Raw genomic sequence first — 72,089 nt, forward strand, 5'->3', positions numbered from 1 at the left:
TTAATGTTTAGGTCAAAAAGATGCATATTCTTAGGATATAGTTCTAATCATCGAGGGTATAGATGCTTAGATCCAGTTGCTAATCGTGTTTACATAAGTCGAAATGTTGTATTTGATGAGGTCAAATTTCCAGCACAGGATACTGCCTACTCTCTATTTGAACCATTTGCAAAGAAGTCTACACCAAAGAGCAATGATCCTTCTCTCACCATGGCAACTGTGGCTGCACCAAGGTTTATTTCCTCTACTCTCTCTTTATCTCATGCTCCTGTTGATAATGTTGCATCTATAGATCATTTACTTTCACACTCACACAACACTTTATCAACACATGAATCTCCTTCAATCCCACTGCATCATAATCAACTAGAAATCTCAGAATCTCCATCTTCCAACATTCTACCAGAAAATCAATTACCAGTATTCCGTTCCACTTCAATTAGTGATCAACCTGAACCTCCAATTCCTCCTCCTCAACCTATTCTGCAGCCCTCTCATTCAATGGTTACCAGATCCAAAACCAACTCTCTCAAGCCAAAGACATTTCCAGATTACAAAATCTATTACTCAACCAAGCATCCATTGTGTGCCTTATACAGCCAATATACCTATTGAACCATCATCATTTTCCCAAGCTGTAAAGTTCACTGAGTGGCAGCAGGCGATGCAAGATGAGTTCACTGCACTCAAGTCTAATGATACTTGGCATCTATGTCCAAGACCACATAATCGAAATGTGATAAAAAATAAGTGGGTTTACAAAGTAAAGCAGAAAGCTGATGGGTCTGTTGATAGATTTAAGGCAAGATTGGTTGCAAAGGGGTTTCAACAACAAGATGGTTTAGATTACTCTGAGACTTTTAGTCCAGTAATCAAACCAGCAACTATAAGGGTTATTATAGCACTTGCTGTTCACTTTGGTTGGCCACTTAGGCAATTGGACGTTTCAAATGCATTTCTACATGGAACTTTGGAGGAAGAAGTCTTTATGGAACAACCACCTGGCTTCATTGACTCGCATCATCCTACTCATGTTTGCAAGCTCAAGAAAGCCATATATGGTCTAAAGCAAGCACCTAGGGCTTGGTTTCATAGATTGTCACAATCTTTAGTTGCACTTGGTTTCACAGAGTCTCGGGTTGACTACTCTCTATTTACCTTTCATACCCCTCATGCTCATATATTTGTTTTAATATATGTGGATGACATTATTGTTACAGGGACACATCCTTCATTAATTCTTAGGCTTATCTCCTATTTGAAGAGAGACTTTGCTATGAAAGACTTGGGGCCACTGCATTATTTTTTGGGTATCAAAGTAAGTCGAGATGATCAAGGAGTCCACCTGTCCCAAGCTAAGTACATTGCAAATATACTTCACAAGGAAAAAATGGCTGGGGCTAAGCCATGCTCCACACCTCTCTCTTCAAGCACAAAATTGTCTCAATTTCATGGAGACCCTCTTGACGATATTACAGCCTATCGACAAATTGTGGGATCTTTGCAATATTGTGTGCTCACCAGACCAGAGATCGCGTTTATAGTAAATCAATTATGTCAATTTCTACACTCCCCAACTACAGCTCACTGGTCAGCAGTCAAAAGGGTTCTTAGGTATCTTAAGGGTACTCTCCATCATGGTTTATACTATGGGAAGGGCTCACTTCAACTACATGCTTTTAGCGATTCAGATTGGGCTGGGAGTGTCGATGATCGTCGATCAACAACAGGATATGCTGTTTTTGTTGGACCTTGTCTTGTTTCTTGGTGTGCCAAAAAGCAACCTGTTGTGTCCAAGTCAAGCACTGAATCTGAGTATCGAGCTATGGCCTTTGCAACTTCAGAACTTTATTGGATTCGCATGCTTCTTCGTGAGCTTCATATATTGCTTTCTGCTGCGCCTACTTTATGGTGTGACAATTTAGGTGCCTTGTCCTTAGCAACAAATCCGGTGTTCCATGCTAGAACTAAGCATATTGAAGTTGATTATCACTTCATTAGAGAGAAGGTGCTTAATAAGGATATTCAACTTCGATTCATTTCAACACATGCACAGCTTGCAGACATCTTTACAAAAGGCTTAACATCTGATAGATTTGAATTTCTTCGATCCAAGCTTAGGGTCTCCACACTTCCCTTCAGCTTGAGGGGGGATGTTAGCATAACCAGTAAAGATAAAATCAAGTTTGTTAGAGATGATAATCAGGCTAAGATTGTATCCAACACCAGATTGCAGTCCGTACCAGTAGATTAGTATTATGCTAGATAGGTGTAATCATGATTGTAAAGTTTATCTTTATCTTTTCCTTTTACTTGTAATTATCACATTCTTTAGTGATATTTATCACTTGTATATTGATACTTCTATAAATACAAGCATGGACAGCTGATATACTTAAGCTGCCATTTTCCACAAACATAGTTTCTTTCACAAACTATGGGGAATAAAATGAATATACAAGTGAATTCTTATTTGAGTAATAAGTGGATGGGAATGGCTTTATGTTGTGGTTTAGTGCTCAATGTGTATCATGCACCAAACCAAAGTCTTGATGGAGACACGCAATCCTTTGCTTGTGAAATGAGGGCCAATGGACATAAATATCATATTGATTCAAACTTTTCCTTTCCTAAAGCATTTGGTAGAGTTGAATCGCGTTACCGTTGGTTGATATATTTGTTCCCGCAATACTTTGAAGACTACAAGAATGGATCATGGAGTTCAATTGATGAGAATATGTTAAGCCAGATTGAGATTAGATTTGAAACAGAAGGTACAAACTTGGAGGTGAAGAAGTCCATTTGGTATAGAGCAAGATATTGAAGATCTTAAACCAAGTATGGCTCAGTGCATTAACAACGTCACTCCTTATGATGATTATGATTGGCTTGGACCTCGTCGAGAATTCATTTTTAAGCCGTGGGTCCTAGTCGGATTCTACAAGTGCAGAAAATTTTGAACTAGAATTTCATTGTTGTTGTGAGAAAACAAGTTATAGAACATCTATGCTTTGTTGTTGTTGTTATTAGTCATATAGTGTGTAACAATATGATTTTTGTATAAATAAAATACGTATATATAAATATTTTTGTATGCCTCTTGTAAGAAGAATTCTTGGTTTCTTGTTTTGCCATTGCTGCAATATAATTTTTGATTTTGCTAATAGTCTTGTAATTTAAAGGACTAGTTTGCTCTTCTTTATTATGAGAACTGAAATTCCAATCTCCAATCCACCATTATTGTAACGGTCAAAGATTGCTTGAATTAAACCGGTTAAAATTATGACATGTGTCCATTTTTTTATCACATGTTATAGTCTAAACAGGTCTAGTGCATAAAAGAAATGATATGTCTACAACATTTTTACAACAAATCCTAAGTGACAAGTTATTACTAGTTGTTATTGTTGGGGCAAAAAAGTAATCTTAGCGTTAGTTTGAAATTTGAACTAATAACAACTAACCACTTGTGATTTGTTGTAAAAATATTGTAGACGTAGCATCTCTCAGTGCATAAATAGGAGCACTGAATCCAAGTCCATTCCTATTAGCTAATACAAAAACTATTTTATATCTTCAAATTTAAATTATGTCCCCAAGAGAGACGTGAGTTCTTGATAAACCGTGCTTTTCCAATATAAAATTTGGTAGCCCCAACTCCCAAGTAACACACAAACTCAACCGCAAGGAGATACATCAAGAATTCTCTTCTGTAGTGCCATTGTTCTAACAAAACCATGGTGGAAGCAAAGTTATGAGATGCTTTATATTGAGTTTGTACTAACCCTACCTTGCAGGACGGTGCCACCTTAAGGCCAGGGTGGTCCCAGGACCACCCTGACCTGAATTTTTTTATTTTTTTTTTATATTAATTTAAAAATTTTTATTTGTCTACCCTTCAAAAAAAAATTGGAAACACTCTTAGTTTTTTTTTTTATGCCAATAAAATTAAATTTTGTTTCATAATTTATTCTATATTCAGTGGATGAATGATTGCTTGATTGTGTACATTAAAAAAGACATAGCTTGTAACATTGATAATGAGACTATCATGTATCAATTTCAAAATATGAAAACTCGTAGAAGGCAATTGTAAACTTTATGTATTTTCGTGTTTTTTTTTTTTTTTTTTTATTGTTGTTGTCAATATATGAATTTCTCTTTCTATTAGATTGTATAATTTATGCTTATTAAGGAACATCCTGAGAAAAATTTCTAGAGCCGCCACTGCTACCTTGGAGGAGAGGAGACCATCGGGAACAAACTCTTCCCTCACTTTGGCTATTAATTGTGATGATATTTCTCAAACTAATCAGAATCTTGTTTGCATGCCCTTCAGTAGTGTTGGGTTTTATGGAGCTTAGTTGTGTTTGATCCGAATTATGACCCGACTCGATATAATATCGTTATGATTTTGATGTTGTTTTTGAGAAAGAAAACTATATTGCCGCATCTTGTAATTTTTCCTTGAGAATAGTAAAATCCCTTCAACTCCGTAAACGTTGAAAAATTGTCGAACCACATAAATACTGTCTTGTGTGTGTGATTATTTTTCTCTATTTTTTGCATCTCACAGAGAATTTCGTATATGATCCCTCAGGTAGCTCCAAATTTTCCTTTCCACAATGCAGAGAACATTCCAAATCTTAAGGAGAAAACTATTTTGGACTTGCTCCACTAAGTCAATGAAGGACCCCCAAGTTGCTCAAATGCCAGTGTACCCTGGGCCCGATACCTGTTGGGTTGACCAGCCAACTTGCAGGACCGAAGGGCATGCAACTCGATCGGTCTCTTCACCATCCCTGCATTAGGTGGTGATTTTGTGCTTATTAAAGACTGAAACTTCTATTCAATGTGCAAGACTGAAGACTTCGGTCAAGTAAAATCTAAAGATTGGTCAAGCAAAAATGAAGATCAGACATAAAGTTTCGTAAGACACTCGAAACTTTATGCAGAGAGCCACAAATTAATATGAAATATTATTATTTTTTTTTAAAAATCATGTTTACACTTCATTTTTTTTTTCCCCTTTTTTTTTTTCTACTACTTTTGGTTTGAACTGGTGAGCAAGATTAGTTGGGAGAAGTTACATTATCAAAACATACATCTACCGAAAAGACATCAAACGTAGATGGTAGAGAAATCCATGTTTGAATTCGTCATGAAGCTGATGATTTACCTTAAAATAGAAAAGTAAAACCGATGATTCTTAGAATAATTGCATTAAATTTCCCTAGTCTTCTCCGTGTGAATCACGCTCAAAAGTCAATACGAATTGGAAGAAAAATAGTGAATCAATCGAATTTTCAATTTTTTAATTCACCCATAATTAAAAACAATATTATTGCATCCTCAGGTGAACATCTCAATAAGGCATGTCATGTTTCGGGTGCATAAAGCTGCACACTCACAATAATAATTAACAAAGTATAAGAGTTGATTCGCATACCTATGAGAAAGAAAGAGATGTCAGTCTATGTTTTGGAGAAAATTAAAATATATCTATAAGAGTTAATTCGTATAAGTATAGTAATTAACAAAGTATACTTATTACAAATTGGTCTAATAATTCTCACACTATAAAATAAAAGAAAACTTTTTTATTGCATTGTGTTTTCATACATATCTTACTATATATAATACCCGACTACAAAATATATTATGTTATACTACAAAAAACTTCTAATTTAAAACACAATTTCAAATAACACATTGACTTTTAAATAATATAGAATATAATATATTAATTCAATAATTATCCAATAAAAAATAATTATATCAAATTTTTTTACGCATCGCATAAGTCTACAATTAATTAATATTTGTACCTTCTCTCAAAAAAAAAAAAAAAAAATTTGTACTAAAATGAGACCTGCTTTCTCCCCACCGAGTGCCTCTCCAATTCCTCTTGTGACTAATCACATCACATAGAGTATGAAACGAGTTTCTATCATCACTTGATGAAAAAAAAAAAAAAAAAAGGAAAAAAAGAAAGACAATCTAATAATATTTCTCGAATAATGTTAAGATCACAATTTTTACCACAATTTTAGTCATAACTTGCTCACATCACATAGCGTATGAAACGAGTTTCTATCATCACTTGATGAAAAAAAAAAAAAAAAAAAAGGAAAAAAAGAAAGACAATATCTAATAATATTTCTCGAATAATGTTAAGATCACAATTTTTACCACAATTTTTATCATAACTTGCTCACATGACAAGTAATGAGTGGTGGAGTTATGACCCACATGAACTTACTATCTTTACTCCACCACTTACATGCTATATGATCAAATTGTTATAAAAATTGTGTCAAAAGTTATGATGCTAGTATTTTTTTATATTTCCCCTGTAGCGTTCACACTTCTTTACCTGGAGCCACCGACTGCAGAGAAAGTGCACCCTTTGTCATATATACTTCATTAATTAAAATTTTGGTAACTGGATTATACTCTATATATATATATATATATATATTTTTGGAACCAAATCTGAAAACATTATAATCACAATGGAGATCAACACTTCAACAGTATTTGCAGTTGCAACCTGTCCACAGCAAAGTCCTCCCCCTGTTACCAAATAGCAACAATATTAAACATAAAAAATAAAAATAAAAACTGATATTCATGTTTCTTGGAAGGTCTTCTTTTGCTTTCTATTTACATATTTCTTATTTCTTTTTCCAATTATAGGACTATTAAGTCTATATAATATACCCTAAACCACATATGGGAAGAAGGTGATACGCACCATGGCATTATCAATGATTACAATAACCCTTCTGATTGAACATAATTAATTCCTATGTTTTCTAAGTCCTCCCTGCAATTGATTTCACAGGCATGTATAAGCTAACACAAGTATGTATATAATTGCAAAAATGACGTGAAAAAAACTCATAGACTAGTTCAAACAAATCCAGGTAAGCCTGCTCTAGATGATAATGTTTTGTTCGAACTATATGTATACATAAACACTACTTTCTGCTGCAGGCCTAATCTGGTAACTGGGAATCATGGTTTTCAATACATATGCACATCTTGTATCATCTGTTTTCTTTATTGTCTTGTTTGCTCATGCAGGTATGCGATTTCAGTTCAATGAACAGTATTTTTAAGATTTCATTCTCTTTTACTTACATTTTTCTGCTTTACTTTTTCACTGTTAATTTCAGAGGCATATGACCCTTTGGACCCTACTGGTAATATCACAATCAAATGGGATGTCATATCTTGGACCGCAGATGGTTATGTGGTGAGTGTCATTTGATTTAACTACTGTTTTCTTCCTTTCATGTTGCCAGTCATTTTGTAGCTTAAGTATAGCAAAGCACATGCAGATAAAATTCAGCATCTCTATCTTGAAAACCCTAACCAATTGAGCTTTAGTCCCAAATGCTTTGGTAGATTAAGGATCTTTAACATTCTAGTACTAGTAAGGGTTGACCACATTTTTTTTTTGGGTGCATTCTATTCTATTCAAAACCATACTTTTGGTTATGTCTTAAATGACATATTCTAATTTTTTTGTCTCCCTCTACTTTTTGTTATTCCCTCAACTGGGAGGTATAATGCTTGTATTATATATGCCCTGAACAAAAAAACAAAAAAAAAAAAAAATGTTAAGACGACTTTGAATGTTTTGTGGGATCGAGTAGAAAAGAGATAAAAGAATGAAAAGAAAAATTTTTAAGTTTACAGTAATCACCAAAACCATTATTTGTCAAAAAAGTTCAAACAAAAAAATGTATCTCAATCTCAAAACAATGGTTTTTCAGGCAACAGTGACAATGACCAACTACCAGATGTACCGGCACATTATGAGCCCTGGCTGGACCATGGGATGGGTATGGGCTAAGAAAGAAGTGATATGGACCATGCTGGGTGCAGAAGCCACAGAGCAAGGAGACTGTTCCAAGTATAAGGGAAACATCCCTTACTGTTGTGAGAAGAAACCCACCATTGTGGACTTACTCCCAGGTGCCCCTTATAACCAACAAGTTGCCAATTGCTGTAAGGGTGGTGTTGTGCCATCATGGGGACAAGATCCTTCAGCTGCTATCTCATCCTTTCAGCTCTCTGTTGGGAATTCTGGTACATCTAGTAAGACTGTGAAATTGCCTAAGAATTTCACTTTGAATGGTCCAGGGCCAGGCTACACTTGCAGCCAACCGGTTACCGTGACACCCACACGTTTCCTCACTTCTGATGGTCGTCGACAAACTCAAGCACTCAGTAAGTGGGCATTGATTCTCTCACACTCATTAGTTTAGCATATATCTATACACATCATCCATTTCGTGTTTTAAACGTTGACATTATCATGTTGAGTGTACAATAACAAATGTGGGTTCATGGTACATAGTTTGATGATTTTGTGTGAAAACTAGCACCTCAATTCTTCAAATTCTATATCTTAACATAATTTTATTTCTTATTTGAAGTGACATGGAATGTGGTATGCACCTACTCACAGTTCCTAGCTTCTCCAAGCCCAACCTGTTGTGTCTCGATGTCATCTTTCTATAACTCAACGATAGTTACGTGTCCAACTTGTGCTTGTGGATGCCAGAACAGAGAAAATTGCATCACGTAAGCCTCCTTTCCTATCTCAAACATACAAATCTACCCACATATATAGGTATATATGGTATATATATTATAAAAGAATTCAACTACTCACTGTTCCCTAATTAACAAGTTGACTATTTTTTAATTTTGTTTTTGCTAAACAAGTTGACTAATAAATCATATGAATTTTCACATATTATTTTAATATAATTATAAAATTAAAATAAAATATGATGCGTGAATCATTTATAATAATAAGATTAAAAATAAATATCACATATGTATAGCTTTGCTGATATTTCATTCTCATTAAGGTGTTCACGACATATTACATAAGAATATTCAACATACATCTCAATCAATAGAGCAGACACACTAACATGTTGCCCTCAAGATATAATAACTCAACCACATTACCCCATAGAGTGAAAGCTACCTAAAAAGACATTCTTCTTTACACACAAAATAACAATGACATTCCATATATTCTATTTCAAGAGTGGAAATGCTTCTTTATATAAAGCTAAAATAATCTAAAGTTATAGAGAAATCATACACAAAATAATGAAGAATAAATCACAAGACAGTGGAGTTATTGGGATATTAGATATTTTGTAACAACTATTTTTATTTTTATTTTTTATGAATCAACTATTTATATATGTTAATGAGCTATAGTATATTTCATAATAAATTTTACAACAACAATATTATGAACATAATTATATATATAATTATGTTCATAATATTGTTGTTGTATTTTAATACAAATATATATATATATATATATATATTTGTATTAAAATACATTAATAACCTCACACTTATTTTAGTATAAATATAAGATTGATCATTGTGCCTCATAAACATGTGGCCTGGATTGAACCTTACTTAGTAAAATATGGTTTTCAAACACCAGCATCATGTTGTAAGCCACTAGCTAATCTCGTCATACTTAGAATGATTATTATTATCCATAAACTTTCAATTTCATATGATTTGTTAGAATTATAGGGTAATTAAAAAATGGTAATTCGTTGTTAATTAATCAGATATTAAAGAATATCTAACACATTTCCCACGCATAAATGAACACCCTAACCTATTTCAATGGGCCATAGATATTTTATTGCTAGGTTTTGGGATATATATAGGAAACCCCTCATGCTCTTAACCCTAGGCTGTTAACGAATATTTTAATTGGCCCCACCACCAAGATCATCCTTCATTAGCTATGACACCAAGTGCATACATTTTCCCAAGGGTCTTACAACAATTACACAGAATGCCCTCATAATAACAATTACAGAATGCCCAATCTATGCTTGTATCTCACTATTAATTTCTTATCTATATTACTATCACATTTTTTGTGTTTATCTAAAGTGCCACTTTATATATATACTTCTAAAGAGTGACAAGGCTCCTCTATATAGATTTAAAATACTTACATTTTAAAGAAAATTTTAATCACAAAATAATGGAGAATAAATCACAAGATAATGGGATTGGTGGCGTATATATATTAATCACTTGATAGTTTGGGAGAGATGAATTTTAATTTTAGATGTTTTTGTTGAAATATCATAAGAAGTCAATTGAGCTACAAAACTCTTAACAATATATAAATATTTTGAAATAACTATTCATTTTTTTTTTTTTTTTTTTTTGAGAATCTAATAACTATTCATTTGAATGGCTACAATATAATCATAATAAATTTTGTAACTAAAACACTATGGTCATAATTATTATTATAAAATAGTGTATAACATGTGCATATGCATAGATACATTTAAAAACAATCACAATTACACATGGACTTTTTTTATTTTTGCACTTAATAATTTACTTACCACAAAAAATTAAAAATTAGATAGAACGCAAAATTAAACTTGTGGGGCCCAATAGTTTATGGGCCTGGCTCGCTCGCTTATGGGGATTCTACAGGTCCACACTGAAGGAGGCCAGGGCCCAAGCTCAAAAATAAGAAGCCCAAAGTGGCCCGAAGATACAGCCGAGGACAGCTTAGTCCTCGGCAGGCCCGAAGTCTCATGGATGAGAGTGGCCTACAAGCTAACTCGAGAGATCAGAAAATATCTTGGGGCAATTGTCCTTAATACCCTTCACTGATATGACACTGCACCTAACAGAGCCGGATTTTTAGGCTTTATTGATCATCTCCAACAATTTCGGGATTAGATTGATGGGACAGATATCTGTCCTGGAAAGATCGATCCTACACGTGGACGAGGGACAACAAACGTAGGCTAGTATAAAAGGAAAGGTAAACTAATAAGGAAAGGTCTCCCATCTCACTTCCTAGGAAAAAACTCCAGAAATGAGAATGCCCGGATAATATTGGTGCTCCACCATGGAAAACCCATCGGCGGGTAACTGGAGAGAAACACTAGTACTCCTCGGACATGATCCGAGGAGCCAAATCCCTCAAAGTTACATGGATGTTAGGCCTGAATATCCAGACCAAAACCTTTTCTTGTCTCGGCTCACCTAACGTCCGGCTTGAACCAACTCCCCGTGACCCAACGCTAGCCTTTCAAGCCCACACTCTACAAATTTTATTGTGAGGGATTCATCACGCGCGAGCCCAACATCGTTGTTGGGCCGCTAGAGATTCGTGTCCCTACAATTGGCGCCGTCTGTGGGGAAGGCTTGCGCGTTGGCACGGGTGGCGCATGAGTCAGCTCTCTCGCAAGCAGAGATTCACGAGTTTTTCCCACCTCCGGCGACGTGCAGCTGTTGCTCCGCCATAAACTTCTGCTAGGGGCTACGCCTTGCACTGCTAACGGCGCGGGCAGCTCTAGGGGCTTCCGGACTCAAACCAGCTCTCCCCTCCCTGGCCTAGGGGCTAACCTGCGAAAAATAAATAAGTATAGAGAAAAGACTACTCAACAGGAAATCTTAAAAGTTTTGGACAGAACCAAGGCCTTGCATGGTCCTCGGACCCAAGCCTATGGGGAAACCAAGTACAAAAAAGAAATCCTACAAGTTTTGGACAGAACCAAGGCCTTGCATGGTCCCCGGACCCAAGCCTATGGGGAAACCAAGTACAAACAAGAAATCTTAAAAGTTTTGGACAGAACCAAGGCCTTGCATGGTCCTCGGACCCAAGCCTATGGGACCGGAAACCAAGTACAAAAAAAGAAATCCTACAAGTTTTGGACAGAACCAAGGCCTTGCATGGTCCCCGGACCCAAGCCTATGGGGAAACCAAGTACAAACAGGAAATCTTAAAAGTTTTGGACAGAACCAAGGCATTGCATGGTCCTCGGACCCAAGCCTATGGGGAAACCAAGTACAAACAAGAAATCTTAAAAGTTTTGGACAGAACCAAGGCCTTGCATGGTCCTCGGACCCAAGCCTATGGGGAAACCAAGTACAAACAAGAAATCTTAAAAGTTTTGGACAGAACCAAGGCCTTGCATGGTCCCCGGACCCAAGCCTATGGGGAAACCAAGTACAAACAGGAAATCTTAAAAGTTTTGGACAGAACCAAGGCCTTGCATGGTCCTCGGACCCAAGCCTATGGGGAAACCAAGTACAAAAAAGAAATCCTACAAGTTTTGGACAGAACCAAGGCCTTGCATGGTCCCCGGACCCAAGCCTATGGGGAAACCAAGTACAAACAAGAAATCTTAAAAGTTTTGGACAGAACCAAGGCCTTGCATGGTCCTCGGACCCAAGCCTATGGGGAAACCAAGTACAAAAAAGAAATCCTACAAGTTTTGGACAGAACCAAGGCCTTGCATGGTCCCCGGACCCAACCCTATGGGGAAACCAAGTACAAACAGGAAATCTTAAAAGTTTTGGACAGAACCAAGGCATTGCATGGTCCTCGAACCCAAGCCTATGGGGAAACCAAGTACAAACAAGAAATCTTAAAAGTTTTGGACAGAACCAAGGCATTGCATGGTCCTCGAACCCAAGCCTATGGGGAAACCAAGTACAAACAAGAAATCTTAAAAGTTTTGGACAGAACCAAGGCCTTGCATGGTCCTCGGACCCAAGCCTATGGGGAAACCAAGTACAAAAAAAGAAATCCTACAAGTTTTGGACAGAACCAAGGCCTTGCATGGTCCCCGGACCCAAGCCTATGGGGAAACCAAGTACAAACAAGAAATCTTAAAAGTTTTGGACAGAACCAAGGCCTTGCATGGTCCTCGGACCCAAGCCTATGGGGAAACCAAGTACAAAAAAGAAATCCTACAAGTTTTGGACAGAACCAAGGCCTTGCATGGTCCCCGGACCCAAGCCTATGGGGAAACCAAGTACAAACAAGAAATCTTAAAAGTTTTGGACAGAACCAAGGCCTTGCATGGTCCTCGGACCCAAGCCTATGGGGAAACCAAGTACAAAAAAAGAAATCCTACAAGTTTTGGACAGAACCAAGGCCTTGCATGGTCCCCGGACCCAAGCCTATGGGGAAACCAAGTACAAACAGGAAATCTTAAAAGTTTTGGACAGAACCAAGGCATTGCATGGTCCTCGGACCCAAGCCTATGGGGAAACCAAGTACAAACAAGAAATCTTAAAAGTTTTGGACAGAACCAAGGCCTTGCATGGTCCTCGGACCCAAGCCTATGGGGAAACCAAGTACAAACAAGAAATCTTAAAAGTTTTGGACAGAACCAAGGCCTTGCATGGTCCCCGGACCCAAGCCTATGGGGAAACCAAGTACAAACAGGAAATCTTAAAAGTTTTGGACAGAACCAAGGCCTTGCATGGTCCTCGGACCCAAGCCTATGGGGAAACCAAGTACAAAAAAGAAATCCTACAAGTTTTGGACAGAACCAAGGCCTTGCATGGTCCCCGGACCCAAGCCTATGGGGAAACCAAGTACAAACAAGAAATCTTAAAAGTTTTGGACAGAACCAAGGCCTTGCATGGTCCTCGGACCCAAGCCTATGGGGAAACCAAGTACAAAAAAGAAATCCTACAAGTTTTGGACAGAACCAAGGCCTTGCATGGTCCCCGGACCCAAGCCTATGGGGAAACCAAGTACAAACAGGAAATCTTAAAAGTTTTGGACAGAACCAAGGCATTGCATGGTCCTCGGACCCAAGCCTATGGGGAAACCAAGTACAAACAAGAAATCTTAAAAGTTTTGGACAGAACCAAGGCATTGCATGGTCCTCGAACCCAAGCCTATGGGGAAACCAAGTACAAACAAGAAATCTTAAAAGTTTTGGACAGAACCAAGGCCTTGCATGGTCCTCGGACCCAAGCCTATGGGGAAACCAAGTACAAACAAGAAATCTTAAAAGTTTTGGACAGAACCAAGGCCTTGCATGGTCCCCGGACCCAAGCCTATGGGGAAACCAAGTACAAACAGAAAATCTTAAAAGTTTTGGACAGAACCAAGGCCTTGCATGGTCCTCGGACCCAAGCCTATGGGGAAACCAAGTACAAAATAGAAATCCTACAAGTTTTGGACAGAATCAAGGCATTGCATGGTCCTCGGACCCAAGCCTATGGGGAAACCAAGTACAAACAAGAAATCTTAAAAGTTTTGGACAGAACCAAGGCGTTGCATGGTCCTCGGACCCAAGCCTATGGGGAAACCAAGTACAAAAAAGAAATCTTAAAAGTTTTGGACAGAACCAAGGCATTGCATGGTCCTCGGACCCAAGCCTAGGGGGAAACCAAGTACAAACAAGACATCTTACAAGTTTTGGACAGAACCAAGGCCTTGCATGGTCCTCGGACCCAAGCCTATGGGGAGACTAAGTACATAAAAGCACCATCGGAGTTCCCTACTTCCCAGTCGATTGCTCGGATGGATTATTTGGAGATTATCAGCCTTGGACGGTATTCATGCGCTTATCACAGAATATTCAACTGCTATCCCGGTTAGTTTCCCAAGTTTGATTTACTATGAATTATCGATATAATGCCTGGTAGTATTGATAAATTTGAGTTAGTTAAATTATGTTTCAAGCTATTTTGCTCTAAATATTCTGAAAGAAACACACGCATGGGGCACACTCACTCACAGAGTAGTGTAGTCAAAGGAACAGCATCCAAAACAAGTGAAGAAATTTCCATTATCACTAAAACAAAGAAATAGTACAGCGTATAATGAAAAACTGGAATCAGTTTGCGTCAAAGCTCATTACATAACCGAAAGGAAAGGAAGATACAAGAGAATAAAATGAAGCTGAGGAAGTAGGTCAGAGGAGAGGTTGGCTACAGCCCCAAGACCTTGTTCTTCCTCAATGCTTTCACATGCCCACAACTCAAACAGCAAAAGAGACCCAACTTGAGCCTGACACCGTTGGAGGAAAGGTGTAGGGAGTCGGATGTTGAGGGGCTTTCTCTAAATATACGCTTGCCGTAAAGCAGAGGCGCTGATGGCGGAAAACCTTTCTTCTGCCACACCAAAATTCTGGCATGGACAGAACCTGCTTCGGATTTTGACTGAAAGAGGGAGAGACACCTTCCCCCCCCCCCCCCGGACGAAATGGAGTACTCTCCTGAACTTATACTTCCTGTGCCCATACCGTATTATTCTGAGTCTCATGAAGGCACGGCGTATTCGCGGCGGAGAAAGTTCTTTCTTCCCAGCCCTTGCCTTAAACATGTTATGCTAAGGGAGGAGAGCTCCGGATATGGAAGCTGTGATGTGGGAGAAAACTGAAGGATTTGTGCGTATATATAAAGCGACTTTCTCTCCCTCCCATTTATTTGAAAAGACAAGGTGATGGCAGTCAACTCATGCGGCGTCCCAAGGAACGCTACAGACAAAACGGTTCTGGCTCAACTTCCAACATCAACTGCAACCACAAGATTAAAGAGCCTCGTAAAGGCGCACCTCGGTCACTGTGACATCAGAGAGTACCGCGTGGCCAGAGGTTGCAGAAATATCTCTTAATTCATGGGCTAAGTGGATTCGCGGCCCAGGCTCGCTTTGCGTGAGGGCCCAGGTACTGTGGCCCACGTCGAGCAATGGCCGTGGCCGAGGACAACCCATGCTCGGCGCTTTGGGAAATGCCTTATGAAAGGGAGAATCTGAACTCAAAGAGTCTTGGACAGAACCTAGGACTTGCATGGTCCTCGGACTCAAGCCTATGGGAAAACCAAGTACGAAAAAGATATCTTATAAGTCTTGGACAGAACCTAGGACTTGCATGGTCCTCGGACTCAAGCCTAGAGGGAAACCAGGAACATAAAAAAGATATCTTATAAGTCTTGGACAAAACCTAGGACTTGCATGGCCCTCGGACTCAAGCCTATGGGAAAACCGAGCACCTAAAAGAAAAAGTATAAGTCCTAAACAAAACCCTGGCTGTGCGGTGTCCTCGGACTCAGGCCTTTTGGGAAATCAACTACTCAGATGGAGAAGTTTCTCGGCTTAAATACTGGAAAAGGTTAAGGCCAATGTGTTAAGAAGATGGCGAAGTGAACTAATGATCGTTAGCCTAAAGAAATTGCTCATTGAAAGGGTGACATGTCCTCGGATAATTACTTCTTGCACCTTATCAAGCACTTAATCCCCATCGCGATTAATTTTAAGGTAAGTCTCGTTCCTCACTGGTCGGATTGTTATGTCGAATAATAATTTTGTTAAAGTTATTATGGCGTCTTTTTATTAGCAAGTATTTTGGCCTTAGTTGTCATTGGTTCAAATGCTATACTACTGTGCCGAGCAGAACTTACAAATTTATTAGAACATATAAACAGAACATGCGAAATAGAATAACAGTAACTTTTATTAATATAAAAATTATTACAACGTACAAGGAAGGGCTTAAGCAAGCCTATACAAAAAATGAACTGTTGAAGCAGTAATAACATCCGTAATACAGATAAGTAAACCGCCAGGTATCCTTTAAACTCGCCTTCAAAATCTCTCTAAAATCTCTGCCTCAGTACTGTTCATATCAGAAGAAGAACTTTGTATAGAAAGGGAGAAGGGGAAGGAAGAAGAATTGGAACACATGGAAGCACTTCAGCAAGCTCTTGTCGCTGAGGAGTGCAAAGGAAAAAGAAGATGGAAGACATGAGCAGGAAGGAGGAGAAGAAGAGGGAAGCAATGAAAAGAAAGTAAAAGGAGCAAAAGAGGGAAAAGGGGAGCCATATTAGGTATGCTCATGAGAGAGCGGATGGAGATGACAAGGGAGGTTTTCGACTCAGTCACACCGGAAGTGGGGTGTGACGAGTCCCTACTTCGGATTTTGGCTAAAAGAGGGGGGAGGCAAATCTTGAGTCTCCGCCATCCTTGCCCCGATCGAGCCATCTCAAGTTTTGTTAGGGCATGGCGTTTCTGGAAAATGAAGGATTTATTCATGGCCGACTACTATGGTGGATGTATTATTGGATAAGGAATAACCAGACGGAAGAAGTGAACTATGAGAAGGGCCTAAGGGATTCAGATATGAAAGAATCACCTCTGGTCTTCTCTCTTTATATAAGGGAGTAAGACAAGGGCACGTAATACGTTCTGATCCCCAAGGAAATCTGCGAATAAATGTGCATCCGTTTCGTTCCCCCACGCTATCAGTAACCGTTAGATTTGGGAGGTCTCGTAAAAGGAAGATATTAAAGGCGTGCTACGGATAACCAAACGGTATAAGCGCATCACGCGTAAACCGAGGGAAACATCTTGTAGACCGGCGCATTCCTCGGGGAGGTGAAGAGTCGCCAACGTTGATCAAGGGCCGAATTAAATGAGCCGCAATAAAGGCTCGGTATTACCAAAACCCACCTGTCCAACCAAGACGTTGGACAGAAGGGTTTTGAGGGGCTATTGTGGGGCCCAATAGTTTATGGGCCCGACCCGCTCGCTTATGGGGATTCTACAGGTCCACACTGAAGGAGGCCAGGGCCCAAGCTCAAAAATAGGAAGCCCAAAGTGGCCCGAAGATACAGCCGAGGACAGCTTAGTCCTCGGCAGGCCCGAAGTCTCATGGATGAGAGTGGCCTACAAGCTAACTCGAGAGATCAGAAAATATCTTGGGGCAATTGTCCTTAATACCCTTCACTGATATGACACTGCACCTAACAGAGCCGGATTTTTAGGCTTTATTGATCATCTCCAACAATTTCGGGATTAGATTGATGGGACAGATATCTGTCCTGGAAAGATCGATCCTACACGTGGACGAGGGACAACAAACGTAGGCTAGTATAAAAGGAAAGGTAAACTAATAAGGAAAGGTCTCCCATCTCACTTCCTAGGAAAAAACTCCAGAAATGAGAATGCCCGGATAATATTGGTGCTCCACCATGGAAAACCCATCGGCGGGTAACTGGAGAGAAACACTAGTGCTCCTCGGACATGATCCGAGGAGCCAAATCCCTCAAAGTTACATGGATGTTAGGCCTGAATATCCAGACCAAAACCTTTTCTTGTCTCGGCTCACCTAACGTCCGGCTTGAACCAACTCCCCGTGACCCAACGCTAGCCTTTCAAGCCCACTCTCTACAAATTTTATTGTGAGGGATCCATCACGCGCGAGCCCAACATCGTTGTTGGGCCGCTAGAGATTCGTGTCCCTACAAAACTCTAATTGAAATCCTATTTTGAATTTTATTGAATTTTGACTCTTCGATTTTTTTACTTAATAATTCACTTAACGCAAAAAATTAAAAAATTAAATGTGACATATGGCGCAAAATTAAATTTCAATTTAAAATTTAATTAGACTTTCTTGAAACGTTGACTTTAACTATATATAGATTTTTATTAAAATGCACCGACACTAGATTTTTATTAAAATGCACCGACACACCAATATATGCCTAGTTGATTCTAATATGTTTTTCATTTGTGACAACGTCATTTTTTAATCTCCTACACCTTGTGACAGAGGTTGGAAAAGGTCATATTCTTATTGACACCCCCAAACAGTCAGAGTTTAAGGGTTACTTTATAGTGTAAAACAGAAAGACTTTTGCTACCCTTTAAATTACTGAAATTTTAAAACTTCATCTGCATTAATAATCATGTCACATCTTTGAGTAAAACATAAAAAACAATAAAATCTTTGAAACTGTTGGACAATCATTCAGAAATGATATGAAATTGGAAACCTTATAATAGTTTGTTTTTTGTTTTCTCTGAAAGTGACTCAAAGATTCAGAGCATTGTGGGAGAAAACACAACAACCAATGGGCCATTACTACAGTGCACACAGCACATGTGCCCAATAAGGGTGCATTGGCATGTGAAGCTAAACTATGTTTCGTATTGGCGTGTGAAGATGAGCATCACCAACTTCAACTACGGACTTAACTACACACAGTGGACCCTTGTTGTTCAGCATCCAAATCTCAACAATGTCACTCAAGTTTTTAGCTTTAATTACCAGCCGCTCATGCCATACAAATCCACAAGTAAGCCCAACATGACTCTCAAGTCTTAACTATATTGTGAAAGCACAGTGAAACACACAAGCAGATTTTGGAAATTGTCCTTTGGTAGTAAAATATGTTGGAAAAACTACCCACTTCTTGGTGAGAGTAAAGTGTGAATTTCTCAGATTCTTAAAAAAAAAAAAAAAAAAGTGTGAATTTGTCAACACAAAAGTAAGGGTTGTTTAGCCACAACAAACACCAAGGTTAAACTAGCAAGATATGTAATATGGAATCTAAAAGAGACAAATTATCGAACAGGTAGAGGAGAATATGAGATTGTGCTAGAATTTCCTATCCCATGGACCAAAAATAAGAAAAAGAACCCTTATGGGCCTAGACCAGAAAAGGCCCAACAAAATACCCCTTTCAAGACGGAAATGATGTCCTCCCTTTTAAATCCTTCAATTTTAATCAAGAAGACACATGACCTTTAAAAAAATTCATTGGTCTTAAAAAGAAAACCCATGTAAACCACACAATCAATTAGATTGCACTTGTCTCACATATGCAACTGTAATATTTGCCCACTTAAATTTTAGACTAAATTACAAATTGCACCCTCTAGTTTTGACCAAAATTTAATTTAATTCTCTAACTTTACTTTGTTCAATTAAGTTCTTTAACTTTCAAGTATATTTAATTCAAGCCTCGTGTTAGTCAATGTCAAAAAAGCTCCTTAGGGACCCTATAAACAACAACGTTTTGTTATGTCAAATCCATGGTTTAGATAGTCTGTAACAGAGCTTTTTTTTATGGAGACTAATGAGAAGCCTGAATTGAATAAACTTGATAGTTAGATGATTTAATTGGACAAAAGTGAAGTTAGAATGAATTAAATTTTGGTCAAAGTTAGGGGTGCAATTTATAATTTTGCTTAAATTTTAATGGCAGACTTTGTTTTAGTGAGTTATTTCCCATTAACAAATAGAACCTTAGGCTACTCTTACACCATTTTGAAAATGCAGATGACACTGGCATGTTTTATGGCTTAAAATTCTACAATGACCTGCTAATGGAAGATGGGCCAAATGGTAATGTCCAGTCAGAGATGCTTCTTGAGAAAGACATGAACACATTCACTTGGGACAATGGGTGGGCTTTCCCTAGGAAAGTCTACTTCAATGGTGATGAATGTGTGATGCCCCCTCCTGATTCATACCCTATGCCACCCAACTCTGCTAATGCTAATCCCATTGCATCATCAACATTGTCTGCCTCTGTACTTCTAATATTGCTGGTGTTTTGGTGATTATTTGACAAACAGAAGAGGAAATATAAAGAGGCCTAGAGTATTTTCAAGGACAAGTGCAATTTTCGCCAACAGGTATGTTCCCATTTATAGTTGTGCAAAGAATAGAAAGGGAAGAGGTACTGTGTTGACTTAGAAGGGCAATGTTCTAGCAACATGTGAAAGTCTTTGTATACTATGAAAGACAGATTTTGAATCTCAACCAATAATAATAATAATAAATTTTTTTTATGTGATATTGGGTATTTGTTTTGCTTAGACCTATTGATAAGTGATGCAATTTTGTCAATAAGTAATTGATGGAGAATATCTGGTGTACTGTAGATAAAAATCTTTATTAAGCAGCGTCTTTTCAAAATCATCACCAACCCACCTGATGTTAACCATTTACCAGATTTGATTGTCATCTAGGTGAGATTGTTTTATCACTTCATCGCAATTGAGGGGTTGTTACGCATACTAAACAATAAAAATAAGATTAAATAAAAAAAAAAAAAAAAAAAAAAACCCATGACAAATAAATACTTGATTTATTTTTAATTTAATGTATTATTTTTTAAATTAAAAAATTAAAAGTTTCCAACACTACTTTTCTTAAGGCAAGTAAAAGCAAATAGGAAGAGAGTATTTCACTTTCAATTTTCAAATAAAGTAAAGAGTAATTTAGAAGATTATGAAAATTGTTTCAATTGGCTTTCAATATTAGACAGTATATTGGGATATCATAAAAACGGAATTTAGGCAAACAAAAAGGGAGGAGGGAGTACATGAAAACTTTTTTTTTTTTTAAATTATAATTAGATAGTTGGGGGTGGGGATTAGATTTCAATGTCTCTATTGAAAATACTAAAAGATGCCAACTAATTGAGTTACAAGGCTCTTGGTAAGGAGATAGTATATGAGTTTATTTATTTATTTATTTTTAATTCGATAGTTGGGGTGGGAGATTAGAACATGATGTTTTCATTGAAAACACTATGAGATACCAATTAGTTAAGCTACAAGGCTCTTGATAAGTATACGTGTGAAACTTCTTTTTTTTTTTTTTTTTTTTTTTTTCTTTGATCGGAAATATACGTGAACTTTGATAATGCATGATGCCAAAAGTTAGAATTTGATGGCCCAAAGGGACCAAATTGTAAGCTATAGTCTCAGGTGGATTGGTTAATAACGGGAAGGCAGTGGAAAGAAAAGAAAACGTGCCCTTAAAGCAGTCCAATACTGACATGTGCTTAAGCTCACATGGACTTGAGCACATCTTGGCTTAAGCACCAGTGACAACCAATGTGAAAGACCTGATGGTTGAGCTGTTGCGTTCAAACCTCTTATAATCTCCCGCCAGCTTTTCCATCATTCCTCTCTAAAGTCTTGCTTCAAGATGCAGAAACTTCAACACACAAAAATAAAATGAATAAGGTGTGTATGTGTCTATAGAGAGAGTGAGAGAGAAAAAAAATACAAATATAAGATGAGATGAGAATATCACATAAAGTACCTAACAACCAGTAGGTGAGAAATTTTCAGGCACTCACTTTCAAGTAGTGCCTCTATTCCTTTTAACAAAGGAGTACCACATACTACTTTGAGTTCTCCCAGGACAGTTTGTGATCTGGTGAACTTCAGGCAATGGAATTCAATAACCATACAGACCCAATTGAGGAAAGTATGTTAGACGCCAGAGATTGTTCTCAAAGGCGGCAATGCTACTTGTTTCCAGAGCTGAAGTTCATGTTCTTGGCTGTTTTATATGTCATGATGTTCTCTCCCACAGGTAAATTCTTGCTACTGAACTTGTAAATTAGAATTATTTTCTATTAATGGTCTGTGTGTGTGTTTGATTATTTTGTGCTATTGTTTGTGTAATTTCAGAGGCATATGATCCCTTGGATCCAACTGGAAATATAACAATAAAATGGGATGTAATGTCTTGGACGCCTGATGGTTATGTGGTGAGTGTCACCTCAATGTTCACAATGTTATCCATTTTTTTTCTCTGGACTTGCAAATGCAGAACCTCTGTAAATAAATATACAAAACTCCTTATGGTTGCTCATAAAGCATGGTGTTTGATATAAACTTGAGGAAAATTTATCTTGTTTTTCCTGTCCATAATGCAAGTGTATCTGAAATCACTGAATTTTATGAATAATTATGATGCTCTGTCTGACTTATCCAACTTATACAGAGTAGTCCAACTCTTTTCGGTAAAAAAAAAAAGACATCAAATTATTAATACATTTCAAGCAATGGACTCTAGCCACTTTGTGAATTTTACTAGCATAGCAGTTTTCACTTTGAAGTAGAAGTAAAAGGTTCACAATCCTAACTTCATATAAATTTAAGTTTCGTAACTCCACATGTTTCCATGTTTAATTGTCGTAATTTTTGCTAACAACCAGTCTCAATCCTATAAAAATAAGTGTTGCAATAGGTTGATAGCCAACATAAAATTTAGTTACTTTTTTATGATTGGATCATTGTACAAATACAAGTTAGGGCATTCCTTAGTGTATGTGATAAATCTTGATTAATCTATTGATAATCTATAACTGCCTCCAAAATTTCTGTGTCTAAAGACTTTGTTATTATTATTGTTGAATTTCCTTTTCATATGCAAATCAAAGAGGGCTGTAAAGAGAGAATGGAAACAATAGGAAGAGAAAATATCAAGAACATAAATCTCACCCTTTTTTTAGGCAATAAATATCATATATATCCATCTATTAATGAATTATACAGGCTGCAGTGACAATGAACAACTTTCAAATGTATCGGGGAATCATGAACCCTGGCTGGACTTTAGGATGGTCTTGGGCTAAGAAAGAAGTAATCTGGACAATGATAGGAGCTCAAACCACAGAGCAAGGAGACTGCTCCAAGTTCAAAGGAAATGTACCTCACTGCTGTAAGAAGACTCCCACGGTTGTTGACTTGCTCCCTGGAGTTCCTTACAATCAACAGTACACCAATTGCTGCAAGGGTGGCGTGTTGGGAACTTGGGGGCAGGACCCCTTAAGTGCAGTCTCTGCCTTTCAGGTAAGCGTTGGACTCGCTGGCACTTCTAATAAGACAGTTAAGCTTCCCAAGAACTTCACTTTGCTTGGTCCAGGACCAGGGTACACTTGTGGCCCTGCAAAGATTGTGCCATCCACAGTCTTCCTCACCGCTGACAAAAGGAGGAAAACTCAAGCACTTAGTGAGTTTCTAGTATCCTTCAGTCTTTTGAATATCTTATTAAACAGATACTTTTGCAGGTTTTGTGATCATTTTCATCATATTATTGAATGGTTTTTGTATGCAGTGACATGGAATGTGACATGCACTTATTCTCAATTTCTTGCCTCTAAGAATCCTAGCTGTTGTGTTTCCTTTTCATCCTTCTACAATCAAACAATCACCCCCTGCCCATCTTGTGCTTGTGGTTGCCAGAACAAGAAAAATTGTATCAAGTAAGCTTCTCATTACTTAATCAGCATGCAATGATGCACACATATGCATACTTGTAAACATACTGTATTAGTTAAGAATGTTACTGATCTAGGTCATAAAAAAGTGTAACTCTTGTTTTTGAATTCTCGAAATACAGGAGCGATTCAAAGCTACTACGTAGGGCAGGAATAAACACTCCTAAAAAGGATAATACACCATTGTTACAGTGCACACATCATATGTGCCCCATACGTGTACACTGGCATGTAAAGCTCAACTATAAGGACTATTGGCGTGTGAAGGTTGCCATCACTAATTTTAACTACCGGCTGAACTACTCACAATGGACACTTGTGGCACAGCATCCCAATCTCAACAATGTCACCCAAGTCTTTAGCTTTGATTACAAGCCTCTTCTCCCCTATGAATCCATAAGTGAGTGCCTACAAATACAGTGCTTGTTTAGTCTTTGGTGTTTGTGTTCCAGAAATTAAGTACTAACGTGTGTCTTATCGACTTGTGTATGCAGATGATACTGGTATGTTCTATGGCATGAAATTCTACAATGACCTAATAATGGAAGCTGGGCCCCTAGGAAATGTCCAATCTGAAGTGCTTCTCCGGAAAGACAAGGACACATTTACATTCAAGCAAGGATGGGCATTTCCTCGGAAAGTTTACTTCAATGGCGACGAATGTATGCTTCCTCCACCCGATACCTATCCATTTCTACCAAACTCCGCTTATGCAAATCCAATTGCAACTCCAGCAGTGGCAGCCTTCCTATTATTACTATTGTCCATGTGGTGATCACACCTCTATGGGAGGTACAAATGCTTTCTTGATATTTTTGAGATAGACAAAGCTAGATGGCTGTGAGGCTTGGCCATCACTGATAGCAGGTACATACATTGTCAATTCTAGTACTAGAAGATATTGTTTGGTGTGCGATAGTTCAGTTGGATGTTTTAGATTGGACGAATGAGCTTATCAATGAGCAAACTACACCTGAAACTCCAAAAAGAAAATCTCCCACGGTTTTGAGTTGGTCCATGGTTCACCAATGTAACTAAAAAGTGTTGCTTTGCCAATTTGTCTCTCTCTTGCTACTCTAAACCATACAAACATTGTAAGCTCATTTGCTGTTCCTTTTCTTCATGTAGCATAAGAATCACGTATTTGGAACCCATAACAGATATGAATACATCAAGTGTGATTTCTTCTCCAAATATCTTATTACAATGCTCAGCACATATTTTTGTGGATATTCTACAACAAGACATCAAGTGTATGATATAAATAAAGCACCAGCTAATCTAAACAAAAATGCTAGTAAAGTCTAATCCCCAATAAATAAATAAAACAGATGACAGAGCAGACTTTTGCAGTGAGAAGCCATAGTGCACTTGAACCCCATATTGCTAGAACTTGTAGTACCAACACATTCAACCCCATCAGCTGGACTGCCATAAGCTTTGTTGCAGTCCAAACTATATGGAAAATTCTAGCATGTTCTAGATCAACAGACGGCATTTGTAAATTTCCCCGGGCATAACTCACTATGCAAAAGCCAATAAGAATATCAAAGATGACAGGATGGTAAATGCTGAATGAAGTAGAGAAGAAATTGGCCGGGAACCAGCATTTGGCAACCATGGGTAGGCATCTGGAGGTGGCATGACACAGTTATCACCATTAAAATAAATCCTTCGTGGGAAAGCCCATCCCTTTTCAAAAGTAAAAGTTGACTGGTCCTTGCGGAATAGGAGCTCTGACTGCACATTCCCATATGGTCCAGCTTGCGTGAGCAAATCATTGTAAAACTTGACTCCCCATAACATTGCAGTGTCATCTGCGAAACCAAAAGCCAAATTCCCAAAGATATGAGAAATAGATTATATAAGTATTTAGGGGCTACTTCACATGACTAAATTTTGGTAAGATATAACTTACTCAGGCCAGCATAAGGAGTCAAGGACTTGTAATTAAAGCTGAAAAGCTGGGTTACATTATCAAAGTTGGGATGTTGTACAACAAGATTCCATAGCGTATAGTTCATTCTGTAATTGAAATTCGTGATTGTGATCTTCACCCTCCAGTACTCCTTGTAATTGAGTTTGACATGCCAATGGACTCGGATAGGACACATATGGCTGGTGCACTGGACCAGAGGTGCATTACTAGATTTTCCCGGACCTGCTACAGCTGAAGCTAAATATGGAGAGTCAGGACTGCACGCATCACACAAAAAGGGAAAAATATCATGTTAAGCAATGCATGAAGAAAATTTTGAAAGAAGAAAAATAAAAAGCAGTTTGAGAAATACAACAAAAAGATAAATAAGAGAACTTACTTCACACAACTCCCTGGTTCTGTTATATTGTTTTGACAGCCACAGGTGCAGGTTGGGCAATTTACTATTGTGTCATTATAGAAGGACGAGAGAGAAACACAACAAGTGGGTGTCTTTTGAGCCAGGAATTGTGAATATGTGCAAGTAATATTCCAGGTCACTGTCACAAGAGATGCAGGGCAAGGTAAGGTAAACAGTGTTTAATATTTTTTCATAGCCAAAAATTGTTTTAAAACACACACATTTTTTTTAAAGATGGCATTAATGGCAATTCTGTATCTTAAATCAACTTCCAATCCATTGGTGAAGTGTGAGTTCCCCAAGTATAAACATAATTTCATTACAGACGAGTACTAGAATCATGGAAAGTTCAGGAAAAATGCTTTAGGGACTGCAATTTGAGAATGTATCTCTGTTACTATGTTCCTTGAATTGCACAGAATGCAATTAGCACGCCATTACATCAAAATATTTTTCTTCAAATGGGATATCATGGTGCTGGCTTCATTACAAGAAAAATATGCATGCAGTTATGCAGCTATAAATTATTCTAGAAGACTTTAGCAAGTAACTTACTCAAAGCTTGAGTGACCCTCCTTTTATCTGCTGTCAAATATTTACTTGGTCTCACAATCTTTGCCGGTCCACAGGTATATCCAGGCCCTGGTGCTCTCAGGGTGAAGTTTTTAGGTAGTTTGACAGTTTTGTTAGTTGTTCCTGCAGCACCCACACTCACCTGGAATGAGCTTGCTGCATTGGCTGGGTCCTGGACCCATGAGCTTAATACTCCCCCTTTGCAGCAATTAGCAATCTGCTGGTTGTATGGAGTTCCCGGCAATAAATCCACAACCGTTGGATCCTTCTTACAGCAATGTGGAACATTCCCTTTATATTTTGAACAATCCCCTTGCTCTGTTGTTTGGCCCCCCATCATGCTCCATATTACTTCCTTCTTTGCCCATGTCCACCCCAATGTCCACCCTGGTGTTTGAATATGGCGATATTGCTGGAAGTTATACATTGTAACAGTAGCCTGCTCAATCCAAAAGAGAAGAATATTGGTATAAATTGTTCCAAATTACAATGAATCCCACTTTGTAAAGTAGAAAGGTGATGAATGGATGCTATATCGTGGAGCAGTAGCTTGAATATATCAAATAAACAAGCCCCTTGCCTCCAGACTTAAAAACAACAAAAAACCCAACAAAAAAAAAGTACTATACACTGCACACTATACTTACAACATAGCCATCTGGTGTCCAGCTTATTACATCCCATTTGATTGTGATATTTCCAGTTGGATCAAGTGCATCATAAGCTTCTGCAGCAACATCAAGAAAACAAAGTTAAGAAATTGAATTCTTAAGAGTCTCCACTTTCCACATAGTAACTTTCATACTCAATACCAATTCAATTTCCTTTCTCTAAAGTATGGGAAAACAAACTTATAACTTCAATATGGGATCACTGCACTTCATTGATTTTCCTAATATGAGATGGAGCAAAAATTGACTTTTGTACCTTTCTTGCTGTAGAGATATTAAACACATGTGCTTTTTTGAGACCGATTAATTGATCAAGCACATCAGAAATTTTTTGTTTAATATACAACCGAAATTCCTTAAATAAAATTATCTGTGCCCTCTTTAGGTAATTTAATTTTAACACTAACAAACATTGAAAAAAATTATCAATAACTATCTCCTACGCCTTATACTGCAAACCTCAGTCAAGAAAACCAAGTTTGTAATTACCAATAGCTACCTGATTTATCAACTTAAATGATCAAACAATGAAAGAGAGTTAGAATTCCAATTGACTGTATTTTTTTTTTGATAAGTCAATTGACTGTATTTTTATCACTTGCTATATATGATAACACCCATTATTCAGTCTAATCAAAATGTTACAATTCCAAATACTAAGAGCAACATTTGACACTTATTTCTTCACTTCTCTCCAAAAACTATGAACAAAATGAAGAAAGTTTCAAATCCCGTCACAAGTTTCTCTACCAGTCAACCAATTATATGTTAAAACGGCTAAATTTCTGTAAAATGGTACAGATCTCTGGTAGCTAAACAATACCCAGAAACAGAAAACAAGAGAAACACTTCCAAGACACGAAATTTGTAAACATGGGACTGAGAGCAAGCAAGTTTGAAGGCACTGACCTGTTGAAGTAAAACTGGAGCAAAAAAACAACACCACAAGCAGTAAAGCAAAGCTACTGAGCTTTGTAATGGATCCAGAGGCTGAGAAGGAGAGAGACTCCATGTTTTGGTGCAAATGTTGTTGCTGATGGCGATGGTTAAAGCTATGGCTTAGCCCAAGATCTGCACAGGAAATGAAGATAGAGAGAGGGAGAGAGATAGAGAGAGAGAAGTGGCCTTTTCTGTTTCACATGGCAAGTAAGCTATTGTGAGTTAAGTGGACTTTAATAAAGTCACTGTAATCACAGTTTTCTTGAGAGACATCCAGTTTAATGTTATTGTTTTGTCACTTTTACATGCAATGTTATAGCGCAAGTGTACAACTATACCCTTGGTTAGTTAATTAGCTGAGATAAATAATTTAGACCAAAGAAAAAAAAATTAATAAATGGGTTTTGGCCATAAATGAGGAGGATTTTTATTTTTTTGAGAAACAATACACAGGAAATTTTTGGATTTAGTTTGAAGGTTTTCTTGAATCATCACAAGAGAATTCGTATCAATAATAAAGAAAACATAAGTAAAACCATGTTACACGCAAATAAGAATAGCAAGTAAAAGAAAAGAAGAAGAAGGTAAATAGAGGATTCAAGAGGCCTGAAGCAATCAACATAAAGACAAATGAGACAACTTGATTTTTTTTAGCATTATAACAACAAAGAAGAACTTTCAAATTTTTATTCTTTGGTGTCTTTAGAGAGAGAGAAAGAGTGAATCAGAGGAAAAATTAAATTAATTGTAATATGTAATATTTTTTCTTACATAAATCCAATCCATATGAAAAGGTTTTTACCTAAAATAAAAATTCATACAATAAGGTGTGACACTTTGATTCTTTTTTTCTTTTTTTTTTTTAATTTTTATATATAGAGAGAAAAAAGAAAGTGAAATTAAAACAACCAGACATGTAACACTGTAAAGGATATTATTGTCATTGTGCTATTACTTGAAATTTTAATTGAATTTCCAAATTTTAAATCCCAATAATATGTTAATGCATGGTGGTGGGTTAGGGATATTTTTGGAACCCAAACATTATGTAGGCCATAGATCAATGAATGACTATGGAAAAAATAGGCTTGTGAAATGAGGACAGCAAAGGCTGTGGGCCACAAGGCAATCGGTCTCTTATTCTATCTCTGTCGGTGGGGAGAGAATTCAATGACTTGTACACTGGGAAATACACAGGTTCTTTTGGGTTTTCCCTTCTGTATTGTGACTGTCCAGCTCTTGCACTAGCCACCAAACTGAGATAAATTGATATTTTATATATTATATTTTTGTGTTTTTGTATTCTGGACCAATTATTTGATTTGGGCCCCCATTTTATACACCAAATTGTGGACCATTCTCTTAAAGTCTTTAACCAATTTATTTTAATTATGGTATATTTTTATTAATCAACCATGTTTTTTCTCCTGTGTGAATGAATGGTACCGACAAATCATATGGTTCATATGCGTTGCTTTCAATTAATCAAAGATATTGTGTTTTTGTCAATCTTTGCACTTTAGAGCCATAAATAAAGTATAGTATGAAGTCTGGACCCATCAAATGAGGTTTTGATTGTCAATCTTTAACTACGGATTTCATTATTACATACATTTTTTACGAATAATGTGTACAAAAACTAACATTATTTTGATCATTAAAAAAAAAAAAAAACTGACATTATTTTGGGATGAAGCCATAGCCATTTAGAATTTGCATTTTATTTGCCTAAACAAAGCCATAGGCAGGGCAGGAGCTAGAAATTTTTGTTTGGGAGGCCAAGTTGTAGCACTAACATATTTATCAAGACAACTCTCCCTCCCACACACACACACACACACACACACACATATATATATATATATATATACACTTTTTTATTTGATAAGTTATATATATACACACGCCCAGCAAAAAAAATAGAGTTTAGTATTTTCAATCAAAATTATATTTGATGGCGATCTTTCATAAAATAAAATTCATTTTTTCCATTTCCATAGTAAAATTCTTAGAAAATTTCATTTTAAATACAAATTGGGTCCGTTTGGATTGAGCTTATTGTTGCTGAAACTGAAAACTGAAAACTGAAAACTGAAAACACTGTAGTAAAATAATTTTTAAATGTGTAAATAGTACCGTGGGACCTATTTTTAATATTTTTTAATGCGTAAACAGTGTCAGCACAATGTGTGAATAGTGTATTTACTGTTCATAACAGTAAAATTTGTCCCCCTAAAGTCAACAAATGCGGGCCAAAAAAAAAAAAAAATGTAAAACGCAACTCTGGAAACGTGGACGTAGGATTCATCTGAATCCAAACGCCCTCATTATCAAATTTTATACTAAAGTAAGTAAAAAATCTTTCAATTGAACTAATGAAATTTTCAAAAATATGAATGATCCAAAACTTAGAGGAATAAATTAGTCTCCAAACATATTTGAAGCTATCTTGCTCTAACCTATTATGTGGCAATTAAAGACACATTTCATGTATAGTTTTAATGACAAGATTTTTTTAATGAGTCAATAACTTGTTAATCGCCACATAACGAGTTAAAAAAGATAGATTCAAATATATTTGATGCTAAACTTTATCAAATATTTAACAGATATAAGAGCACATTTTACAATAAAAAATAAAATTGTGAAAATAAAGTTATATCTTTATTACTATTAGACCAATTATTTTTTTTAAGAGCATCATTGGACTAATTCAAATATTTGGGGGAACTCTTATTTTATAGACTAAAATTTGAAAACATTAAAAAAATTATATATATTCAAAAAAATTTCAACACAGCTTCGCCCCTAGCCATAGGCCATAGCCACTAGTTATGATGCATTTTATTTTTTGATAAGATTTTTTTTTTAAGAATCATTTTTTTGATAAGAATTTACTTAGTACTTATAATTGCATTTAAACATATCATGTTTATAGTAAAAGGACTATTTTTTTTTTTTTTTATACAAGATAGAAATTCTACTTTAACCTAATCTAAGTATATATGTATGTGAAGCTCCCTTTAAGAAATTTGAACCACGGCCCTTGCCCCCCACACCTCACAAGCACTTATACTTGTAGAGTGACAAATTTAATTGTACTAAAGAATGTGCCCGGTTGCATAAAATAAATAAATAAAAGAATGTGCCCCATCCTCATAAAGAAAATATAGGGTTTCCACAACAACTAATAACTACTAGTCGCTAACCCGTGCGATGCACGGGATAATTAACACATGTTAAATAATTTCAAGCATTTATTACCTCTAGCTTTTCTTCTTCTTCTTCTTCTTCTTCTTCTTTTCCTTCTCCTTCTCCTTTTTTTTTTTTTTCCTTTTTTTTTTTTGTATTTACTCCATCTGTATCTTGCATAGAAATCTCAACCATCTTGCCACAATCCATAAATAAAATAAATAAATAACATTATTCATCATGTAAAATTTCAATTAAGTTCATATATTTCCTTGTAGAAAAATGCATAGCACTTCATAGGATCTATACATTGCTATATATTCTAAACCTTACCTCTATATATTTTTCTAGCCTTATCCACCAAAAACCACACTCCATATAACCCTAATCCCTTCCATACACTTACAAACTATAGAAACAATTTAGAAATATGAAACAACAAATAACAAATCAACTATTTAAACCTAGGTTTTCTATTTCCTACTTGGATAATAAAATTCCCAATACCCAAAATAATACACTACAAAATTCTCACAAAAAAAAAAAAAAGAGTCTAAAAACTCTCCAATCTCCTCCCCTCCATCGACTTCTCTCATGTTGCTACTCATTAAGCCATGCTTTCCACACGCCCAAAACCTTGTTAAACTCCTCAACCTCTATTTATAATAAGTTATTGTCTCTCCTATTAATCATCTGTCAATTGCATATGAGGATTGGATTTCTCAACTAACCCATGCTTGATAAACCAATTAAAATCTCAACTTGATAATAAAAATAATCAAAGCTGACATTGAAGACTCTCTCAAATTTGAATAAGAGGCTAAGTATTACCTATGATGCTAAGTACTTCGTACCACAAATTTCATGGGAGCTAAACAAAGACTAAAACTAAAGAAAAGCACAAAAAAAAAAAAGAAAAGAAAAGAAAAGAAAAGAAAGATAAGATATTAAGAAAATTACCTGTATGCATATAAAACTGATGATGTTCACAAGTCAAGTCATCATTAGCAACATGATGCGCTTAATTTCAACAATATCCAGATGCCGTAAAAGCCTGAGCAACTTGACTTTACACAAGATCCGTATGGTTTAATATATATATATATATATATATATAGATAATGATTTTATATTATATATTTGTTGAAATTTTTGTTATTGAATTTTAGTTGAAGTAGAATTTTCAAGCTCTTAAAACATATATCTAGTAGAGTTTTATTTAAACTAATAATAAATATATAAGATATAAAACCTAAAATAAAAAGAATCTAAAATAAAATAAAATAAAAAGTGGTGACGTGGAAAATTGTGGGAGCTTTGAAGACTTCGGTTTTATATATATATATATAGATTAAGCTTTTGTAATACCAATCCGAATTTTTTATTGTACTAAAAAACAAGCCGGCTCAACCTTTTGACAATTTTGGCAAAGGCCTCCAAATGGAAAAATGCCCTTTAATAAACCAATAGTATGTCATATCTTTCTTATAGTGTAGCAAAAACAAAAAATTAAGCCCCCCTCTATTGCACAATAAAATGTATTATTTATTCCCAGCAAAAAAAATGTATTATTTATTTGTGTCAAATGGTAAAAAAAAATAATAATAATTAAGATAAAATTTTATTCAAGAAACTATTTTCTTTCGAATGTTGCGCACTCTAATAATATGTTTTACACTGTTAACAATAATTTAAGGGTGTAAAAATTTCCAATCTATTGAATGCTTAGAAGTTGAAGAGAAATTTTTTTTTTCTATCATATAAAATGAAAATCGGAGCTATAGTTTTAAAGAAAAATTTATTACCACATTTCAATGTTTATTATCAAAAGTTAAATAAGTATTATTTACCCCCCTCCCCCACTTACTATAACAATTGAATTATCCAAAAAAAAAAGTATTATTTAATTAATATTTAAATATAAGAAAAATGTTCAACTCAAAATTGTCTCTTTAGGCCCAAACGAATTGAGCTAGCCCTGCTCAAAAACTTTGTCAAATTGGTTTGGCCTAAAACTTCACGGTGGAGCAATTCAAATATGTTACCATAAACCCTCTCTTTGGTCTGCCTCTCTTGGGCCCGTTTGATAATCCTACTCAACACATCTTTTTCACATTTCAAACACACTTATATACATTTTAACATATTTTTTCACCCACATGTATATCAAAAACACCCAAAATTCCTTTGTTCCATGATCCATAAAACTAAAGGAATCTACATAGTGCAATGAATGAAAGCACATGCTAGCACGTGTTTTTGTGGGAAAAAAAAAAATGTATGATTAAAGTTCAAATCCTTGCACAATCTGTATGCCAGCAAAACTTGGTCTCAGTTCTCTTTTAGTGTTTACTTATACCCTTTTTTTTTTCTTTTTCTTTTTTAATTAAATTAGAATATAATATAATCAATTTGGTATCAAATTCGGATACAATTCTTGTTCTTGTTCTTGTTGCTGTTGATTTTATTTTTTATTTTTGGTGACTCATTGCCTTGTGTCTTTGAAAGTTGAAACTAGAAAGAAAAAATGAAATAGTTTTGTAGTCAAGTGTAGAGGCATTTACTCATCATCAAATTACAAATGGGTACAGATCTGTACGTAAGAGAGCACTTTCATTTTGCTTGCTTACATCTTCAACTATTTAAAAAATGAGGAGAAAACTTGACTATTTAGTTATTTATTTATGGTTTTTCTTGTAAGAAAAATAGGCAATGTTACTGTGACAAAAAATTCTAATTACTCAGTCTTTCTCTATTTCTTATTTGGTGGATAACATTTCTATTGCCTCAATATATATTCATAACACTAATTAATAGGTAGTGTCATTGAGTAATAAATAAAATCTTGATGGGACTGCTTACTTGCTTAGTACTTACCACTCAATATTTAACTAATTATAATATGTTCATGCAGCTGGGATTGTATTAAAATGAAATATTAATAATAGTCCAAGTTTATTTGTCAGTTGGCTCACTTATGGTAAACTTTTTTTTTTTTTTTTTTTTTGAGAATATTTATTTTTAACACACACGGAGAACGGAGAGAGGGAAAGAATGTTTTTTTTTTAAAGAAACTTACAATGATATATATCCAAAAATGCCTTACTTTTGGATATACAACACAGGTTTTAAACCTCTTTAACTCACACTCATTTTCCAATGTGGGATTAACCACTATTTTTTCTTTTGAGAATATTTATTTTTAACACACATGGGGAGAGGGGTAGAAAGTTTTTTAAAGAAACTTACAATGGTGTATATCCAAAAGGGTTTAATTCTTGGATACACAACACAGACTTTAAACCTCTTTACTTATGGTAAACTTATAGATAGTTTTATGTTAAGAATCTAACTATCATTTTAGTATTAACAAGCAATATTCTTCAATTTGGTCCTTATCATCTGGGCCATGAAAATTATTGTCAATGATATATTTAACACATATGATAGGTACAAGTGAGCTACTCAAACATTTTAAATTCATTTGATCTGTAATATAGTCAAGACATTGTAATTTTTTAATAAATTTGGACTTTTGTTTTTGGCCAAAGGTTGGAAATTTTCCCTTTTGTTATTATGGTTGTATCATTTTTTTTTTTTATTTAGTAAATTAAACGGTTGTTCATTAGCTGTATGATAGAGACCTGGTCAATTATAGTATGTGATAAAGATTGATGTATTTTCTTTTAGGTATGTGTAAATGTATGAAGTCACATGTGTGTGTGAGTAGTTTAATCATAATATAAAATAATATCTATTTCAACTTTTTAAAATGAAACCCGAATATGAAGAATCACATTCCAACAAATCTTGTAACTTTGGCCAAATCATAAGAGGCATTTTTCTTGCATAATAGAATTGGTGTGTGCGTGTATTTTTTTTGGGTAAATAAGAATTATATTTTATTAAGAGCGCAGTGGTTGAGAGGTGGGAGGAGGCGGAGGCATGAGGGGAACTGGCCCATCAAACATTATTAGAGACTTGAAAAGGGAAAAAATGGCCCATTACCATCAATTTTCAAAATAATTTGCCCAGAAACACTGTTTCCAAACTATATAGCAATATACCATTTTTTTAGGTACTCGAGCTTGCCAAGCTCGAGTACCATATTTTTTTAATCCACTATCGCCCCATATTCAAGGAGCCCTATAGTGGCGTTTTTAAGCCCTATGGTGACGTTTTCGGGCACTATAGCGGCGTTTTTAAGCCCCATACCAGGTTAAGGGACCCTATAGTGACGTTTTCGGGCCCTATAGCGGCGTTTTCCTGCAAAAAAATTTTTATAAGTTAGTGGCGTTTTTAAGCCCTATAGTGACGTTTTCGGGCCCTATAGCGGCGTTTTCCTGCAAAATTTTTTTTAAAGTCCCCATAACAGGTTCAAGGGGCCCTATAGTGACGTTTTTGGGCCCTATAGCGGCGTTTTCCTGCAAATTTTTTTTATAAGTCCCCATAATAGGTTGAAAGGGCCCTATAGTGGCGTTTTTTGGCCCGAAAACGTCACTATAGGGCTTAAAAACGCCACTATAGGTCTCCTTGAATATGGGGCGATAGTGGATTAAAAAAACATGGTACTCGAGCTTGGCAAGCTCGAGTACCTAAAAAAGTGGTATATTGCTATATAGTTTGGAAACAGTGTTTCTGGGCAAATTATTTTGAAAATTGATGGTAATGGGTCATTTTTGCCCTCGAAAAGGAAGAAATAATATGGGTTGGGATTCCCAAGTCATACAAAAAGAGGTCAAATAAGCAACATCGTGGGTAAGCCCGTAACAACATCTAGGAACATAAGAAAAATGATTTTTTTTTTCTTCCCCTTTTCCATATTAGAGTAATTTACCGAATTAAAAAAAAAACATGTAGGCTACGTTTTAAAATTTTATCTAGGCTGAAAAAGAATCTTAAAGAATGAAGTGAAATCTTGCATTTAATTCTTACTTAAAAGGGGGAGTCTAAACCATTAACGGCTTTTAACACACCTAGAGGGTATAATTATTGGTCCTACAACGTAACTAATTGGTATAATAAGTAAACATAAAAAATGTGGGTTCAAATTAGCTCAACTAGTAATCTTTAATGGTTGTATAAGAGATTTAGGGTTCAATCCCTGCCTACACCAAAATTTGATTGGTGTTTTCAGGAGCAGACGTCATAGATTGAAACTCTTTCCAAAAAAAAAAAAAAAATCAAATAATTGAACCAGCTCATAGTTTGAGGTGTCAAACCCAAACTAACCCTAATCCCTCTTACTAGCTAGATGCCGACCTTCACAGCAAGCCATGATCACTATAAAGCCCCCACATAAAAGCATACCTCCCTAAAAGCAACTGTACACACTTGTTCATCAAATCTAGGGATTCAAATCCTAATGAAACTAGGAATTTGGTAACGCTTGTAAAAAAAACCTCTTTCGAATCAAATGTTTTTAGTTTAGAACAGACAAACTCAACAAAGAAAATCTTAAAGTCTCCTATTAAGAATCTAAGATTTTGAGAGAAAACCTTCGCAGCATGGCTCATGACAATGCTTCTCAACAAAAGTGCAAATGCGTACTAAAGGAATGGGCCTTGGTCAGAGTCTCGTTCATGTCTAATGAGAATAAGAGGAAGTAAGGCCCAATAGCTCCAATGGCTGACTACAATAAGCAAACACTTTAGCCCAGGCCTAAAAGCATGAGCACAAAAGATTAAGCACAACATTTGGTGGTCGCTGCCCTATCAAAGAAATTGGCAATTTCATGTCCAAAACCTTCTCCATAACGAAGGGAAAGGATTTGTTGCAAACTAAGTTACAGTAACTCCTACAAAAATACCCATATGTCAATGTCTTAAATGAAAACTTCCTTATTAAGATTGAATTTTTAGATGAAAACTATATTATCAAGATTGAGTTTTTACCAAATTGCCACTTGACATACATATATTTTGAAGGAATTGCTGTAACTTAGTTTGCGGCAAGCAGCATATCCTTTCTCCATAATGAAAGCAGTTATGCCTCTCATTATAGGTTCATTATGACCATAATGATCATATGGCATAAAATCAATAAAAACCCTTAGAAAAGGGAAATTATTAGGTAGTCTAGGAGCAATGCTCCCTCTCTCATATGAGGGATGGGCTTCACATGTGGGTTCACCGTGAAGCCCACCCCTCATGTGAGAGAAGAGAGTAATGCTTTTGGAGAATATAAGTTTACCTGTAAAGAAGGCCTATAACCCAAATTTGAGAGATATGAAAAGATTACCCCTAATTTTCGTTTAAGTATTGGAGTTATTAGATTAATGCCACTCCCAAGTCCCCACTTTTTTTTGTTCTTGTAGATATCCAGTCACTTGGGGAATTGGAATTGTCTAATCGTTGATTCACGTTAGCAAAAGTTGCACAAAATTGTAACCAAAAAAGGAGAATGGGTAAATTATCTTTTTGGTATCTAACATTTACAGTATGTATTAATTTGATCCTTAATATTTGAAATATGTTAGTTTAGGTCCTATTATTTTGTCATCGTGTCAAAATAATTAACATCATTAAGTAATAAATAAAAAAATTGCAGACATGACTAACTGCAATATTAAAATAATATTTATATGCCATATACCTTATGTGTGGACTGCCACGTACTTTTCAAATTAAAAGAACAAATGTACATGAGGAAATAATCTTTGTGGAGTTAATACGGCGGCTTTAGCCGATGTAAGAGCCAAAAATGTCGATACAATATCACCCTTTTGGTAGCGAAAACAAAACGGCTTTGTGAACTGGAACTTGGGAAACCCTTCCTGACCTCTTCCAATCAAACTGTAAACGCAGACACAAGCAGCCTGTTACTTACATAGAATCCAATACAGTACTTCAAACTTCAAACATTGTCAAACACTTCCTGGTGTTCCAAACTCAGACATTCAAGTTCAAATCACCTCTTCTATCTCTCTGTAAATATCAAATATCTAAATTTGAAGATCTGGGGATCAAAGAAAAGTGAAGTGGTAAAACAAAAGAAAAGGGTTATAGCCTTATAGGTTGAAATGGAGAACAGCAGCTTGGAGGAGACTCTGCAAGATGGGAAGCTCTACAGAAACCTCAATTCTCTCATTGTTGCTCATCTTAGAGACAACAATCTCAACCAGGCAAAGCCAACCAACCTCTTCAAACTAATAGTTTCTAATGTGGTAAAGGTTTTAAACTTTTTGTGGGTTCCTTTTATTTTTGTTTTGTAGGCTGCAAGTGCAGTTGCTTCTGCAACTATGACACCATTGAATGTCGAAGTTCCACCTAATAAGCTTCTTGAGCTCTTTGCTAAGGTTCTTATTCTATTTGCTTTCTGGGTTTTTTTTCTTTTTGGTTCATTCCCTCTTTTAATTTGTATATTGTTGGGTTAACAATAGAAAGAAAGCCTTTTTTTTTTGGGGGGGGTCTGAGGTGATAACATAACAACAGGGTCTTGCAGCGGAGAAAGATGAGATGTTAAAAGGGGTCACTTCATCTGCATTGTATGATTTGGGCACTTCATTGCCTGCTGCTGCATATGGCTCAATCCCTGCTCCTCGAACCGCTACTGTTGATTTCAGGCAAGCCCTTTGTTCTAAATAACTTTCTTTGTCAATTTGACTAAATTCTATTATTACTTATTAGGAGTTGTTGTTTTCCATTGTAAGTAACATAGCTTCTACTTCTACATTAGACCGTGGGGTAGTTTTAAAAAGAATATCTTCATTTTCATTGCTTTTAGGTGGTTATAAATCCAACGCCCCTTAGGAAACAGCCTTCTTCCTTGAGAGGATTTCCAGACTTTGATCCCACACCCTGTCCAGAAAAATAAATTTAATTTTGCTTGTCTATCTTTTGGGAACCCAGGTATTAAAGATTATTGTAGGAATGGAGGTGTTCTTGAGATATAGAAAAAGTCTTGACCTTCACAAGTTTTGTTGGAGAAGGCAATTTTAAGCTGTCATCAGTTAGCCCAAAGTAAGCTAGGAGAGGAAATAAGTTAATGTTCGAAAAGAGAGTGTTTTATATGTTGCCATTGGAGAAAGAGTTCACTTCTATTCATGTTTGGTATACATCAAATGTAGTAGGCAGTTACTTGCTGATAGAGGAGGTCATTCCTCTCTTCCCTCTTGAAATCGAGTATTTTAGATAATCTTTTCTCAATCATGATCAGGAAAATAATACCCTTTGTGAAATGCTTGCTCTTTCATCCTGCATAATCCATCATTTCTTTCTTGCTTTGCAAGTATTGAACCTAAGAGCTACCGCATCCTAACTTCACCACTTGAGTTAAAGCCCATGGGCCATATAAACTATTATGAGGCATTGATTTGTGTTTCTCACTTGTCCAAAAATACATCTTCATATGTTTTTTTTCCTCACATTTATATATTTAATTGTTGTCATCTGTCGTTCTTGCTTTGCTCAATGCGAGTTAGGGAACATGAGGCATCGATATTTTAGAGTCTAAGTAGATTTAATGTGATTAAATATCTAGGAAATTTCTGATGTATGTTAGTTTGAAGTAAATACTTGGGGTATAGAAACATATGGGTACAGCAACGATAGCCCCCAAGTTGACATATTTGCAATACTTCGTTAAATTAATCCTTGTTAAAGAATTTTATTTTTGGTTGAAAATCTGATAATGTATGTCTTTTATCAAACCAGTGCTGTGCAAGATGCAAAAGGCTCATCAAAGAGTTTTCCGAAGCATGAGACACGACATCTTTCAGAGCACAAGGTATGCATTAGAGTAATGTACAATTTTATGCTCTGCTTTAATCTAGTGTTCTGAGTTTTCTATGAACCAATTACCTCTGGGCATCTTATTTGGACTGATGGGCTAAAATTTCTAGAATATTGCCAGATGTGCAAGATTTAGTCCTGATGGGAGGTTTGTTGCCACTGGAAGTGCAGACACATCAATAAAGCTCTTTGAGGTGTTGATTCTTTTAGTCATGTGATTGACTCTTTCATAAACTTGAGCTTTTATTCATAGTTTGCCAATTTCTCATACAGGTTGCAAAAATTAAGCAAATGATGCTGCCAGATGCAAGGGATGGTCCTGTGCGACCTGTCATACGAACGTTTTATGACCATATACAAGTAATTAAATCTTATTGAATAGTACCAATGGCTGTGTGAAATGGTTCAAAAAGTATTTTGTTCGGGTTTTTTTTGGTTGGTAATATCATATTAATTATCACAAAACATCATACATCTAGAAGTTATCAGTTTTTTATTTAGTGTTTGATATCTCAATGTTTGGATCTGAGCTTGGTTCAGATTACCTGAGTAATGTCTTGAACTTGTGATGATTGGATCAAGTTTGTTCTAATCATTTTGGGTAAACTTAAAATCAGCTCTAGGCATTTTTTTCTTTCCTCTTCTTTTTTATTGGAGATGATAACAGGATGTCGCTGTATCTTTCCATATAATGTCTAATTCTTTTCTTATACAATTGCAGCCAATAAATGATTTGGATTTCCATCCTCAAAATACTGTTCTGATATCTGGGGCCAAAGACCACACTATAAAGTATGAATTTTTCTAGTTTTGCATATGAGGTTGTCTTCATTTTATATGGTCTTTAATACCATATAATTTCTTTGACTCATTAACATCATACATATTTTTCCTCCCTCTCCTTTTAGATCTGTTATAAGCTGCTTAAATACTACAGCCTTCATTTATCTCAAATTTGACTAGGATTTTGTTATGCTCCAATTACTGATGCTTTTCCAGGTTCTTTGATTTTTCCAAAATGACCGCAAAGAGAGCATTCAGAGTTATCCAGGTCCTGCTCGTAAATTATTAAAAGCATTAATTCTTGAACTTGGCAGCACAATTTATTATTCAAGTATAGATTGACATTCATTTCATAATTTTTCTGTTTGACACAATCCAGGATACGCATAATGTGCGTTCTGTATCTTTTCATCCTTCTGGGGATTTTCTTTTAGCAGGTAATAATCTTCTTTACATTCTTCAATCTTAAACATATATTTGTTAATCATTTGTCTTAACCTATTTGATATTTTATGCTATACATTAGTTGGTAATTACCTAGATGTTGGGGGGGGGGGGGGTGTGGGGGTGTGGAAGAGCTTGTGCAATTGAACTGATTTATGATAATCTATATTGGAAAATTGCACACCAAAATTTCTGATGCTGTCATAATTTTCTAATAAATTTCTGCATAGGTTTAACTTGATCTACACAGAAGTGAGTAAAATCTTATGTAAAATGTATGTGAATGATGGATTTTAGTACTTCTACCAGAATTCTTATCAGTATCATGCACCCTTAATTTGATGGGGAAAAAATCACAGGAACTGATCACCAAATCCCACATTTGTACGATGTCAATACCTTCCAGTGCTATCTATCTTCAAATGTCCCAGAGATAGGTGTTAATGGATCCATAAATCAGGCATGGTCAACTCAATCTATTTCGCACTTAGAATGATTAATTTTCCATATTTCACAGCTAACTTCGAGGTCATTACGGAAATCAATTCCATGAATCATGCAGGTTAGGTATTCATCTACAGGTGGCATGTATGTTACAGCATCTAAAGATGGTGCTGTACGGTTATGGGATGGAGTAACTGCAAATTGTGTGCGATCCATAGTCGGTGCACATGGAGCAGCCGAGGTCACTGGTGCAAATTTTACAAAGGATCAAAGGTATACCTCATGGAATTACACTCGGTCATGAATTCATGCGTGTATATAGAAAGTGAGGCGAATCTCTCATTATAAATTCTATTAGTGCAAACCAGCTATTTCATGACTGTGAATAACATAACTAATGAATGATATGATTAAATTCTCTTCTGGAATATATGGCTTTAGATGCACTGGACTTGAATGAGGAAGAGATTGGAGGGTAAAGACTGCTGTCACCAAGACAAGGCACTGATACTAATGATGACCTTAGAATTGACTCTGCTTTTTCTTTGTCAGTCTTCTGGCTTATTTTTCATGATCTTCTGCAATGAATAATAACCTTATTTACATTTCAAAGTCTAGCTGCTTTTGTTTAATGCTATGAATGAAAAACATGGTCATGGTGTCCCTTACAGTTTCTAGCTGTAGAGTCCACAGAAATCTAATTGATGAATTAATTGTGCTTCTTAGACACTCAATTCTAGACATTTCTACCTTCATTCTGACTTATTAGATACATTAAGATTGGATTTTGCAACTATTGTGTACTGGCTTTGTAAGATGAATTAAAAAGTTGCCTTTCTAGATTTGTTCTCTCCTGTGGGAAGGATTCTACTGTGAAGCTTTGGGAAGTTGGCACTGGAAGATTGGTCAAACAATATCTTGGAGCTACACATCTGCAGCTGCGGTGCCAGGTATGTACAGAAAGCCTTCTTTTAAAGGTTTGTGCTTTGAGCATCTTTGACAACAGGCATATATGTCTATGCACTCTTTAATAAACCTCATTTTACTGATTCCTCGGTATGAGGCTTCTACAGAACTCTTGAAAAAGGATACTTTCTGGCTAAGTTCTGTTGCCTATGCATCTTGGATAATATTTATATGGTTATCAGACTAGCATTCTATGTTATAATTGCTAGCACAAAACCCCCTCAACCCCACCAAAGTGTGAAAACTGGGAGAATTCTTGAAGTATTTTCTAGGAGAGTGGCGTGCTTCTGGAATCTTTTGAACAAACAAAATGCTTTAATTAGTTTATGCCCTTTTTCTCTTTTAGCCTTCCATTTGCACATATGTTTTTTTATATGAGGAATTGTTTTCCTTTTGAAGAGCAAAGTAATCCTTGGTTCTCTTGATTTTTTGAAAAAGAAAGTTGTTACTTTGGCACTACGGTTTAGTGGGCCAAAAAGTCATATTACCAGATGTTTTAATCCTTTCTTGCAGGCTGTTTTCAATGACACTGAAGAATTTGTACTATCCATAGATGAACCAAGCAATGAGGTTTGTGCAGCTTCCTGTGTATTTTAGTGTAACAATTTTGGCTTCAATTGAGGAATCTTGGGTGGTTGCAGATTGTAATTTGGGATGCTCTGACGGCAGAGAAAGTAGCAAGGTGGCCTTCCAATCATATTGGTGCACCCCGCTGGCTTGAGCATTCACCAATAGAGGCAGCCTTTGTTTCCTGTGGCACTGATAGGTCTATTCGGTTCTGGAAGGAAGTTCTCTAGGTATGTGGGAAATGGGGGTGATGGTGTTCTTACTCCAAGGAAGTGTATATTTAAGAGATTACTGAACATGCGTTCTAGAAGAAATCTGTCTGTAGAACAACATCAACAATGAGAATAGTTGGACCTGTGGTTCTATATATAGAATTTGTATGCATTTTCCCTCCTGTGCACTCGTAATAATAGAGGAGCTAAATTTTACGCTAGCCTTCAACCTACTGTAACCCTCCTATGTGTTCAAATTTTCTTTTTTGGCCCCTTTCTGAAATCCTTAACGATAGATTAATACAATGAATTAATTTACTGAAGTTTTATTTGTGGTCATCTATTATTGAAAGGCTCAGAAGCCACAATGATGTGGCCTTTTATTTCCACACTCGACACCTTCACCACCCCCCCCCCACCCCCCCCAACAACATTTTTTTGACTTCTTGGATGTTTAGTGAGCTCCTGATGTGTTACTGGTTTTATTTGGCTGGGCCCTCCTTTTTATGTCACTTTGAATATGGATGGCATATGATATTTATTGCATTACTCATCTTATGAGCGTGTCTGAGGACATTGGGACTGTGAGAAACTGGAAAAGTCAGGCAAGCTGAGAGTAAACTCGTGCCTTTTTATTTGGCACCATAGAAAGTTAGAGAAAAGCCACTTAGTTTTGTCAAGAAAGAACAAGAAAAATCAGAGTAAGAGACTAGACAGGTGTGCTGTATTGCATCACTCAATTTCTACTATATTTCACACCTGGTTGCTGTTTTATACAAAACACAAATGAAGATGCACAAGCAGTTTTTTTTTTTTTTTTAATCTTCATAAGTTCTAGATAATAGTTACACTCATTCCTAATCCAGCATGAATAGGATATATAAGTTTATGGCACAATAAACCTTAGACAGGTTCATCTTTGCACTTGCTGCATTGTGTGCAAAACTGTAGATTCACTGAATACATCAAGAAGGTTGTTTTCTCCTGAGCAGCAAGTGTAGAGGCATATAACATGGTGGAAAACGTTTTCCCGATCATGGCAACAAACAACAGGAGGCACAGATCACGCAGAGAAAGAGATCTACAATTTTCTTGTAGAAATGACTATGCAGAGGCATGTAACATGGTGGGAAAGCCAAGGAAGAATATGCTAGGCTCTATGAAGTAATTTAGCTCTGCATTTCTGAGGTGGGATACTCTTTGGGTTAGTTTGGATTAGTTTGGATTGAACTTATTTTTTCTGAAATTGAAAATTGAAAATACTGTAGCAAAATAATTTTTAAATGTATGAATAATACCGTAGGTCCATTTTTAATATTTTTTTTCTGAATAAAATGGCTGTGGGTCTCATAAACAGTACATGAACAGTGTTGTTACAGTACTTGAACAGTATTGCTACAGTTGTGAACATTAAATTTTGTCTCCTTGAAACACTTGAAAGAAAAAAAAGAAAAGAAAAAGAAAAATGCTGAACTGAAAATGCAGATGCCAAATCCAAACCGGCACTTTGTATTTCATCTTCTAAGAAAGTGCAGTTTAAAACTTTCAATTATGCTGATCTCCCAAAGACTCAAACTCCTATCAATTTTATATTAAACTCATATATCCAATACAAACAATGTTATTAATGGATCAGAAGAACAGAGATTACCTCACATTAGATTGAGGCAATCAATCTCAAAGGGCCCACCACCTCATTTCTGGAAGCTTACTAGCATGAGCCAACAGTGAAAAGAAGAGTTAGTCAGGACCTGAAAAGTACCAATCTAATCAAGACCACAACAGATCAACTTAATGGTTTGATTAGACATTATTTAAAAAAAGAAAAGAAAATAGCCCTCTTCGATATTAAGAATATTAATGGCACTGCTCCAACCAAAGAGAGCAAAGTCCAACCAAAAGACAAAATCGTAAATAATAAAAAACATTGGTATGGCCTTGGTGCGATAGTAAGTGCCTTTCACCAAAAGTGATATGCTATCAATTTGAGTCAGTGAATCAACTTCTCAAAAAAATAAATAAATAAAAGAGGTAATGTTGCCTGCTATAGCTTTTTTCAAATTCTATAAAAGTGAGTTTTGTGCATTAAGTACAACCTTTATAATTATTAAAAAAAAAAGAAAAAAAAAGTTTGGCTACAACCAAGTATGTAGGCAATGCCTACAACTTCCACTAACAAAAATTAACATGATTATATATTTTGAAAATCTAACAGTTAGATTACATGTTATTTATATTTTTAATACGCATGTCAAATTTTATGCCAATTAGATATTATTTACTAATTGAACCATAAACTTATTTTTTATGCATAATTTTATATTACAAAAACTTGAAATTTAAACATTTAATTAGTGAATTTTGCAAGCATGAGCATAAGAAGAAAATGTAATCCAATGATGAATTTGTCAAAATTAAAATCTTATCAAAAGATATTGAGTGGTTATAACCATTGGCTACATACTAGCCAGATTTTTTCCAATTATTAGAAAAAAAAGAAGAATAAGGAACTGCAATCACTAATACGTAATCGTTTGCTTGGAGAGGCATTGGAGAAAATAAATAGCCTACAATGGGATGAAAACGACGACAAACGATGGCCTAAACATAAAAGATGGGCTCAAGAGAAGAGACTCAAACCAAAAGAAAAAGATAAAATTTCAAAAGATGGGCTACAATTTGCAATGTTTTTGGAAGTAAACCCAAGCTAGATTTTGATTACCCTTGATGAGTATCATAACACCAACTTCTCCAATTTCAAAATTTGGATTAAAACCATTATATTAAAAAAAAAAGGATTAAAATCTTGTCAATGACGTAATGTCTTGCTATCTGAAGCACTTGGTGGACCTTTGCAAACAGAAAATGGATAGTTATACATCAATGTATATAATTGCCACATGTGAAAAAGTTGTTTATATTTATATATTTAGTTAGAAAATTATATAGACTTAGTCATACTTGTTGGAAAGATTATTGTACTAGGAGGACACTTATTGTCCTTTTGATTCTTTCCTATCTTGTTTTAGTTTGTCCTATTCCATACTACTTTTGCTATTATAGATGTATTCTTTTGTATTGAAAATAATAATAATAATAATAGAAAAAAATTCTCTTTCATATTTCTATAGTCTTTCATTCACTCGTGGTCTTTTTTTATAAGCAAAAATGGAGAAAAGATGGAAAGAAATGATAGCTACAGGATTATGATTATAACCTACCAATGAAAATGCTATTGATCCTTATCCGAGAGTTTGTTGACTTTATGTTTGGGAGTTTATAAAAAAATGAAAAACAATGGAATGAAATATAGTATATTTTTTTATAGTATGTATGAGAGTTTATAGAAAAGAAAATAGAAAGGAATGTAATATATAATTTCATAAGTATACCATTCACTTTTTATTTATTTTTTTCTAAAATATGATTAAAATTGGTATTCAACTTTCTATTCATTAAAGGACTGAGGAATAGTGCTTGTGAGGGAATGGAATGGAGTGGTCATTCGCGCATAACCATTCTATTCCTTTATACTAAACTCCCAAACAAAGGAATAGTTAGAATATTCATTAGATATCATCTTTAATCCATTCATTTCTTTGTTATTCCATAAGAAGTGTAAATGTGTAATAATTATCTGTTTGGCATAAGCTTTCTCTTTTTAGCTTATTTGTTTATGTACAACTTTATATGACCACTTTTTTTGTAAAATCAAGCTTGACTTAATATAGTTTGAAACATAAGATAATAATTTTAAATGAAAAAAATATTTAAATATTAATTAAATAATATTTATTTAACTTTCAATATTTTAATTTTTTTTTTCTTAAAAACCAATCTTCTTGCTTTTGAGATGCAAAGTTATTAATTAAATTTTTGTATGTAGGTTTATTAACAGAGAAAATAATAGCAACTAGAAAAACCGAGAGAAAGCATTTTATTGGAAGTATAGAATTTGGGTCAAGGACCTTGAAATAGAGTATTGTAGAGAATCCTACTTGCAGTAATACTTGGGGCTCCACATCGACCCAAGAATCTAGGTTTTGCAACTCTTGTAGGACCTTCAGGCCTACTTAAGTCTGTAAAGTTTAGGACTTATGGGCTTTACGTTCTTTCCCTTAAGAGGATTTATGCTTAGGTTTTACAACCAATTAATAAGAATTCACTGAAACACTTATACTTGCAAACATTATCTCTTTCCTCTGTTCCTGCAAAAGAACCATTTGTGCACAGATCGGTCCAGTAAAACAATCTAGCCTGGTCACAATGGGGTCGAGCCCAGTTCCCTCATTCAGCATCTCATATTTTCTTCGGCCTTTCAACAAACCCATTGCTCCATGATAGGCCAAAAATGTATTGACCCATTGTGATGAATTAATTGATTACTTAGCCAAGTTCATTAATTAATCAAATTAACATACAAACGTGTGGTAGCACAAACAAATCACCAATTTAAATTAAGTACAACGAAAATTAAATTGACACGGTGATTTGTTTACGAATGGGGAAAACCAACACGACAAAAATCCCACCGGGTGATTTTCAGGTCACCACTCCCGAAATTCCACTATTATCACAACAAGAAATTACAAGTAAAGGAATCCCAGTACCTTATACCAACCTATAGTTGAACCCTTACCCCAATACCCAATTGTACTTGTTCTGTAATGACGATTTCTCCTTTTGATGCACAGCTCCTAGTACGTGACTAACCAATTGCGCGGATCCCAGTACGCGACTTTAATCACCAACTAGAGAAGTTTGTTGGTTGCAAAGTTCTTCAGTTCATCCCAACGATAAAGATCAAGAAGATACTTGGTCACAAAACCTTACGGTGCACAAACACAACAACTTCTTCATAAGAATGATGAACTAGGACAAAACTCTGTCTCCAGTTACAAATTGCTTAAACAAACTTTGCTCAACACTTGTGCAACTTGTGTCCACTTTGACGGCCCTTAAAATAATCATTTTATATGTCTAGAGTTGTGAGAAAAGAAAGCCCAAACACATTATCACGAATTAGAGTCAAAACAAAACTGAAATTCTGTTTTTCATAAACCTTGACAAATGCCTATCTGTTGAGTAGCTGTCGAGCCACGGGGCTGGAATAGCTCTTTAAGCTCGATAGATGGCTAGTTGTCGAGTTTTAATGACATGCACTTTTCAGACTTGAATCTTGGACAGACTTGCATGGCTTCAACACTTGATCTTGAAACACAGTTTCTTGAAGTATTAAACATATCCTAAATCTACCCAAATACAAGTAAAGTGCGTTTTGTTAAAGGATTAGCCAATTACATAAAATAGTGACATATGTTCCTAACAAGTGAATCACATATGTTCTAACAATCTCCCCTTTTGGAAATCCGTGACAAAACCACAACGAACAAATGAGATATGAGAGAAGTCATAAATCACTCAACTCATATTCACTTGTTGAATACAATAAAATCTATCCTAACACAAACTCTTGAAAAACTTTGCAAGAAGAGAGTTTATGGCAAGTAGACTTTGACAATCTGTATTTCTGAAACACTTTAAACAAAACTCATCAAGGCATCTTTATGTGAAACAGAAATAATAGATTGCATACAAGTAATAAGAAGCATGTGCATAAAGAGAGAAAAGAAACAACACATGTAAGGGTAGGTGAAAGAAACATACATCAACATATATAAAGAAGATAAGTACTATGTATGTCAATAATGGTCACAAGACCCATATACAAGAATAAATGTATCTAAAATAAAGAAAATAAAAAGATACATGTAATCCTCACTACATCCCTCAAATATCAACATTCCCCCTAACAAAAATATCCTATACTAACTCTCCCTCTAAGAATGACTACACTCATATCCAAAACTACTTCCCTTTTTTTTCATGAGTGACAAAGGGTAAGAGTGTCAAATAGACATCTCATCGGTAGAATTAGCATCTCCATCATCATCATCATCATCAGAAGCATCATCGTCATCACCATCATCATCATCCTCATCCTCAGAATTAGAAGCCATTAGAAGAGGTGGAGGAGAAGCCTTAGGAGAAAAGCCACCCATGACTACCTAACGTCATGTAATACGGCCAACACGAATGTTCACCTGATACAGCTCTGTAGAGAGTGTATCAAGGAGAGCATCCATGCGCTCAAGCTGCGCCATGATGTCTCCGAGTGTCACATCGCTCGTAGAAGAGGAGGGAGCAGATTGAGATGGAGCCGAACAGGAGGGAGGAGCTGTTGACCCAGATTGCCTCGACCTAAATTGCACCTTGCTATGTTTAACATTAGCGTAGTCTATGGCACACATAAAAGTGAAATGGTCGAATGCTGGAAAGGGAACAGAAAAATGGCGTAAGATCCTCGTGATAGCAGAAAGAAAGATGAGCTAATCATGGGACGCTGAATCCCTATAGACATCTAGGATAGATAGAATAAAGTGAGATGGAAAATCTATGGTAAGATGCTGAAAAAAGGACAACAAAAATCGAGCATGAGGCTTTGTGATTGAGTTATAGTGAGAAAGAGGGTGAAGAATGAATGTCATAACCATGTTAAAAAACTGAGGACCTTTTGCAAAGTCCAAATAGTAAGTGAATTGACGCTTACCCCAATCAGAAGGGTGCTCACAAAAAATGGATTTGAGCACATCTTTGGACACTGTCCTCAGACGCTCACAACCAGGGTAGTCAAGAAACTCTACCCTAAAGACATGGAGCACATCCGCAACAAGTTGCGGTGTGACAACAATGCGCGTACCTCGAATGCGAGTATGAAAGAGAGGTACTGAAAAATCAAATCTATGCATGTTAGAGTAAAACTCTTGGATCAACACGGGTGGACATGTGACCGAGACGTTACACAGTGACTCCCAACCCCGACTGTGAATGACATCGGGTAGGTTAGTGTCGGTGAAGTCTGCTAGAATGATTTGGTGTTCAAAATGAATGCCTTATCGAGAAAAGTTCTTTGAGAAGGCCTTACGGGCATCCTCATCATGGAATCGAATATGTGAAGGAGTAGGATCAGAGGAAGTGGATGCCTTAGAATGAAGAGGGTTCTGGGATGGAGTAAACTTACGTCTAAGTGCCATAGACACGACTAACGTAAACAAAAAGAGAGGGAGAGAGAGAGACAATCAGAAAAGTCTTAAGCAGTTCAAATATATCAAAATATATTGAAAAGAAAGTACGTATGCATGAGAAATGCATGAACATGTGACATGCAATATAAAAGGCATCATGGGCTCAGCCCAATCCAATCCTATGAGCACACAATCAATTTGCACACATCTAAATACATGATAATACTGTTATAATGCTTATGTGATGCAATGTATGAGATTTTAAACTCATTTAAGAAAAAACCCATCCCAAAATTTCAACAAAAACTCATCAATTTTGAAAAACCCCAAAATTTTTCAAAATCCCCAAAACCTAGGTTTTAAAACATGAAATGCATGTAAATGAGAGAAAAGAAACTTACCAAGGGAAGGGAAAACCTTGAAAAAGCTTGAAAATCACTTGGGAAAGAGGTTTGGAGTGAGAGAGAGTGATTTGGGAGGTGAGGAGACAAAGCTATCGAGAGAGAGATCGAGAGAAATAAAAACCGGATCGCACAGAATCTATATATAGAGGTTTAGTAAAGGTCGACAAATATAGGTGTCGAGAGGTGTTGAGACATCTATTAAGCCAGGTGTCGAGAAAAAAAAATGTCGACAGATGCAGCTGTCAAGGATCTGTCGAGGGACAAATCAACAGAAGGCTAAAGGAAGCTCGATCAATCCACCAGCTGTCGAGAAGTTATCGAAGATCCAAAAGAAATCTCGATTGATCCACCTAGCTATCGAGATTGCGATAAGAGGAAGGTGAAAAGCTTAATAGATGGCCAGGTGTCGAGGAGGTGTCAAGAAGTTGTCGAGATTGCTTAAAAATAGTTTTTCAAGAAGGGAAAAGCATAGATATGAATGCAATCAAACATGCAACTCAACTAAGGATCCAAACAGCATTTTAAGTTCTCAAAATCATCTCTCAACAACAATTTTAAGCACATAGATCCCAAAAACACACACACTAAACAAGTCTAACCAATTTTATATTTCTAAAATAAGTTAAGACAGTTTAGTGAGCATACATTAACACATGTAAATCTTGTGATGGCCAAATCACATTGTATCTGCACATGTATTAGGAGTAGCAAAGAATATTGCGTGCTGTGTGTGAAAAACATCGTAAGATTGTATAAGTGTATACATGTTATGACGATTTGAGATATGAGAAAATCACTTTAACTCACACACAATCATAACTGTTTGATGGGGACTATCACTTTCGAGGCACATCCTATAACTCCCACATCTCCTAGACTACACACTTGCAATCATATTTAAAGTATTTTGATCTTTTTGCTTTTTATTTTCTTTGCATATTTTTCTTTTTAAGCAAATCATGCATGGGCATATAAGAGAGAGAAAAGAAATATTCAATGATGGTAAGCATTTGACATTCCAATTTTGCTATGCCTAAGCACACAAATGTCATTGATATTGCACTTTTGCTATGCCGAAGTATACAGATGTCATTTCATGATTGGTGGGCAACAATGGTGATGGTTATTTATGGCTTGTGAAGTAGAGAAGTAGGAAAAGAGAGAACTGAGTGGGAAAAAAAGGGGGTTTACCTACTTTACCAGAAGAAGCAGTTGAATTGAAGCGAGAGAGAGAGAGAGAGAGAGAGAGAGAGAGAAATGGAGGGAGGAGAGTGAAAATCGAAGTGAGTTGACTTGAAATAGAACGGTGTATAGTTGTAAGGATGAGTGTTGAACTGTGCCGTGCTGTGCTGTGCACCAACGGCGAACTTTTAGCACTGTATTATGTCCTTTGATTTTTGAAGCACAGCGAGCGAAGTAGCAGAGTGGAAAAAAAAGGGCGGCAAAATAGGAGGTTTTTTCTTCGGCTCCAGATGAAAGAGCCTGAATCAAAATATCAAATTATGAAGAAGATGAAAATGAAACACGCAATGAAGCGAAGCAAAGGAATTGTTACAACAAAGATGAATGATTAATTGATGGGCCCGGGTTGGGTTAGGTTGGGTTCGTTGGGGCGGACTGTGCAGTGTGCACTGCTCAGTACTCTGTGTTGTTGTGACCAGTTCTGGTGTTTGGTTGTTGGGCTATGCTATTCCACGTTCCGACCAAATTTATAAAATAAAAAAATTAATTAAATTAAATAAATAAATTTACCCCGCCACATAATTTGTTGCTTGTGCTAATTTTCTTTTTGCTCTTTTTCTTTTCCTTCTTTTTGTAAGATTTCTCTCTCTTTTTTTTCTATGATATGTAATACAAGGTAAGTTTCTTGGATTCCTGTTTCTTGTCACACGCAAATTAGAATAACTTTATACAAATCCAATAGCTTAAAATAGGAGGGAATATTAAGTTTGTGTTGGATATTTTTATAAAAAATATTATATTTATTATAATACTCATTTATGTGTATCAATTATCCCTTAATGTCAAATACTTGATTGCTAAATTTTGAAATTCAAATATAATTCAAAATTTGAATAGCTTTTGTCAATAGTTTTAATCAGAAACTTATGAACATTAACGTGCTATTAATACCATAATTGCCAGCATATTTGGTTTTATTACAAATATATACTTTCCATTCTAAATTTTTGTATTCAAACGTTCTTATTTAAATATGACATAATAACGTCATATATGGAAGATTTTTTAGCACTTAAATGTACAACTACTGCTAAATTATTTTATATTATAATAAGTTACCATATATACAGAAATGGTTACTATTTGGTTTAATGGAAAGCGGTCAAATAGCTAACAATTTTTTGTAACATATATTCATAAACTTTTGAAAAGATATTATAATAATGGGCCTTTAAATGCATGGCATTATGATCCTTTCCTTTTGTTCTCAATGTACAAAGTTTGGCTAAGAAAACTTTTGGTATCCGATTATATTATATTACATATATATAAATAAGGCTATTGATTATATATGTATATATATATATATATATATATTTTTTTTTTTTTTTAATTTCAATAACTTTATGACTATTTAATTGATACCAAACGTTTTATTTTTTGGCTAAGGACAAGTAACATGTCTAGTTCTATATATATGGAAAGAAATAAAAGTTTCAGATACACATATTTTTATTTTTGAATTAAAAAGCTGTAGACTCTTCAAAAACAATTTTTTATTGTCTTAAACTAAAGCAATAAGAACCACAAAGCTCACTTGCTTAGTTGTGCATAGAGATGCTCATCTAAGTTACAAGAGATACAAAGTTTAGAAAACTTTGTTTCAATGGCCATCCAAGGTACACAAAACACACATTGTTTTTGTATTTTTCTAATTTTTCATTTTTTTTTAATTTTTATATGAAAAAAAATTTAACAAAACTGAAAAACAAACAAAAACATGTTAACTAAAGCAAAGCATAAAAACTAGACTGACTCAAAATAAAAGCAAAACACACAAGTTATGCAAAAAAAAAAAAAAAAAACACAAAGAGAGAGAAGAAAGTGATAGAATCATTTGGAGCCCTTTTCCTTCCACATCTTGGAAGAACCTTTCCTTTTATTAAACCCTTGAATCGGCGGTAAGGGGGAATAATTGAAACCGTTCAAGTTCGAAATGAACATGAGGGCTTTGAAAAGATCTCCAAGGGGAGCAAGAGAGGATTGAAGTTGATTTTGGCTTCCAGATGCTATCATGCTGCTTCTTTTGTTTAGGCTTTTGAGAGTAAGCCTTCTTAGCCTGAGTGTTTTTAACTTTCTTCTTATCTTGCTTAGGGGGTGCTCATAAGATAGATTTACCTTTGTCTATATTCTCACTAGCTAAATCAGTTTTAACATCATTGTTCTCAATTTCAACATTATTACTAGGAGGAACAAAAATAGTAGTACTAGTAGAAGCAATATTAGAAGAAGAGAAACCATATCCTAAGTCTATTCGATTAGAATTAGATTTCTAAAGACTGAGAATCTCATCAAGTTTTACGCTTGAAGTCCTCTCCAATTGAGCTCTGACTTGAAACAATTCCGCTTCAAGCTTCTTCGTCTTCTCAGCCAAGAAATTATTTTCAAACCTCAATACTCTAATAGTTTGATTAGCTTCATAAAAATTTGTGGAAAGCTCTTCACGATCAAGTTCCACATCATTGAATTTTTTGGTGGCCAGCCTATAAAATTTCTCATGTTTCTTAGAAAGCTTGTATAGTTTCTCATAGGCTGTATGGATATCATCTTGATCCTCCATCTTCTCAAACTTGGACTCCACCAATTTCTCTTCTTCATCCACATCTTCAACAATCCCCTCAGTAGGATTGACAGTGGCAGTGAAGGCATTCAGTATTCCGTCATCCTCATTGTCGGAATCATCTTCAGGCTCAGTGTCACTCAAAGTAGCAACAAGTGCCTTGCTCTTCCTAATGCTCTTGAGATATGTAGGACACTCATATTTCATGTGACCGAAGCCTTGACACCCAAAGCACTTAGGTCCTACGGGAACAGTGTACTGACTGCCATCCTTAGCATCCTTCTTCCCTTTGTCTTAACTCTTGAACTAAGAAGAACTGGATTGCCTATGGTCCTTGTCGAAACCCTTCCCATTGGCATTCTTCATGAACTTTTTGAATTGCCTGATGATGTAGGACTTCATCTTAGAATCTTCATAGTCTGAAAACTCATTCGTGTCACTGCTCTTGGCCTTCAAGGCCATGCTTTTGCTCTTGCTCGACTTACCAATCCTCGTTAACCCTAGCTCATAAGTCTGCAGATTACCAACCAGCTCTGTTAAAAGTGATAGTTTTTAGACCCCTTAAAACACAATTGATTTAACCTAGGTAATTAGCCAAGTTGTTACTTAGTCCAATTTAACAAATCTAGGTTATCACAATTACAAAGATCATATCATGCAAAGCAGCGGAAAGATAAATAACACAAGATATGATCACCCAGGAAACCAAACCGATAAAAACCTGGGGAGGATTTGACCTAACTATCTTCAAGGTAAACTTGAATCCACTATCTTGAAAGAATCGAAGTTCATACAATAAGACTTACAAGCCCCCACGCTCGACTTCTTATTGCTACCAACCAGTAGAATTTACTGACACGACCATGTGCAAGTTTCGAATCCACGGACTCCTTCTTTCTTGGATTCACCACCAGATACAAGCACACCCGCTTGTGTTTTCTTTAAGTTTCAATGGCAGCAACCGATTTAATCATCAAGGTGTAGAAAATACCTTCTCCTTGAAAACCCTAAGTTTGTGTAAAGGAAAACTCCTCTAGATCTCACAAGAGATTTACACAAACCGCAATTTAAGCAACACTAAAACGTGGCTAGAGTTTGCCTTTTATATTTAGGACAAATTAGAAAACCCTAAAATGTTTTAAACAACTAGGGCTGAGTTGGAAATCTGCAGAAAAAAAATTCTGCTCGAGATTCGATCAATCGAGCCTAAGCTTCGATCGATCGAGCCAGGCCGAAATGCATAATTCTTTTTGCATTAGCTCGATTCCAACTTTACATAAAATACACAACTTTGAGCAAGACTAAAACACTTCTAAACACATTGTTTTGATCATGGTTTGCCAACAATACACATTAGAGTTCTAAATACATAAATACCTAAGTCTTTAAAACCTAACAAACTCCCCCTTTGGCAATCCGTGACAAAATACAACTAGAAACTCAAAGTTTACAAAATAAAAGCCCTTTACACAAATAATGCTCATAAAAAAAATTCAATCTTAACTACTATTCATCAGTTGCAAGTGTAGACAGCAGCTCAATTGAATTAACCTGTATATTTCCTGAAACACTAAACAAAATGCATAACCACATGTGTGGAAAAAATACAAGTAAACAAATTAAATTCTTGATTTCAAACAACACACAATAAAGACATATATCAATGAATAACTCATAAATATAAATCAATAAACAGTTTAAAACAAGAAACATATAAGGTACCCAAAAAGTAACACTCCCCCTTACATGAATATCCCATAAAAAAACATGGCAAGAGCTAAAAAGCTAAAATACAATGTGAAGCACTTAGATACTATCTAAACTCCACAAGCTCCAACCAACAAAATACTCTCCCCCTGAAAACAAAAACTTTACAATGTACTTCCCATTTTTGTGACGGAATGCCAAAGAGCAAACAAAATCCATCATCAAAAGGGAGGTGGTGTGGAAGAGCGTCTAAGAAGAGCGTCTAAACTGTGCTAACTCCGCATGCAAGACACGGATCTCATCGAGCACGTCCACCAAAATCTGTCCATGAGCCGCCTGAACAGTCAAGACATGATTCAACATACGTCGAATGTCTGAATCATCTAAAGTAGTCGGTGGAGGAACATCAGCATCAGTAGCAGTAGCACCAGACGTCTCAGTAGCATCTGTACCTGTAGAAGAGGGAGGAGGGGGAACAATACTAGATGACGCACCTCTAGGACGTGAAGGAGCAACTCTCAAGTGAGTAGCCCTCTGTCTAAGAAATGTGGCACCTATGGGAGCAACAACATGAACAGGCTCACCAGAAGGGAAACCATCTAGACCTAAAAACAACAGAATCCTATGAATGAAAATAGGATGAAGAAGCGCATGCCCTACGACAGAACTCCTATGAACCTTGTTCAAAGAACGAAGGAACAGATGTGGGAAACTGATAGATGCACCAGAAACGAACGCATACAAGAACACATATCGCTCTAGAGGGATGGTGTGGAGATGAGAAATAGGCCACAACAAATGACACGTTATCCTAAAGAAAAGATAGGCAGTCTCGGTAAGCTCAGCAGACGTAATCCGAGAATCAAAACCCCACTGGATAGATGACCCAGTGATATATGACATGACAACATCTAAGGGAGGAGACTCATCATAGGGATAGTCAGGCTCCCGAACAACCGGAACCCCAAGTGCCTCAGCCACTACCCGAGGGGTAATGGTGAACTCAACACCTTGTATCCAACTCCTAACAAGGGTGTTGGAATCATAGACGTGGCAAGAGAGGTTCGAGAAGAACTCTCTAATCAGGGCGGTCGGGGGTGGATGATCTATCTCTAAGAGAGGCAACCAACCTCTAGACTCAAAGTTAGCCCTAATGGCCGGATCAATCTCATCTAAAATCACAGCACACTCAGCCCAAATCTTACGCTTACGGTTCAAATTCTCAAAGGCCTCTCTGCTTCTATCATTCCTAAACACCTCACTCCTAGAGGGAGACTCAGAGGAAGTGGAAGGGGTCCTATGGGCTCTAGTTTTCCTAGGCATGGTGCTAGGAGAAGGACCAAAACACAAAGCAAAGAAACAAAAAAACAAAAAAAATACCAAGGGCAGACTGTAAGTTAGCACATAAAAAAATATAGAACAAAACTATATGATGCATGAACACTTTAAATGGCATGATGCATGTCCTAATGCAGTGCAATTAAGTTCAAATAAGTTAAAATTCACAAAATTGGCTTGAGCATAGAGTTTTTAACACAAAAACCCCAAAATTTTGAAAAACCACTTGATCAATTTGAAAGATATTGACTAATTGATCATCATACAAGAAAGAGTTCAGTAAATAATGACCAATTACATCAATTGAACAAGCCAATTTCATCAATTTAGCCAAATTTGAACAAAATCCCCAATTCGGGTTAATTCCAAGCCCTAGAATTTTCAATTTTTCGCAAAGCCCCAAATTGATCAAATTAACCATTATATATCATGAATATACCAATATAGGAGCAAAACCCAATGATCAATTTCAGAAAAAAAAAAAAAAAAAAAAAGATTGATTCAACAAAAATCCCAATAGTGAAAAGTTCCGAAAATCCCCATAAAATGCATGAGTTTATGCATGAAAACATGAAAATAAATGCAAAAGGGAGGGTATAAGGGTCTTACTGGCCTTGGGAGAGAAAAACCTTGCAAAAAGTTTGGCCGAAAATGACAAAAAATCCTCAGTGGAGCCTTGCCAAGTCGGAGAGAGAGAGAGGAAAGTTTGAAAAAGTAAGTTTGAAATAGTCCAATCTGAGTTTTAAAAAAACTTGATTCACGAGTTTCGATCGATCGAAAAACAACTTCGATCGATCGATACAGACAGAGACTTAACAAAACAATTTTAAAAAATTTCGATTGATCGAAAATCAGTTTCGATCGATCGAAACAGATAGAGGCTCTCTAAAATATATTTTAAAAAATTTCGATTGATCAAAAAATAGAATGGATCAATCGAAATGGGCAGAGGCTCACTAAATTTGAGGAAAAACACAGTTTTTGAAAAAAATTCAGAAACAACTCAAAGCATTGAAATTGAAGAACAAAATGCATGAGTATGTGATGATGTGATTTTTAGAAACAAGAATTTAAGCCCAAAATTCCCAAAATTAAAATTTCTTGCATTTTCCATAAATTTTCAAGCATCAAGTTAATTTTGCACAAAATTCAAGGTATTTGTAAAATTTGGCTGGTCAGACCATAAATACACACAATAACATGTACAATGTTTAGCAAAGAGTAACTTGTGTAGTGTGTGCAATTAGCAAAAGCTTGAGATGCATGTGAGGTGATATGTGAATAGCAATCAATCACACAGTCTACAAAATTCATCACAAAGAATTTAAAAGAGACTAACACCTAAAGAGTTACATCATATAACTCCCACATCTCCTAGATCATAAGCTTGCAATCATGTAAGTTTATTGAATTTATGTCTCATAATATACACACCAATTTTAAGTCATGTGATTTTGGCTTTAAGCCTAATAGTACACACCAATTTTAAGTATTAAGTAATTTAAACTAAGACTTCACCTTATGTTCTTTTTGTGCATGTGCTACACTTTCTCGAGCACAAAATCTTATTATATGCACTAAGGTGTTCATGATTGGCTAGTGACCAGTGGTGAGATGGTTATTTATACTTTTCTCTAAAAGTTCAAGTCCGTCAGTCAAATACATGTGACTTCAAGATCACGACAGAGTAATCAAAAACCATTAACATCTTTCACATACAACATGCACTACAAAGTTTTAACTAGTAAAGTGCAAAAAGTAAGCTCATCAAAGCTAAACAAGGTACAAACAACATGTTATGTGAAAATAAATTGACCAACCTTGTTCTCAAAAACCAAGAAGAATAGTACAAAACACACTTCGCTTCCTTTTTCTTCTCTTTTTCCTTTTTTATTTTTTATTTTTTTTTTATTTTAAAAAAAAACCTAGAATGAAATGCATGAATGTTATGCAATGCAAATCCTAGAAAACAAAACAAAACAAAAACAAAATCAAAGAACAATGGTCACAAAGGGCAGAGCAATGAAGCACAAGGACCATGTCAGAAAGACTCAGTTAGTTCGAGTCTTTTGCATCCAAAACCTTTTAGATGCACCATGAGTATTGGAGTTCTTATTCACATGAGAATGATTTCCAACTCCAGGATTGGAATAAAGGTTTAAAACCTTTACCAATTCACCAATAAGTACCATAGGATCTTGTGCTTGAGGCACATGTACTTTTGGTTTGTTTGTTCTCTTTGCAGTTTGCAGCTTGTAACAGTTTGGACGTATGTGTCCAGACTTTCCACAAAAGTGACAAACCCATGCAGGCTTATCATGTGTCTTGTCCTTAGATAGGGTAGGCCTCTTAGATTTAGACTCTTTCAGATCAACTCTAATCTTCCTAGATGATGAAACTTCTATGGGTTTGACAACCTCACTCATAGGGGGTTTGACAATTTCACTCACAATCTCACTCATAGAAGGTTCAGAAGAAGATGACGGGACAAAATTTATGGAATGGGGAGCAGACACAGAGATGCTTTCAACATAACCTAATCCAGATTTGTCAGAAGGTGACTTTTGAACACTCAACATTTGATCAAGTTTAAAACTAGCAGATCTAGCAACAGATAAATCAAGTTCCAAAGATTTAACTTTATCAAGCAAAAGCATATTCTCAGTTTTCACATTGTTCAAAAGTTCATTAGCATCAAACAGTTTTACAAGCAAATTCTTCTTTTCAAGCTCAAGAGAGTCAATTTTCTTCAGGCCAAGTTCAACATTCATAGCATCCTTTGCAGTAACTTTGGAAAGTTTATTATAGGTCTCTTGAAGATCTGCATCTTCAAAGAGTTCCCCATCAGAAGGGTTCTTTTTAACAGATATGCTCTCATTAACTACAGCAGTAGCAGTGAAAGCAATGAAGTTTCCATCCTCATCACAATCAGACTCATTATCAGAAACTTCACTAACACTAAGGATTACAACCATAGCCTTACCCTTAGACTTCAAATAGGTAGGACATTCAGATTTCATGTGACCATACCCTTAACATCCAAAACACTGAGAACCCAAAGAGTTATTAGAAGATTGACCTACTGTTTCTCTAGGTTTATCATTATTGTTAACTTTAGTGAGATCATGCTTCCTAAAGTTTTTAGGTTCAGTAGTGTTCGTGCCTCTTGCCTCTTGCCTTTTTGTTACTATTCTTGAGAAAGTTTCTAAAGTTCTTGGCAAGGTAAGCAATCTCTGTAGCAGAGAGCTCATCATCAAATCCACCTCCTTTAACATCATCAATTGACTTAAGAGCCATTGATTTGGATTTGGTAGTTTTGGATAGATCCCACTCATAGGATTGAAGAGACCCTACAAGTTCATCAACAGGGATGGAGTCCACATCCTTACTTTCAATAATGGCAATCACCTTGAGTCTAAAGTCTTCAGTTAAAGATCTAAGAATCTTCCTAAAAATTTTAGGTTGATCATAGATTTCACCCAAGTTAAAAGCAGAATTAACAATATCATTCAATTTAGCATAGAATTCATCAAAAGATTCATCATCAGACATCCTAATGCTTTCAAATTTAGAAGTCAATTGCTGCAATTTATTGATTTTGACAGCCTTTGTGCCTTCATGCACAGTCTAGAGGATATTCCAAGCAGTATGAGCAACCTCAACATTAGAGATTCTCTTAAATCCCTCCATAGAAACAGCGTTAAAGATAGCATTCATTGCCTTGCTATTGAACGTAGCTGCTTCTTTTTGAGAAGTTTCCCACTCACTAATAGGAGTAGTGGGCTTCTCCCATCCGTATTCAACGGAGTTCCAGACTCTCTCATCAATCGATTTCAGGAATGTTTTCATCCTTACTTTCCAATAAACATAATTATTCCCATCAAAGTGTGGAGGAATAATTAGAGAGTGTCTGTGTTCCATGACAACAGGGGTCAAGGATCAGCTCAGTGATCAAAAGATCAACAACAAGAAAGCAACCCACTCTGATACCACTTGATAGTTTTTAGACCCCTTAAAACACAAATGATTTAACCTAGGTAATTAGCCAAGTTGTTACTTAGTCCAATTTAACAAATCTAGGTTATCACAATTACAAAGATCATATCATGCAAAGCAGTGGAAAGATAAATAACACAAGATATGATCACCCAGGAAACCAAACCGGTAAAAACCTAGGGAGGATTTGACCTAGCTATCCTCAAGGTAAACTTGAATCCACTATCTTGAAAGAATCGAAGTTCATACAATAAGACTTACAAGCCCCCACGCTCGACTTCTTATTGCTACCAACTAGTAAAACTTACTGACACGACCACGTGCAATCTCCGAATCCATGGACTCCTTCTTTCTTGGATTCACCACCAGATACAAGCACACCCGCTTGTGTTTTCTTTAAACTTCAATGGCGGCAACCAAGTTGATCATCAAGGTGTAGAAAATATCTTCTCCTTGAAAACTCTAAGTTTGTGTAAAGGAAAGCTTCTCTAGATCTCACAAGAGATTTACACAAACCGCAATATGAGCAACACTAAAACGTGGCTAAGGTTTGCCTTTTATACTTAGGACAAATTAGAAAACCCTAAAACATTTTAAACAACTAGGGCTGAGTTGGAAATCTACAAAAAAAAACATTCTGTCCGAGATTCGATCAATCGAGCCTCAACTTCGATCGATCGAGCCAGGCCGAAATGCATAATTCTTTCTGCATTAGCTCGATTTCAACTTTACATAAAATACACAACTTTGAGCAAGACTAAAACACTTTTAAACACATTGTTTTGATCATGGTTTGCCAACAATACACATTAGAGTTCTAAATATATAAATACCTAAGTCTTTAGAACCTAACAAAAAGAATATTTTCAATGTCCTTTGATTCCTCAATCGTCGTAATCTATGAGAGACCGCGCCCTTAGCCTGTTTTTTATAGAATGTTGGGCCAAACCCACGTGAATGGGGTGGAGTCGTGTTATTACCTCTTAAAATGGAGGTTCGACTGGTTATATTTTCCTCTTTAGATTAAGGGTTTTACAATAGAGTCGCTATTTATTTTATTATTGGAATAAATAAGAAAACCAAAATTGAAAAATTCCCCAGTTTATTAATTTGTAATTGAATTTACATTGATCATAGGCAAATTACATGGCTTTGATCTTAGATACAATCTAAGATAAAGTACATGGATTTGTTTCCTAATTACAATCTAAAAATCGAAAATTACATGGATAAGCATTTGATCTACTAACACTTGATCTAAACTCGGAGGCTATGTTACAAGGTGAGAAGGTATTAGGCACTCACCTTGCCTGATGAAACCGGTCTTCTAGATTATGGTGACTAACATTCATATCACATCATTCAATATGTTACTAATCAATTTGCATGTTGAATTTAAAGTGTGTGCATGTGATAAACCCTAATTCTATTAAGCATTTCATTCGGATTGAAAGATAAATTCTAGTGAATGTGTGTGGATGGTGATATTCTAGATTCAAGAATTAAAAGAATTATTAAACAAACATATTTTTTCATGTTTTTGATGTGGATTTAAGATCGAAACTAGTGTTATACATGAACATGTGATGAACAACCAAGAATATGTAGAGAACATATAAGAACAATTAAGAACATTCAAACATATTCAAAGGAATTTAAATGATTATTATCATGCTTTAATCTTAATCTCTCATCATAAAAACATAAGAAACAATTAGGGAAAGGGATTATACCTTCATGCAAAATCCATATGTTGGAGGAGGAGACTCTTGGTAGAGGTCCTAAGGGTGGCGGAAAAGAAGAGTTGGGAGAAGAAAAGTGAGTCTCACTTATTACCTTGAGTCTCAGGAAAACCAAGATATGACAAGACTACTCAACTTCACTAGAACTCAAGAGAGGGGAAGAGATGGAATTTTTCGTCGTGTCTTGGAATGAAGGAGAGGTGGAGTTTATATAATAATGGTAGAGAAAATATGAATGGAAGGTCATTTAATGAGGGTTGATAAAGAATCATAAACCTAAACCTCATTTTAGCCTTAGGGGAAATCTGGTGCATTAAATGGAAAGATTGGTGGGAGTGAGGAGCAAGCCAAAATTCGGTTTTCCCGTAGCTGCTATAACAGCCTGTAGAGCCAATTTCGAATAATCATATTTGACTCAATTCTGATCGGAATTGTCTCGTTCTTGTGCTCAAATTGAAGCCTCGGATATCTAGTATCTGGGAAAATTAACTTTATTTACAGATTCAAAATATTTTGAGAAATATCGATGAAGTAGTGAGAAGAGGTCATTTGTTAGAGAATGATTTCAGCACAATTAACATTAATAGGTCCCAAATTAGCTCCCATTTCAGATTTAATTGGTTCCAAATTTACCCTAATTAAAAGATAATTGCAGAAACTACTTTTTGAATAATTAATGTTTAACTATCTAGTTAGTTAGGTGTGTGCAACCCTACCATAAAATGTAGTCCTAACCAATCAAATTATGACACATCATCGTTCTCAACTTGATTATACTTATAACCAATTGAAATCAATTGTTCATAATCACATATAGTCAAACTCAATTTGCGATAGTGCATCTCGGCCATTAGAATTTGATTTGATGATAACTTTCAATCTGATGGTCTGATTAAGGTTTATGACCAATCGATTTGATCGTTACAATATCAAGATCATTTTGATGAAATGAAATTAAGGATCTAATGACCAGAATCAAGTGTGAAATTATCCTTTTACCCTTCATGTGAGGTTAAATACGGGTTGAAAAATGGGGTGTCAACATAATCTTGGCATGGAATCTCTCAGGTAGATATTTGAACATCTTTCTCATAATCTTGGTTTCAGGAATGATTTCCCCGGGATTAAAAGCTGAGTTCACTATGTCCTTGAGCTTGGCATAGAACTCATCGAACGACTCATCCTCTTCCATCTTAATCTCTTCGAAGTTTGTAGTGAGTCTTTAAAGTTTCGAATCCTTGACAACCTTAGTTCCTTCATAGGTTGTCTGGAGGATGGTCCATGCTTCCTTTGCAGTTTCAGTGGAGGATATCTTCTTGAATTCCTCATTAGTGACTGCACTGAACAAAACATTCAATGCCCTGTTGTTGAAGTTTGCCGCCTTGATCTTGGCTTCATCCTAATCGACTGGCACTTCCTTTAGCTTGGTTCAGCCAATCTCTACAACTTACCACACTTTCTCATTTAGAGACTGTAAGAAAGCTCTCATACGCACTTTCCAGTATGCATAGTTAATGCCATCAAATAAAGGAGGTATGATTAAAGTTTATCCTCTATCCATGATAAACAAGGGTCAATGGATCAACACAACAAAGATTAAAACCTAATCAGAGTGTGCCTGCTCTGATACCACTTGATAAGCTAAAAACGTATTGACCTCTTGTGATGAATTAATTGATTAATTAGCCAAGTTTATTAATTAATCAAATTAACATGCTAACGCGTGGTAGCACAAATAAATCACCAATTTAAACTAAGTGCAGCGGAAATTAAATTGACATGGTGATTTATTTACGAATGGGGAAAACCAACACGGCAAAAACCCCACTGGGTGATTTTCAGGTTATCACTCCCGAAATTCCACTATTATCACAACAAACGATTACAAGTAAAGGAATCCCAGCACCTTATACCAACCTACAGTTGAACCCTTACCCCAATACCTAATTAGACTTGTTCTGTTGTGACGATTTCTTCTTTTGATGCATGGCTCCCAGTATGTGACTAACCAATTGCACGGATCCTAGTATACGACTTCAATTACTAACTAGAGAAGTTTGTTGGCTGCAAAGTTCTTTAGTTCATCCCAACGATGAAGATCAAGAAGATGTTTGGTCATAAAACCCTACAGTGCACAAACACAACAACTTCTTCACAAGAATGATGAATTAGGGCAAAACTCTGTCTTTAGTCACAAATTGCTTGAACAAACTTTGCTCAACACTTGTGCAACTTGTGTACACTTTGACGGCCCTTAAAATAATCCTTTTATATGTCTAGGGTTGTGAGAAAAGAAAACTCAAACACATTATCATGGATTAGAGTCAAAACAGAACTGAAATTTTGTTTTTCATAAACTTCGACAGATGCCTATCTGTCGAGCTGCTGTCAAGTAGCTGTCGAGCCATGGGGCTGGAATAGCTGTCGAGCTTTAATGACAGACACTTTTCAGACTTGAATCTTGGATAGACTTGTATGGATTTAACACTTGATCTTGAAACACAGTTTCTTGAAGTATTAAACACATCCTAAATCTACCCAAATACAAGTAAAATGTGTTTTGTTAAAGGATTAGCCAATTACATAAAATAGTGACATATGTTCCTAACAAGTGAATCACATATGTCCTAACACTCCATATTAGGCTTCGGCCTAAGAAACCGTTCAAAAAAAGGGCCCTACAATGGTCAAGAGAGCATTATTTAACAATAGCGTAGATTTGGGTGTAGTAGAATCAAGGTTATGAAAACAATGTAAATTATGTAATCGTTGCCTATGGTTTGGCAAAAATAGCTTACATAAGTGTTCCACTTTATGTTCTATTTCGAGCGTTTCACATTATGCTCAATTAATTACAGTTTATCACTTTTTTTTTTTCTTTATATAATAACCAAAGTTTAAAATCTAAAAAAAATGAGAGATATGGTATACAACTGATTGAGGATAAAATGAAACACTAAGATTGGCACAAAAAATTTCCGTACGATATATAAACACTTTTGAGCGGACGTTAATCTTATCTTTTAACTGCATATCGATCAATGGAAAACATGGGTCTAGATACTCACCTTCCATGATCTAGTGCACTTTATTGGCCAAACATGAAATGTGACCAATCAGCTTGAGACACATTTGTGTTTAAATTCTTAAAAGTTAGTTAACATCATTACAAACACTGGGTTACTCTAATAAAGTTTGCTTTTCTGCAGATATTTCTCATTAGATTTTTGTTGGCAAATGTGGATATAAGTTAAAGTGTATTATTTATTATTCTATTAAATAATATTATTTTTATAATTTTCAAAAAATAAAGTTAAATTATACACAAGTAACCCAAAAAAAAAAAAAAAAGTTCACACACAATTACATTGAATTTGTGAAGGTAAATCACTAAATTATTGACAAGTTATTTTTTTCTTGAAAATGTGTATTATAACTTGTAATTAAATTTGGGAAAAGCTAAGGGCATTTCTTTAGGAGCTATTTTTAAATATTTTTTATTGAAAACGAAAAAAGTAACCATTTAATTTTTTATAGTTTTCTATAGTTTTCATAAAAGTGGTATTAAAACTTTCATAAAAATATCCACTAACAAATGCCTTAAAAGCACTCGTTAATTAGACCCATTAAATATTTTATTATTCCTTAAAGTATCCGTACTTAGATCACTAGTTAACAATAAAATTAATATTGGATAAACATATTTCATCCACACATTTGAGTCGCGTGCACTCCAGCTAGTTTAACTTTTTGAAGCTGTCTTCAACCAATGTGAATTTGATAACAATAATTTTAATCAGTACCCATTAATAGAATGGGACTTTTTGGTTTCCAAGATTTGTGAAAAAAAGAAAAAAGAACTCTTTGGTGGAAAATTTGTGGGAAATCAACCTACCAAATATTGGGAGAAAGTGACATGAACTTTTACATGGCCCGCAATCCACAGCACAAGATTACCAGCTTCCAGACATTTATAAATAACGCATCTCCGACAAAGAGGTTTTCTGATTTTAGAATAGGTATTAGAGTTTAATTAATTTAAAGGTGTTTAGAAAAATCTTGCTCCCTTATTGCTGATCATAATAATTAATTCTTCTTTGGAGGTCGGCACGCCAATGTATTGGACTCTTGACTATACATCTGTATACATAAGAGCCACAAATCTTTTGTATATTATCTTTGTTTTCATTATGAGTCGAAATGCAATATGACAATTATAAAAGAAAGATGGCAGATAGATACATACAGCTATGAGAACTAGAAATAACTTATTGAAGAAAAGAGATACATGTTTGGAGTTAATAGATTGGCTGCAAATTGCAACCAACATTATTAAATATTCTCTAACCTCCCTTTTATCTTGTATGATACTCATCATTATATTTTTGGGATATTGTTAATATTTTGGATTGAAGCACTTAATATACGTCGTAATCAATCTCTCCAAAATTAGGGGTAAGATTGTCTACCAATCACCTATCCTAAACCTCATAAAATTTGAGCATATAACAAATCCTCTATAATATGTAGGAAATGGAATATTTCATTTTTGGTTATAAATGAGGTTTAGACCAATTAAGTGTGCATTTGCCCAAGGATGAACGCGTGTTTTGCATTTTTTTGGATGGTCCCATGGCATTGTTCATGGACCCGCCAACTCCCAACAAACGCAGCAACAGTGTTTTATGGGTCCTACAACATTATTCACACTTTTAAAAATTATTTTGCTACAGTGTTTTCAGCAATGAGTTTTTAGTTTTTAGCAAATAAGCAGTATCCAAACACACTTTAAGGAGTTGGACTTGCACTAAATGATTGATTTTTCTAGATGAGTTTAGGAATGGCAACGGGGTGGGTTTCCTATTCCCCGCCCCAACCCTACTTCCACTTTAGGGCGGGCCCGCCACACCCAAAATTGTCACATATATAATTTATTATTAAAACTTATAAAACATTAAAAAAAAAAAACAAGTTCTAACATTACAAAACATTCTCAAAGTATAACAATACAACAATTCAAGTAGTAAGAAATACAAAAACAATTCAAATATAGCAATACAACAATTAAAATATATAAACAACATAAATATTAAAACATAAAAGAATAAATTCAATAATACAATATAAAACATATCATAAATTTAAAGTAAGATAGCTAAAAATACATATGTATGTCTTATAAAAAAACCTATAAAAATAGTTCTTAAATATAAATGAGAAGGGTGCAGGGGAAAATCTTCACCCCCATTCCTGCTTCATTTGTTATGCGGGGCGGGTAAAACTCGTTCATTAAGGGCGAGTGAGGCAAGTATTTGCGGGTGTGGGTTTAAATTGTCATCCTTAATTGAATTGCCTATATTCCTTTTTTAATTAGTGGTGTAAGTGTTTGTAGCCTTATCTCCTACCTATTGTTTTAGGAGTTTAATTTCTAATTGAATATTTGTATACCATACTTATCTAATCTTAACTGCTAATTATATATATAAATAAGAGGGTTGGGTTCAAATTACATCTGGTGTAATTTTAAGCAATGTTATACAACTTACTATTTTTTAATTTGATGTGTGTTAAGGACATATTTTTATGTAATTGGCATATCCTTTGACAAAACATACTTTACTTGTATTTGGGTAAATCTAAGTAGGTTTAAGATGATTATTACAAGTGGTTACATTGAAGATATGAAGATTACTCAAAAACTGCTCAAGAAAAGTGTAATCTGCAAGTCTTGATACCTCCTCGATAGATCGACAGATTCATTAAAGCTCGACACATGTCTCTATCTATCAAGCTTACGGGATTCAGACTATAGCTAGCAACGTTTTTATTCTAAAAGGCTATTTGTTTATGGGTTTGTATAATTCTTATTGAACTAGGAAAGCCCAAGGTTTGTATATACTTATTTGGAATAGGAGAGCCCATTGAGCTCCTATTTAAATAATGAGGTGGAAAAAGAAAAACCAAACCCTAGAGAGCTTCATAAGATTTTCTTTTTTAAACCCTAGCCTTCTCCTATAGAAGAAAGAGTTCTTGTTGCGTTTCTTGTATGCCTTTGGGTTCTGTAACCAAGCAAAGTCTCTCACACCATCATTGAAGATCTTATTGGTGTTTCTATGTATAGCTATTGCAAATCAACTAAAACAATCAAAGAGTTGCTGTGGAGTTAGTCACGTACTAGGATCCGTGCATCAACGGTTAGTCACATACTGGGAGTCGTGCATTGAACAGAGAGATTGTCGTTACATCATAAGTCCAATTGGGTATTGGGGTAAGGGTTCAACTGTAGGTTGGTATTAGGTACTGGGATTCCTTTTACTTGTAATCGCTTGTTTTGATAATAGTAGATTCTCGGGAGTGGTGACCTTAAATTCACCCGGTAGGGTTTTGCCTTGGTGGTTTTCTCCATTCGTAAACAAATCACCTGTGTCAAATTTATTTTCTGTTGCATTTAACTTAGTTGGTGGTTTTTGTGCTACCATGCTTATTGCATGTAATTGAATCTAATTAATTTCATTTGGTTAATTAATTTGATTAAGTTACCAAAGGGGTCAATATAATTTTGGTCAATCAATGTGAATTTTGACAAATCCATTGTTAGCTAGATTATATTACCTTTGTATATTCTCCATTCTTTCAAAATTTCAAGGTGATCAAATATCAATAGTCATGTCATCAATCAATTGTTTAAATTCAAATTTTTGTAATTTGAAATAATGCATAAAAGATAAGTTTATGCATTGAATGGTAAATTACATCTGATTGACATGAAAATTGGCATGCATATTAAGAATATGTAATTCAATGAGTGGATTTTCAAAATATGAATTAAATAATAATTTATTGAGTGGTATAACATTACTTAGAGTTACACCAGGTGTAATTTGAACCCAACTTTGATCACCTTAAAATTTTGCAAACATGGAGAATATATGAAGATAATGTAATCTAACGGTGAATTTGTCAAAATTCACATCCAATTAAAAAATATTGAGTTGTGTAACATTGTTTAAAGTTATACCAGGTGTAACTTGAATTCAGCTTATATATATATATATATATATATATATATATATATATATATATATGTAATACCCTAAGATTAAGTATGATACTTAAAAAAAAAAAATTCAAGACTGAGAGAGATAGTAATGAAGCATCATGATTCATCCACAAATAGCTTTACTAGAAGAAAAATAGTCTCATCCAAAAGGAAAAATAAATAAATGCTTCTTTCGTAATCCATTTTGGGATGTCCAAAATATAGTCTTTCTTATGCCGAAAATCCACTCATGATTCGTCCACTCAATATGTATATATATATATATATATATTGAAAATCCTACTGTTGAATTACATATCCTATATGTTCTTAACAATCATGCCAATTTTCATGTCAATTGGATGTTATTTACTATTTGATCCATAAACTCATCTTTTATGTATTATTTTAAACTACAAAAACTTAAATTTCAAAATTCATTGATGACATGACTATTAATCTTTGATCACTTTGAAATTTTGCAAGTATGAAAAATATACAAAGATAATGTAATCTAATGGTAGATTTGCCAAAATTTGCATCTAATTAAAAAATATTAAATGGCGTAACATTACTTAAAGTTACACCAGATGTAACTTGAACTCCACCCATATATATATAATACCCTAAGATTAAGTATGATACTTAAAAATTAAAAAAAAAAAAAAAATCAAGGCTAAGAGAGATAGTATTGAAGCATCATGATTCATCCACGCTTTACTAGATGAAAAATAGTCTCATCCAAAAAGAAAAATAAATAAGGGCTTCTTCTGTAATCCATTTTGGGATGTACTAAATATAGTCTTCTTAGAAAAATCAATAAATAAATTTCTCAGTCAAAATTAATGAAGATGATTTTGAAAACTTGTACTTTTTTTTAATTAAAAGAAGGGTTTAGCTTACAGTCAGTACTTTTTTAACTGAAATTTCCTTTTGTTTTAATGAGAAACTGCCACATCATCCACTAACCAAATAGAAAATGGAAATTAAAACCCACTACCACTTATCATTGTTATTTAAAATAAAATGAAATGTCAAATTAAAAAAAGTACCGGAGTTAAGCCAAATTTTTAAAAGAAAACATATGCATTAAACAATGTTCCCTTAAAAATTTGAATTTTCTATTCCAAACCAATAATATGGGAGGGTGGAGGTCATAAGTGAGTGTGCCCTTTCATTCAATTAAGTAGTGATTTAATCTTCTTATTATCCTGTAGCAGGCTCATTAATCATCACTACTGTGATTCTCATAGTCATCATTATCATCAAATAATGGCATTGGTGATTAAGAGGAACACATAATTAGGTATGTACCAGGGCGGCCTGTGGATCCCATCTTACACACAAGCAGAGAATAAATAAAGGCATATGCCCACTTATATGTCCCTACATTGGAAGAAAAAGCATGAGATCCACCATTTTCAATAAACCAGAAGTATGAAACCTT

General features: G+C 35.4%; 4 protein-coding genes across 7 annotated transcripts; 3 read left to right on the plus strand and 1 right to left on the minus strand.

Moving 5' to 3' along the window:
• Positions 1-6,710: 6,710 nt before the first annotated feature.
• On the plus strand, positions 6,711-21,858 carry LOC126702071 (COBRA-like protein 4). 3 transcript variants are annotated; one of them, XR_007647645.1, is made up of 8 exons: positions 6,711-6,929; positions 7,000-7,089; positions 7,182-7,261; positions 7,785-8,241; positions 8,451-8,598; positions 18,665-18,933; positions 19,920-20,278; positions 21,728-21,858. XR_007647645.1 is itself a non-coding variant. In XM_050400683.1 (7 exons), the coding sequence occupies exons 2-7, from the start codon at positions 7,023-7,025 to the stop codon at positions 20,201-20,203; spliced, it is 1,305 nt and encodes a 434-aa protein (XP_050256640.1). In that variant the 5' UTR covers positions 6,712-6,929; positions 7,000-7,022; the 3' UTR covers positions 20,204-20,439. The 3 variants fall into 3 exon arrangements, 2 of the variants coding, with proteins under 2 accessions (XP_050256640.1, XP_050256641.1); XM_050400683.1 differs by lacking the exon at positions 21,728-21,858 and having other exon boundaries at positions 6,712-6,929; positions 19,920-20,439; XM_050400684.1 differs by lacking the exon at positions 21,728-21,858 and having other exon boundaries at positions 6,712-7,089; positions 19,920-20,439.
• LOC126702068 (COBRA-like protein 4) lies at positions 21,830-24,861 on the plus strand. Its single transcript, XM_050400681.1, has 6 exons — positions 21,830-21,974; positions 22,073-22,152; positions 22,943-23,399; positions 23,505-23,652; positions 23,790-24,067; positions 24,162-24,861. The coding sequence occupies exons 1-6, from the start codon at positions 21,830-21,832 to the stop codon at positions 24,440-24,442; spliced, it is 1,389 nt and encodes a 462-aa protein (XP_050256638.1). The 3' UTR covers positions 24,443-24,861.
• Positions 24,827-28,415, minus strand: LOC126702069 (protein COBRA-like). Its single transcript, XM_050400682.1, has 6 exons — positions 28,160-28,415; positions 27,227-27,306; positions 26,562-27,018; positions 25,986-26,145; positions 25,586-25,863; positions 24,827-25,484 (listed from the first exon to the last, which is right to left on the minus strand). The coding sequence occupies exons 1-6, from the start codon at positions 28,260-28,262 to the stop codon at positions 25,192-25,194; spliced, it is 1,371 nt and encodes a 456-aa protein (XP_050256639.1). The 5' UTR covers positions 28,263-28,415; the 3' UTR covers positions 24,827-25,191.
• Positions 28,416-38,107: 9,692 nt separating this feature from the next.
• On the plus strand, positions 38,108-43,750 carry LOC126702242 (cleavage stimulation factor subunit 50). Of its 2 annotated transcripts, XM_050400908.1 has the most exons (14): positions 38,108-38,504; positions 38,595-38,678; positions 38,815-38,945; positions 40,036-40,108; positions 40,224-40,307; positions 40,387-40,473; positions 40,835-40,905; positions 41,113-41,164; positions 41,276-41,333; positions 41,700-41,805; positions 41,908-42,057; positions 42,626-42,734; positions 43,264-43,320; positions 43,392-43,750. In XM_050400908.1, exons 1-14 carry the CDS (start codon positions 38,403-38,405, stop codon positions 43,545-43,547), a joined length of 1,320 nt encoding a protein of 439 aa, XP_050256865.1. In that variant the 5' UTR covers positions 38,108-38,402; the 3' UTR covers positions 43,548-43,750. The 2 variants fall into 2 exon arrangements, with proteins under 2 accessions (XP_050256865.1, XP_050256866.1); XM_050400909.1 differs by lacking the exon at positions 38,108-38,504 and having other exon boundaries at positions 38,825-38,945.
• The last annotated feature ends 28,339 nt before the right edge of the window (positions 43,751-72,089 follow it).

Source organism: Quercus robur, chromosome 10 (assembly GCF_932294415.1).
Source record: "Quercus robur chromosome 10, dhQueRobu3.1, whole genome shotgun sequence".
Taxonomy (NCBI): domain Eukaryota; kingdom Viridiplantae; phylum Streptophyta; class Magnoliopsida; order Fagales; family Fagaceae; genus Quercus; species Quercus robur.

Bases quoted from the DNA above. Each gene is read 5' to 3' on its own strand.
- LOC126702071 (XM_050400684.1), top strand. From the start codon at position 7,023: ATGGTTTTCAATACATATGCACATCTTGTATCATCTGTTTTCTTTATT. The intron at 8,242-8,450 runs GTAAGTGGGCAT...TCTTATTTGAAG, and splicing joins TCGACAAACTCAAGCACTCA to TGACATGGAATGTGGTATGC. The intron at 8,599-18,664 runs GTAAGCCTCCTT...TTTCTCTGAAAG, and splicing joins AACAGAGAAAATTGCATCAC to TGACTCAAAGATTCAGAGCA.
- LOC126702068 (XM_050400681.1), top strand. From the start codon at position 21,830: ATGGAATTCAATAACCATACAGACCCAATTGAGGAAAGTATGTTAGAC. The intron at 21,975-22,072 runs GTAAATTCTTGC...GTGTAATTTCAG, and splicing joins CATGATGTTCTCTCCCACAG to AGGCATATGATCCCTTGGAT. The intron at 23,400-23,504 runs GTGAGTTTCTAG...TTTTGTATGCAG, and splicing joins GAGGAAAACTCAAGCACTTA to TGACATGGAATGTGACATGC.
- LOC126702069 (XM_050400682.1), bottom strand. From the start codon at position 28,262: ATGGAGTCTCTCTCCTTCTCAGCCTCTGGATCCATTACAAAGCTCAGT. The intron at 27,307-28,159 runs GTCAGTGCCTTC...ATGTTGCTGCAG, and splicing joins CTCCAGTTTTACTTCAACAG to AAGCTTATGATGCACTTGAT. The intron at 25,864-25,985 runs GTAAGTTCTCTT...TGATGCGTGCAG, and splicing joins GAACCAGGGAGTTGTGTGAA to TCCTGACTCTCCATATTTAG.
- LOC126702242 (XM_050400908.1), top strand. From the start codon at position 38,403: ATGGAGAACAGCAGCTTGGAGGAGACTCTGCAAGATGGGAAGCTCTAC. The intron at 40,308-40,386 runs GTGTTGATTCTT...TTTCTCATACAG, and splicing joins CATCAATAAAGCTCTTTGAG to GTTGCAAAAATTAAGCAAAT. The intron at 40,906-41,112 runs GTATGAATTTTT...ATGCTTTTCCAG, and splicing joins GCCAAAGACCACACTATAAA to GTTCTTTGATTTTTCCAAAA.